This window comes from Selaginella moellendorffii, unplaced genomic scaffold (genome assembly GCF_000143415.4).
Source record: "Selaginella moellendorffii unplaced genomic scaffold, v1.0 SELMOscaffold_119, whole genome shotgun sequence".
Taxonomy (NCBI): domain Eukaryota; kingdom Viridiplantae; phylum Streptophyta; class Lycopodiopsida; order Selaginellales; family Selaginellaceae; genus Selaginella; species Selaginella moellendorffii.
Window position 1 is genome coordinate 280,621 of NW_003314380.1, and position 64,043 is coordinate 344,663.

Sequence of the window (64,043 nt, forward strand, 5' to 3'; positions counted from 1 at the left end):
CGATCTTCATGTATCTCTTGTGTTTCAGGACGCTATGGTTTCTCCGAACTGGTTCCGTGCTCATCAGATCCTCTACGTTATGGAAGGACGTGGAAAGATCGAGGCTGTGTCTAACGATGGAGAGAGGGCTCTCGACACCGATCTTGAGAAGGGATCCCTCGTTGTCATCCCGGCGTTCTTCCCGTCGACGAAGATTGCCGGAAGCGAAGGATTTCACTACGTCTCTTTCCTCACCACGGACAAGTGAGCATTTCTTTCGCTTTGTTTCTCCAGCTTCTAATGCTTCCATGAATGATCTCAGGCCGATGATCTCCTACATGTCTGGAAGGAACTCCGTCTACCAGGGCATTCCTCTGCGTGTTCTCTCTCGCATCTTAAACGTGGACGAGGAGCGCGCTAAGCAGGTCCAGCGCGCTCACGAGAGGGAATCCGTTATCTTTCCCTCCGAGTCTTCGGCTGCGCGCCGCCGCGACGGGCAGCGAGATCCTCGCCGTCGAGAAGACGAGAAGCGGCGCCACGAGGAAGAGGACGAGTCTCGCCGCCGCCATCGTGAGGAGAAACGTCGCGAGGAAGAAGAGGAGGATCGTCGCCGCAAGAGAGAGAGCGAGGACGAGTCCAAGCGTCGTGGTGCGTGGGCTCTGTAGATAAAATGGTGGCCGCTTGTGTGTAGATAAGCCTCTGTGCAGTTGTTGCGAAGAATAAATATATAAACAGAGCGTGTTTGTGTGATTTTCACTTGGTTGTCAGTTTGGTCTGGAAATTGTTGTCTGTTTGTCTAAAAATTGCTGTTGGCAAGCTGGGATTCATAATAGTAACTAAGGTTTTGTATGATTTAGATAGACACATTCCTGACGTAGATGCTTTTGTAAAGAATATACCTAGAATAGCAAAGTATATTTTAAAATATTCTTTAATTGCGTGAAATTATATTGTCCTCTTTTCCATGTGGGGATCAAGCTCCAGATCTCACCAGCGACCAGCACCGTCCAAGTTAGTGGATCTTTCACGGGAATGGAGTCGAATACCTGCTGGGAGCCGCTGGATCTTCAGCGCCTTCCATACGCGTCCACTAGGCAAGCTTCATTCGCGCTCAATCAGGCTGTGCTGGTAAGCCTCCGCATGGATCAACCAAACACTTGCTCCCGGAAGCTTTGAGCGCTGCCACCATAGTTGAAGATACTGGCTTTTGATCCGCGAGAAGAGATCCAGAGTCACTCTTACTTCACTGTTGTGTCAGCCAGCATGATCGAGGTCCACAACCAAGTCGTCCTAGCTCTTGAGCGCCATACTATCGAAAGCTCTTCCCTTCTCCTTGACTGGCTTGGATGCAAGTATCATAAAGGTGATCCTTAGAAAGCAAAGCATTGTTTCATGCATGACTTACACGAGCGATTGTTTGTAGCCCGATATCGCTGCTCCAGGCGTTGATATTCTAGCAGCCTGGCCAACCAACATATCAATTCCAACTTATGGAGCTTACGATGAGTACGCACTTCTCTCAGAGACATCGATGTCCACTCCACATCAAATCAATCCATCCCGAATGGAGGCCCGCAGCACTAAAATCTGCACTCATGACAACAGGTAGCTCATCAAACAATTGCCAAAGATATGCTCATCACCAATTCAATGTAGCAAGCACTAGGAATAACAATAATGCCACAATATCAAGACCAGAAACTATCCCATCCAATCCATTCGGCTTTGGCTCCAGCCCTAAAAGCAGTTGATCCAGGACTTATGTTTAATGGTTGAGAAGAGGATTGGCATATTAAATATTTGTAAGCTCATGAGTTTAGACTTCCCAAACCTAATATTATTCAACTAAATATTTCAAAACCCTTAATCAACTTGATAAAAGGGTGCACTTTTATTTATAGGCCCTTTTATAAAATATAAGAATGGAATATGGAAATGTGCATATTAATTAGCCTAAAGCCCCTAGCTTATAATCCTGCTATATTAATATTAATATACATCGTTGTAATTATACTTTTGGACCTCACATATGGATATAGATTTAAATCTAAATTATCAAAATAAATATAACCATTATTTATTTTATATATTTTATCAGTATATGTTTAACTTTGCCAACTATACCATGAATCTTTTGTTATAAATTCTTCTTTCCCTCTAACTTAAAACTTAATAAAGTTAATTAAAATATATTTAAGATCTTAGTAAGTTTTTAATTATATTAAAATTATCATTTAATGTTTTTCTCTAAATAATAGAATTTCCATATATATATATTACATCTCTGTAGAGCATTTATCATATCTGGTTTCCAATTAACTAAAAACATTATTATAAAAAAATCAAATATATACATACTTGGTTTAAGTTGAATAAATTTCCTGGCAAGAATCTAATTTTAAATAATTATTTTAAATTATAAGTAGTCAAATTTCTTTTTCTAAGTTTCCAATGAAATAAAATCAAAATAAATAAATTAAATCTCTCTTAAATTTTAGAAAACCTTATATTCTAGGCATAACATTGAATTTTACACATAAATGAATAAATTCTATATTAGTTAAGACTTTATTCTTATAGATTCACTTCATCAACTTTAAGTTCCATTTTTGCCTTTAATACATTCCTCCTCACTAGAAAACCTCTTAGTGTTCTTGTGGCCATAGTGACTCCTTCTGCTGTTTGACTTCTTTATAATTAAAACTAGGCAAATGAGAAGAGTAGGAAGCCCTCCAAAGGAGAGGCCTTTGAAAATAATTAAGAGAAACCATTGGGGTGGGGGGTTTATGTTAGAGTTGCTATCTTTGAACAAAAATTTGGACAAAAAGAAGTTGGTCATACATATCTGATTTACAAAAGAAGATTCAGAGTCAGGTTAAGCTAGATCATGATGTCTATAAGTGGTTCAACCCTGGTTTCTTAAATTTTAGACATTATTAACCAAGGTAGAAAACCTTAAGAAAACAATGCACCAAGATTTGTTTGGAACCACCCACGGCTTTATAGCATGGTTTAGGCACTTATAAATATTTTATAAAATCATATTTTTTTGTCTTTTATATCTTATCAAAGTTTTACAATGAAATCAGTTCGATGGGAACTGGACAGCATATTGGCACTGGCCCATGCCCTAGAATTGGCTTCTATTGGCTATGGTACTTGTCATGGCAAAGTGCATTCCATGGCCTTAGTTGCATACTAGTGTTGGCCCTAGCCATGGCCATTGGTGCTGGCTGTAATGGCATAGGAGAAGAGAGATTTGAATCAGTGGTAGAAACTATTATATATTTCATTCAAATTTTGATTGTTGGTAATGACTCCAAAATGGAAAAAATATATAATAAAAAAAAGAAGAATTATTTTTTAGTTGATAAAGTAAAACGGTTTTGTAAGGTCAAACCCCAATTAATATACCTATTCCTATATCCCAAGAACTCATAATGGCTTTCAAAAAGGTCATAAGTTTACCTCTTAAAAAGATTTTTATATCTAATTTATTTTAAAAATAAAAGGGGGTATAATTATGTCACATTTCGTTTAACACAGATATAAAACAACTTTAGAAAATTTACTATCTATAAACATTATGTTAGAAGCTAGTAACATATCAAAGAAGTTTCATATCTTCATCCAAGGTGAAAGGTTAAATTAGTTTCGTATTCAGACTTAGGGTTAGGCAAAAGTGGTGGGAAAAAGCCCTAGGGTTTAAAGTGATAGCAATGGCTGGTGGAGTGAGAATTGTCCGTGTTCAAGATGGCGATTGTAAAGCGCTTTACTTCAGCAATACCATTGAAATGGCAAAATCATTCAGGGTAGGGTTGTCATTTGCAAAAGTGATAAAAAACCCTTTGCTCCTAAGTCATGTGACGATTATGGAATTGTGTAAGGTAGACTGGTAAAAGGTATAGGACAACACCACTCCTAGCATCACACTCACTCACTGCAGGAACCAGGGCATAAAGGGTGGTGCCCAGAAAGGGCAAACCGCAGATGGGCATGGCTCTAGTTCCCAAGATGAGTGGGGTGTAATGAATGGCAATGGGGGGCATGCTGCCTAGGATGGGCAAGGTGTAGTGTTAGGGTGTGGCCACTGAGAGAGTGAGAGAGAGAGAAGGAATATTTTGGTCTTTAGAATATTCCCCATCAAACCCTTGCAGGGGGGTTGCATAGAGCATTGAAGCATTTCTTGTGTTTGAGCGAGTGTTGGGGGAGGAACCCTTCCTTCCCCTAACAAATGGTGAACCCGGTGTGACACACAACACTTTCGGAAGCATCATTTCTCTCTTTTTCTTTTGGCCACAGACTTTGGGAATCAATTTCTTGTTCGTCTTGCGGTGGTTTAGTTTAATCTTGGGCGTGTTGGATAGGTCTAAAGCTCCTCTTTCCAACAAGGTATAGAGTTCGTCAAGCCGTGCAGTATTTGAAGAGATACAATGTTTCTTGGCTTGGTCGAATGAACATTTTGGGGTTTTCACTTTTTCGCCTTGATCCTTGGCCTAATTTCCCAAGGTAGTGGATTTGGGCTTGTAGATCTGGTCTAGATCTTCAAGTAGTGGTGATTATTGGCACTAGATTTGGGCGAATTGACGGTATGCAAAAGGATTTTCTTCTCTAGCTAGATTGGGTCATCTTTGTAGCAGGAATTCATGCTCTTCCGGGCTTTGTTTTGGATGCTGTTTGTTTCTAAAAGGTGCTCATGGTCCTAGACTTTCTAGAAATACCAATGGCGCCTCAGTATCAATCTACATCACGGACATGCATATGTTTTTTCACAATGTTGGCATTCTGGGCTACCTCTTTGTGGATTTTAGGGAATATTGAGGTGGCTTCTTCCCAAATTCCTATGATAGAGGGTAGACGGGGCTGAGCTTTTTCCAACGAGCCCACCAACAATCAAAATGGAGAAGGATCAAGACCAGAGGACTCATTTTTCTCTTTTGGGTTAAACTTTGTTGGGGGTTCCTTGGGAACAAAGCAATCTTCAAGGAACAGGTAACCATAGGAACAGGAATAGGAGGAGCAGGAACAAGAGTTGGCATAAGAATAGGGATAGTAGGAACAAGCATAGGGATAGGAGTTGGTGTTAGAGTAGGTGCAGGAGTAAAAGTGAGAGTAGGTGGTTACCGGTTACAGTCCCCAGTTACTTGTTACCAATTACTGATTACTGGCTAGTCCATCAGCTACTTCGGCGGTTATCCCACGGGTCAATGGTTATATATGCTTGAGGCCTATATCTCTGTTTTCACCCTTATTCCTCTTTGTCACAGGCATTTTGGGCAACTTTGCGCAACTTGAGCACTAGCCTACAATCTTCTTGCTCTTGTCAACCTAGTTGCTTTGACCGGGCATTTGCAGTGTTCAGGGTATTTGATGCTAGTACAAACTAGATGTATGATAAATTGGCACCCTTTTACCATACTTTGAGGCCCTAAGGTACAAAGTAAACTTTCTAACATCCAAAGGGAGTTTAGGTACAACACTACACTTTCTTGGGCCGAGTCCTCTTCATCCTCAGCAGATTTCAGTGACTTAGATCTACGACCTATGGCACAGCCACCTTTAGCTCGACCTCAGCTCTATGTTCTGTAGAAGGGGAGTGATCTGCCGACCTTCTTAGGTGTTGGAACAGTCTCTCCAACATTGCATATCAGTCGCTTTGATTACTACTACACCACAAACATAATCGTCGACGATGATCGTATGTGCTACAACTTCTTGCAATTTCTTGAAGGCAAAGTAGCAATTTAAGCAAATTCTCTCCTCCCAGAGGACTGGATAGACTTCTAGACATTACTTGCTTCTTTCAGAGATTGCTTCATTGAAGAAAAACCCACAAATCGGCTACTTGTCGACCTCTTTTCGTTCCAACAGGGTACTCACGAGTCTATTCCTGACTACATCACATGGTTTTGAGCTTACTAGAAGTAGTGTTGGGATCATAGAGTGGTCCAAGATGAGCAACAGGGGATCACAGCATTCACAGCGGGTCTACGTGGGAACTTGCAGCGGAAACTTCTTAAGAAGATGTTCAGGTCTTGCCGCAAGGCATTTTCATTTGCCATGAAGCTGGAAAGAGAGTTTCTTGTCAACCTGGGGATTGTTAGGGTTGATTTCGACCAAACCATCACCCCATCAGAGTCACCTTGTGCAGCTATTTGCCTGTCCACAACAAAGCCCATCGCTATTGAGCATACACCTCCGACTATTGAGAACTTTGCCAACAAGATGTGGCAGCTAAAGGAGATCATTCTCCAGCAGCAATCACACCATGACAAACTGCTCCAGGAGCTGGTGGAGTCCAGGAAAGAGGCTGCTACAGCTCGGGAATGTAGATTTAAATCCCGTTGGTGCACTCACTACGAGACAAACACACACAACACATAGTGTTGCTTCAGGCTTCACCTAGAGCTTTGGCCTCCATCTTCTCAGCGTGTTCAACAACATCCCTTCATTGATAATTCAACATCGTCTCAGGGTCCAGAGACATATCAAGAGCAGTTGGAGTGACAAGCAATTGAGGTGGCCACTTCATCAAGCAAAGGCAAGGCACCAGCCTCATCGGTCAACATGATTTTGGTAGCTGAGGAACTCTATAGACAACAACAGCAAATGGTAGTCACTTGAGCCCAAGTAAAGAAGAAGGCAGCCACACAGCCTGGCATCGATCACCTGGCGTCAGTTGAGAGTGAATCTCTGTCGGCACCAAATCCAGTGACACAGATGGTGGCTTGTAAGCTCCCCTTCAAGTCACTACTCTCTTCTCCTCTTGAGATCTCACCAACAACTATTCCTATTTTGGAGCCAGTTCTCCAATAGTTGGTTGACATTCTTGTCACCTTTTCGCTCCGAGACATGTTGTGTCTTGTCCCGGGATTTAGCCAGCATTTAGGGTTTAGGGTTTAGGGTTTAGAGGAGTTTGCACAAAGAGAGCACTCTAAAGAGGACTCCTCAAGACGTGCACATTGTTGATATGACAAGATATGGTGGAGATCCTGGTCTATTCTTTGTCATGGTGCAGATTGGTACTTCCTCTTGCAGGATGGATGCTTTGGTTGACTCCGGTTCTGGAAGCAACATTATCTCTCTCGAAGATGCCCTTTTAGCACAGCTACAGATCATTGAGAGCTTCCCCATCATGCTTAAGACCTTTGCCAACCACACTGTTCCTCCAGCGGGCATTTGCTGTGGTGTTAAGGTCTCTATGCAAGGTGTTATTTCTGAGGTGGATTTCCTCGTGGTTGACTACCAATGTCTTGGAACGTTCTCTTTGAAAGACTCTATCATCCTTGGCCATTCATGGCAAGTCACAACCCATTGCACCATTGACAGCGCACAAGGCAAGATGGAAATTAGCGATGGAACCCACAACACCACCTTTCTCAACAACCATGGTAGAGCTCTTTCTCAGCAAGCCCAGTAGGCTTAGAATAAGATGGCCTCCACACCATACTTTCCTCCTGAGCTCACAGAGGTTTTTCCTGAGTTGGCGGTGGAATCAACCATATATATGACTAATGCTTTCTCATACAATGCAATTAACATGGTTGGAGGTGAGTCAGATAGCCTAAGACATCTCTCAACTTCACTCTCTTTATTTGAGAGTAAGGCTAAGCCCCTCGCCACGCCCTCTTTATTTGATGGCAGGGCTTATAGGGTACAAGCTCCCATATCCAGCTTTTCGGAGTGTTTCTCGATAGAGGAAGGGCTTCTCGACTCGTTCTTGCATGGGACCAACTCTCTCTTATGGAGCTAGATGACACAGTCACTCCAGACCAGGCCCATCTTTCACAAGACACAATTGAACTCAATTCTCCTCAGCAACTATCTGAGGTGTCACACAGCTAGCATCTTCCTACTAAAATCGCGGTAGTTGACGACTTCAAGCATATTTTGTCATGCTCTTGGAGACGGAAGATGACATCCAGACACACAACTGACATGAAGAATCAAGCCAATTGAATGTGCTGCATATGAGTTATAGCTCTTTGAGTTCAGAATTTTCTACTGTGGTGCCCCCGGTACAGATCCAAGGATATTACATTGAAACTTTAGCACCAGACTTGGACTAGACTTTGGTGGAGGATTTTCCTTCGCTTGCGGAGTACTTGGCTACAGTCCTTGCATTGGACATTGAGCGCTCTGAGCATTAGAAGAAAAGAGAACAATAAACAAAGACTCTGGATCCAACAGCAACGTTCTTGCCTGACTTGCTAGAGATTGTCTTGCCGGATGTGGTGTCCCCAGCATCTTTATTTGAAGAAGAGGGCACTCCTATGATTACAGCTTATTTTGACAGTGCTTTCTGCCCCAAAAACCAAGTTGCTGGCATTGGAGTTTGGATGATTGATTCTGCGGAGAACAAAGTAGCTAACCTCTCTATCACTTTGCCAGCAACATCAACTAATGAAGCAGAGTACTTGGCGGCTATTAGTGCCATGAAGTTGGCCACAAATCTCAAGTTTAGGCGAGTCACTTTCGTTAGAGATGCGCAACTCATCATATGCCAACTTACTGGAGAATACCAAGTCCACAAAGAGAACTTGATAGAGCTATGGCAGCGGGTGGTCAACCTGAAGGATGAGTTCTCTCATGTGACTTTTCAGAGTGTCCCTCATGAAGAAAACTTTTGGGCGGACAAGTTATCACATCAAGCAATCACCATGATGCCAAAGGTAAAAGGCACTCCCTACTCTTTGGTTTCCAAGGTCAGGGAGGAAGCTAAGATAGATGAGCCCCCTGAGCCCAAGGTTTCTCCATGCCATTTTCCTAGGTGATGACAAGGACCCGGTCTTTATCGCTACATCGCTTGCTTCAACAAACGCAGCAAAGTTCTTGGATCTCCTTCACTATTTCAAGGACGTGTTTGCTTGGGACTACAACCAGCTTCTAGGAGTTCCCATGGACACAATCATGCATAGTATTGTGCTTTCAAAGACAACGAAACCAGTCCATCAAAAGATGCAGCATTTCAGCCCAGCAGCTCACTCCGAGATGAAGTTGGAGATCGAGCGACTTCTGGCAGCCAGCTTTATTTACCCTTTGGAGAGCTCAGAGTGGGTGGCCAATCTTGTTCCTGCATGCAAGGCAAATGGAAAACTCCGCCTGTGCGTTGATTTTCAAGACTTGAACAAGGCAACTGTGAAAGATCACTTTCTGACTCCATTTATCGATGCGATTGTGGATGAGATGGCTGGACACCATTACTACTCTTTTATGGGTGGATTTTCAAGGTAAAACCAGATCTTCATTCATCCCAATCATCAAGATCTTATGGCCTTCCAGACACCTTGGGGTGTCTTTGCTTTCAATGTCCTCTCGTTTGGCTTGTATAATGCCGGAGCTACTTTTTAGCGCTTTATGACTCATGCCTTTCATGACTTGATTGGAGGTGACTTAAGGGTGTATATGGATGATCTATGCATGAACTCTGACTCCTTTGAGGACCACCTTGTGCACTTGGAGCACATCTTCACTCGCTGTCGACAACATAGGTTTTCATTGAACCTGGCAAAGTGTAAATTTGGGGTGACTGAAGGCCGGTTATTAGGCTTTGATGTCTCGCAGGAGGATCAAGCCCCAGGTAGCCCAGGCTCAAGAGATTCTGGATCAGAACCCACCAACCAACGTGAAGCAACTTCACAGCTTCCTTGGGCAAACAGGTTTCTTTCGCCATTTCCTCCACAACTATGTTGCACGTTCATGGCCTTTGATAGCTCTACTACAAGACTACGTTCTATTTTTCTGGGGTGAGTCCCAGCAACAAGCCTTTGAATCACTTAAGCAATCACTCCACATGGCCCCAGTACTCCAACCACAAGAGCAACAACTTCCTTTTGGCATCTACATCACAATGGGTACAGAGGCTTTTGGAGTATGCCTTTGCCAATGTTCATAGCCTGGCAAGCCACCACATGCAACATACTATGCCTCGTGGATGAGGAAAAAAAGCAATGGCTGTTGTTTACACCTTGGAGTGATTTCATCACTTTCTCGCTGGAGCCTGTATCCATTTCCATGTCTATTTTAATGTGCTAACCTTTTTTTTACAGCGACCGGTTCACAGTCCTCATACTTTATCTTGGATTGTGACCATCCAAAAGTTTCAGCCAAGTTTTCACATGTAGTAGAAGCGTGTGATGGATTCGACTGAGTTCCTGGTTGCTAAAGCTACTTCCTTTGTGGTCCCAGCAGCATTACAAGACATTGCGGTGTACCTGGATTCAGGTCAGTTCCCAGTAGATTCCTCACCAGTACAACAAAAGGCATTGGAGATCTTGGCACGACGATTTTGCCTTCTCGACAGACACCTTTACAAGAGGAATTCTCAAGAAGTTTTGTTGCGGTGTGTGGGGGAACACGAGGTTCTTGAGCTCCTTAGCGCTTTCCACTTTTGTGTGGGGCATTTCTCAAGATAGGTCACAACACAGCTCCTCTTACGCCATGGCTACTTTTAGCCTTGGATTCACTAGGACAACTTGGCCTACGCAAAGGCATGTGAGCAGTGCCAACAGTTCAACCCCCGAAGCCATGTTCCACGTCTTCCTTTCCAACTTATTACTTTTCCAGTGGGGACTTGTCTTCGTCGGCCCAATCAACCCACCGAGTTCAAAAGGACAACGATACATCATTGTGGCGATGGACTATTTCACAAAATGGGTCGAGGCCACCCCTCTACGACTGGTAGATCAACAGTTTACAACAAAGTTTGTCTACGAGTACATCATTTTCCGATTCAGAGTTCCTGCTGTTTTGGATTCCGATCGTGGCAGCAGCGTCCTTGGACAGGTGATGCAGCATCTTCTCCATTTTTAGACCATACCACGGACACACATATGTGCACTAGCAGCAAATGACACCACTTCATTTGGATGTGCCATTTCCAAGATATCCTTACAACCATTTGCCGACAACGCACTAGCTTTTCTAGAGCAACTTTCTTCCAACCAAGTGAACCTGTTCACTCAAGGCACCTAGGTGGATCTTTAGGCGAGGCCACAGAAGCTGAAGCCACTTTTTTTTGCTCTAGCACTCAATGGATACATGCCACCTCCCTTTACCGACAACCTAGTGACTACAACATCCTTTTCAGCTGCTAACTTTTTTAGTCTGACACATCAGATTGGCCACCTTCTTAGAGTGCCACCCCATCTCAGTGCTCCACCATATTGCTCCACCATATCGGTGCTGGAGCAGGCGCAGGAGTAGGAGCGAGAGCAGGTGGTTACCGGTTACAGGTTACAGATCCCTAGTTATTGGTTACTAGTTACTGATTACCAGTTACTGGTTACTCCGAGTGGTCAACGCTTAATCTACAGGCCAATGGTTATCAATGGCCACATTTTCAAAGTGCCACCACCATCTTGGCGCTCCACCATATCACTCCATCTTTTATCATTTCCACATTTACCACCCTTGGGCAATGCATCCCCTCTTCTACCTTTCTTTCTTTCTAGATTTCGGCCAATCCTTGGAGCATACCGGAAGTTATCAAGAGGTTGCATTTGCATATTACATTTTCTTGAGCCGAAATCCAAGTATAGGTTAAGTTCTTTGGGTGCTCACTCTTTTTCCTCTATTTTCCTCCTCTTTTCACACTTTTTTTACACTTTTCTTCAACTTCAGGGTCTAGTTTGAATACAGGGTTTCCCACCAGGTTTTCCTCCCTATCTCCAAACTTCACACTTACCTCTTTTCTTTCTTTTCCAGTTTGTTTTCTAGAGTTTCTACAATTTCCCGCAGTTACCAGCACTTGGCATCAATAGTAAAGGTACACTCTACACTCTTAGGAGGGTTCTCGCACGTCTAGAGGTAGTGCAATCCACTGTGGTCACATGTTAGGGCGTGGCCACCAAGAGAGTGAGACAAAGAGAGAGAATATTTTGGTCCTCAGAATATTCCCCATCTTCCTTGTATAAAACCCTTGCCCCACACGGGGGGGGGGGGGCATTTTGCATACAGCATTGAAGCATTTCTTGTGTTTGAGCGAGTGTTGGGGGAGGAACCCCTCCTTCCCTCAATAGTAGAGGATGGCAATGGCCAGGACGGCAATGGAAGTGAAGGCCAGGATGAGAACAGTGGCCAGAACAGTGGCTAGGATGAGGGTGGAGGCAAGAGTGAAGAGAGTGAAGAAACTGAAGAACAACAAGAAGAAGAAGAGGATTGTGGAGTTGGTGAGTTTGAAGTGGTAGTGGTGTTTCAGGGGGCACCTACTGGAATTGGCATTATGCAAGATGGGATCCTCCAGTTAGCAAGATCAACTCACTCGAGATTTGCATTGTTGGCGTCCATGGTGATCCGCTTTAAGATCGAGAATGGTTGGGATGCAATGGAGATGAGCATTGTACTCAAATGCAGCTTCGAGACATCTGGGAGGTGTATCGCAAATGACAACTGAGTTAGTGTACTTCATGACAACCTTTTGATGAAGTTTGGTGTTAGAGATTCTACTGCTATGGCAACACTATTGGACACAACGGTGTTTCATGACACTCATGATAAATCTGTGACGAGTATATCCTCAACTGCGACAAGCAATGATCGCTTGCTAGGCATGTGAATGCAAGGTGGTTATTTGCGGCTAGGGGCATCTGGGGCTCTAGAAGGAAGAGCTGAGTTCAAGGCCTCCACTGTCTCGACAGAGGCTGCTGAATCAAGCTCCTCTATTAAACTGGTTGGTATTGCTAATACCACATTTAGCATGCATGAGGTGTCCAAGAAGTTGATTGGGAAAATGGCCTTTGTGGCAAATCACAAAAGGCTAGCTCTGTCATCATGCGTTGGTATGCCATGGTTTGCCCTTACTACAACAAAGGTTGGAGAGTACTTTGACGAAGAACCACATTTTGCATAAAGCATTGAAGCATTTATCGTGTTTGAGCAAGCGTTGGGGGAGGAACCCTTCCTTCCCTCAATAGTAGAGGATGGCAATGGCCGGGACGGCGATGGAAGTGAAGGCCAGGATGAGAACGGTGGCCAGAACAGTGGCCAAGATGAGGGTGGAGGCAAGAGTGAAGAGAGTGAAGAAACTGAAGAAGAAGAAGAAGAGGATTGTGGAGTTGGTGAGTTTGAAGTGGTAGTGGTGTTTCAGGGGGCACCTACTGGAATTGGCATTATGCAAGATGGGATCCTCCAGTTAGCAAGATCAACTCACTCGGGACTTGCATTGTTGGCGTCCATGGTGATCCGCTTTAAGATCGAGAATGGTTGGGATGCAATGGAGATGAGCATTGTACTCAAAGGCGGCTTTGAGATATCTGGGAGGTGTATCGCAAATGACGACTGAGTTGGTGTACTTCATGACAACCTTTTGATGGAGTTTGGTGTTAGAGATTCTACTGCTATGGCAACACTATTGGACACAACGGTGTTTCATGACACTCATGATAAATCTGTGACAAGTATACCCTCGACTACGACAAGCAATGATCGCTTGCTAGGCATGTGAATGCAAGGTGGTTATTTGCGGCTAAGGGCATCTGGGGCTTTAGAAGGAAGAGCTGAGTTCAAGGCCTCCACTGTCTCGACAGAGGCTGCTGAATCAAGCTCCTCTATTAAACTGGTTGGTATTGCTAATACCACATTTAGCATGCATGAGGTGTCCAAGAAGCTGATTGGGAAAATGGCTTTTGTGGCGAATCACAAAAGGCTAGCTCTGTCATCATGCATTGGTATGCCATGGTTTGCCCTTACTACAACAAAGGTTGGAGAGTACTTTGACAAAGAACCACATTTTGCATAAAGCATTGAAGCATTTATCGTGTTTGAGCAAGCGTTGGGGGAGGAACCCCTCCTTCCCTCAATAGTAGAGGATGGCAATGGCCGGGATGGCAATGGAAGTGAAGGCCAAGATGAGAACGGTGGCCAGAACAGTGGCCAAGATGAGGGTGGAGGCAGGAGTGAAGAGAGTGAAGAAACTGAAGAAGAAGAAGAAGAGGATTGTGGAGTTGGTGAGTTTGAAGTGGTAGTGGTGTTTCAGGGGGCGCCCGCTGGAATTGGCATTATGCAAGATGGGATCCTCCAGTTAGCAAGATCAACTCACTCGGGACTTGCATTGTTGGCGTCCATGGTGATCCGCTTTAAGATCGAGAATGGTTGGGATGCAATGGAGATGAGCATTGTACTCAAAGGCGGCTTCGAGACATCTGGGAGGTGTATCGCAAATGACGACTGAGTTGGTGTACTTCATGACAACCTTTTGATGAAGTTTGGTGTTAGAGATTCTACTGCTATGGCAACACTATTGGACACAACGGTGTTTCATGACACTCATGATAAATCTGTGACGAGTATATCCTCAACTGCGACAAGCAATGATCGCTTGCTAGGCATGTGAATGCAAGGTGGTTATTTGCGGCTAGGGGCATCTGGGGCTCTAGAAGGAAGAGCTGAGTTCAAGGCCTCCACTGTCTCGACAGAGGCTGCTGAATCAAGCTCCTCTATTAAACTGGTTGGTATTGCTAATACCACATTTAGCATGCATGAGGTGTCCAAGAAGTTGATTGGGAAAATGGCCTTTGTGGCAAATCACAAAAGGCTAGCTCTGTCATCATGCGTTGGTATGCCATGGTTTGCCCTTACTACAACAAAGGTTGGAGAGTACTTTGACGAAGAACCACATTTTGCATAAAGCATTGAAGCATTTATCGTGTTTGAGCAAGCGTTGGGGGAGGAACCCTTCCTTCCCTCAATAGTAGAGGATGGCAATGGCCGGGACGGCGATGGAAGTGAAGGCCAGGATGAGAACGGTGGCCAGAACAGTGGCCAAGATGAGGGTGGAGGCAAGAGTGAAGAGAGTGAAGAAACTGAAGAAGAAGAAGAAGAGGATTGTGGAGTTGGTGAGTTTGAAGTGGTAGTGGTGTTTCAGGGGGCACCTACTGGAATTGGCATTATGCAAGATGGGATCCTCCAGTTAGCAAGATCAACTCACTCGGGACTTGCATTGTTGGCGTCCATGGTGATCCGCTTTAAGATCGAGAATGGTTGGGATGCAATGGAGATGAGCGTTGTACTCAAATGCAGCTTCGAGACATCTGGGAGGTGTATCGCAAATGACAACTGAGTTAGTGTACTTCATGACAACCTTTTGATGAAGTTTGGTGTTAGAGATTCTACTACTATGGCAACACTGTTGGACACAACGGTGTTTCATGACACTCATGATAAATCTGTGACGAGTATATCCTCAACTGCGACAAGCAATGATTGCTTGCTAGGCATGTGAATGCAAGGTGGTTATTTGCGGCTAGGGGCATCTGGGGCTCTAGAAGGAAGAGCTGAGTTCAAGGCCTCCACTGTCTCGACAGAGGCTGCTGAATCAAGCTCCTCTATTAAACTGGTTGGTATTGCTAATACCACATTTAGCGTGCATGAGGTGTCCAAGAAGTTGATTGGGAAAATGGCTTTTGTGGCGAATCACAAAAGGCTAGATCTGTCATCATGCGTTGGTATGCCATGGTTTGCCCTTACTACAACAAAGGTTGGAGAGTACTTTGACGAAGAACCACATTTTGCATAAAGCATTGAAGCATTTATCGTGTTTGAGCAAGCGTTGGGGGAGGAACCCTTCCTTCCCTCAATAGTAGAGGATGGCAATGGCCGGGACGGCGATGGAAGTGAAGGCCAGGATGAGAACGGTGGCCAGAACAGTGGCCAAGATGAGGGTGGAGGCAAGAGTGAAGAGAGTGAAGAAACTGAAGAAGAAGAAGAAGAGGATTGTGGAGTTGGTGAGTTTGAAGTGGTAGTGGTGTTTCAGGGGGCACCTACTGGAATTGGCATTATGCAAGATGGGATCCTCCAGTTAGCAAGATCAACTCACTCGGGACTTGCATTGTTGGCGTCCATGGTGATCCGCTTTAAGATCGAGAATGGTTGGGATGCAATGGAGATGAGCATTGTACTCAAAGGCGGCTTCGAGACATCTGGGAGGTGTATCGCAAATGACGACTGAGTTGGTGTACTTCATGACAACCTTTTGATGAAGTTTGGTGTTAGAGATTCTACTGCTATGGCAACACTATTGGACACAACGGTGTTTCATGACACTCATGATAAATCTGTGACGAGTATATCCTCAACTGCGACAAGCAATGATCGCTTGCTAGGCATGTGAATGCAAGGTGGTTATTTGCGGCTAGGGGCATCTGGGGCTCTAGAAGGAAGAGCTGAGTTCAAGGCCTCCACTGTCTCGACAGAGGCTGCTGAATCAAGCTCCTCTATTAAACTGGTTGGTATTGCTAATACCACATTTAGCATGCATGAGGTGTCCAAGAAGCTGATTGGGAAAATGGCTTTTGTGGCGAATCACAAAAGGCTAGCTCTGTCATCATGCATTGGTATGCCATGGTTTGCCCTTACTACAACAAAGGTTGGAGAGTACTTTGACGAAGAACCACATTTTGCATAAAGCATTGAAGCATTTATCGTGTTTGAGCAAGCGTTGGGGGAGGAACCCTTCCTTCCCTCAATAGTAGAGGATGGCAATGGCCGGGATGGCAATGGAAGTGAAGGCCAGGATGAGAACGGTGGCCAGAACAGTGGCCAAGATGAGGGTGGAGGCAGGAGTGAAGAGAGTGAAGAAACTGAAGAAGAAGAAGAAGAGGATTGTGGAGTTGGTGAGTTTGAAGTGGTAGTGGTGTTTCAGGGGGCGCCCGCTGGAATTGGCATTATGCAAGATGGGATCCTCCAGTTAGCAAGATCAACTCACTCGGGACTTGCATTGTTGGCGTCCATGGTGATCCGCTTTAAGATCGAGAATGGTTGGGATGCAATGGAGATGAGCATTGTACTCAAAGGCGGCTTCGAGACATCTGGGAGGTGTATCGCAAATGACGACTGAGTTGGTGTACTTCATGACAACCTTTTGATGGAGTTTGGTGTTAGAGATTCTACTGCTATGGCAACACTATTGGACACAACGGTGTTTCATAACACTCATGATAAATCTGTGACGAGTATATCCTCAACTGCGACAAGCAATGATCGCTTGCTAGGCATGCGAATGCAAGGTGGTTATTTGCGGCTAGGGGCATCTGGGGCTTTAGAAGGAAGAGCTGAGTTCAAGGCCTCCACTGTCTCGACAGAGGCTGTTGAATCAAGCTCCTCTATTAAACTGGCTGGTATTGCTAATACCACATTTAGCGTGCATGACGTGTCCAAGAAGCTAATTGGGAAAATGGCTTTTGTGGCAAATCACAAAAGGCTAGCTCTGTCATCATGCGTTGGTATGCCATGGTCTGCCTTTACTACAACAAAGGTTGGAGAGTACTTTGACAAAGAACATCATTTTGCATAGAGTATTGAAGCATTTATCGTGTTTGAGCCAGCGTTGGGGGAGGAAGCCCTCCTTCCCTCAACAGTAGAGGATGGCAATGGCCGGGACGGCAATGGAAGTGAAAGCCAGGATGAGAATGGTGGCCAGAATAGTGGCCAAGATGAGGGTGGAGGCAAGAGTGAAGAGAGTGAAGAAACTGAAGAAAAAGAAGAGGATTGTGGAGTTGGTGAGCTTGAAGTGGTAGTGGTGTTTCAGGGGGCACTTGCTGGAACTGGCATTATGCAAGATGGGATCCTCCAGTTAGCAAGATCAACTCACTCGGGATTTGCATTATTGGCGTCCATGGTGATCCGCTTTAAGATCGAGAATGGTTGGGATGCAATGGAGATGAGCGTTATACTCAAAGGCAGCTTCGAGACATCTGGGAGGTGTATCGCAAATGACAACTGAGTTAGTGTACTTCATGACAACCTTTTGATGGAGTTTGGTGTTAGAGATTCTACTGCTATGGCAACACTATTGGACACAACGGTGTTTCATGACACTCATGATAAATCTGTGACAAGTATATCCTTGACTGCAACAAGCAATGATCGCTTGCTAGGCATGCAAATGCAAGGTGGTTATTTGCAGCTAGGGGCATCTAGGGCTCTAAAAGGAAGAGCTGAGTTCAAGACCTCCACTGTCTCGATAGGGGCTGCTGAATCAAGCTCCTCTATTAAACTGGCTGGTATTGCTAATACCACATTTAGCGTGCATGAGGTGTCCAAGAAGCTGATTGGGAAAATGGCCTTTGTGGTGAATCACAAAAGGCTAGCTCTGTCAGCATGCGTTGGTATGCCATGGTCTGCCCTTACTACAACAAAGGTTGGAGAATACTTTGACGAAGAACTTGGCATGGGATGGCCAGCTAAAGTCGTAGGAAAGGGAACATATATGCTCTAGGGAGGAGGCATATATCCTTATTCCTTTGGCATGGAGAGAAGTGTAGCTGAATGCTCCGATTCGATAGTCTCTGGAAAACAGAGATACAATGCTATCGTCATGGTTAATCATGATATCAAGTGGGATGGCGAGTGAGCAGCATGTCGGTAAAGTTGTCTGTGCGTCTCTTTGGTTCTTACATTGAGGTTTTTTCAGGCAGGTGGTTGGCACTGAGCGAGAAAGCTGGCTCTTTTGGTGTTGGAGGCGACAACGAAGAGGGTGACAGTGGTTGGAGAGAAAGTAAAAGATCACCTAAGAAAGATTTAGAGTGAGCTTTAGCTGTCCTGGAATTTTGGTTGTTTTGTAATGGCTCAAAGAACTTTTGTACCTTTCTTTGCAAACACTTGAAATGCGTGTCAAGGACAAACCTATACCGGAGAAAAGCTTTCGTCAAAGAACGCTGCATGCCTCTCTGACATCTTGTCACACAGCTTTGACTATCGGAAAGTCTCAACTTCTCCTTCCAGATAGCGTTGCCTCAAGAGGTTGAGCCCCTTGATGCCGCATAACCCAAACACTTCGAAGTCGGACTGTACGTACTGGACCATCATCTCCCCCAGGCCCGCCAAGAGCATACGATCCTCTACTTCCTGTTCACTGGCTTCAGCGATCGCAATGAGAATGTCCATCGCACTGCTTCCCACAAAGTTCCGTGCAGTCTTTGAAGAAGGATCCAGCAGTTTAACCAGGCCACCGCACCGACCCAAGACCTTCACCATGCTCGAGCTTGATCCCGCGAGAAGCATCCACAGTTGCATCCACGAGAGCGATGCACAGCGTGCTACTCACCTGCAACCCGTGCCTGGCCGAGGTGGCAGTACTCATCAGGGTGGCACCGCGTCGCTGATGTGGAAGGGCCTGCAGCCACGGCGGCATGACTGCCAAGGCCGTGGAGTTCTTCGTCTCGATGATCCACAACTACCAAATTGGCGACCACTGCTCTTGCATGGAGAATCTCCTCGGACAGAAGGATTCATTCGCAAGATGCCATTTCATGCTGCAGCGTTGGTGTGGATGACGCTGCTGGGAGCTTGTAGAACTCGAACAAAGGAGGCCAGTGATCAGGTATCTGATTTCAACCCCGAGCACGCACAGAGTTATATAGTGCTCTCCAATGTCTATGTAGAGAACTAAACAAGAACGAACAAGTTGCTTAGCTCAATAAGAAGTACCTGTCAGAGCGTCATAGGCTTGTTTGCCCATTGATGCACTGAGCAGATTCATCCAGAGGAGTGTTTCATCTTGAAATGGATCTGATTGTCTTGAGGTCCCGAATCTGCCATACAATTGCATTGGAGAAAAGGGTAGGAATTTAAAGAGGAGGAACGAAGGTTAGGCTTCTAGGGCAATGAGTATATAAACTAGGTTTTTGGGTTTATTGATACGCCCATTTCCATATTCAATTTCCATATTCTATGCACTCATATTATAGAGGTGAGGGGTAATTTTGATTATCCTTGAGAAGTGACTGGATTTGGGATTTTAGTTTAGATTTAAATTTTGCATTGTCTAAATCTCTTTTTCCTTATAATTTTTTAAATTTTTTCTCTTTTACTTTTTCCTTTTCATTCATCTTCATAGTAGAGTAACAACCTCTTCCTCTTTTAACTTTGGAGTAACAATTGGTGTAATTGTTCAATGCTATATAGTTGTAATTGAACAATCAAACTCAAATGATAGTGCCATTCATGACATATGATATAGTTCTTTTTGCTCTTGTTGCCAATTCTTGTGTCTGGTTGGAGTTCTTCCATGAGAATCCTAAAGATAATGTGTACCATTAGTTCAATCAATTTACGATGATTATCATATATCATTTTTTGGATGATGCTTAGTGTTTATATGAGTTTCCCATGTATTTCTAAGGGACAACACTGTAGTGGTATAATAGTTTAAGTGCAATCATTTATGCAGATTGGAGCATTCTCCCAGATACTTTCAAATGCATATTCAGACATATCAAAGATTGTGTTGATGCTTTTTAATAATTACATCATTTTTATTAAAGGCCATTTGAGTTAGTGATGCAATTTGGTGTTTGTTTCTGAAGTCTTTTGCTTCGTGCAGAGCCAAATATGTCAGAGTAGATCAAATTAGGAATGTTATAGTGAACATTTTGTTAAAATTTTGTAAAACTTGTGTATACACTTATTCTAGCCACTTTTGATAATATATGAGATGTTACCTCTTCCATTTTTCAATGTATGTCCTTCAGCTCCATTTCATATGGGAGATGGTCTTGTTCTAATGGAGGTTCTAGTGGATGTGGTTGTGGCCTTGATATCCATTATTGGGCATATAATAAAGTTGATCATACTTATCAATGTTGGTATTTTCTAAATTGATAACTTGTATTTCTTAAGTGGAGTTTTATGTGTAGCATTAGTAATTTTCACTCTTTATCCTATAGTGACTTATTATTACCATATGATAACCACAAAGTAGAATTTAAACTCCTCATGTGCCATATGTTATATACTATGTGTCTAAAGACAATGGAATGAAACCCAAATTTTAAAACCTTAAGCCACTGAATGAAAGAATAAAGCCAAACTCCAAAACTTACACTTAAGGAGTGAAAGAATTGGAGCACAAAACAACTCCTCATACATTCAGCCCAAAGAACAAAGAAATAGAAATATAGAATGACATTGAAACAATTTTAAAGCTTTTAACATCCAGAATCAACACATAAAATAAAGCCAAATAGAGTATAATGGTATTTTAGCATACCAGTGAAAGATAAGTGATAAATAATTAATTATTTATTGATGGCAAACATATATGAATAAGAGTCAATAAGAATGATTTACTTTGGTATGCTTATGTTTTGCCAAAGAAACCAAAGAGACCTTTGATAGCTTTGACAGCATTCTCATTGAATATAGGCTCGTCATACTTGTCAATCAACGCTTTAAATTCCGGTGATGCTCTCAAGCTCGCCAGATCTTCATCAGTTCTTATTTTCTGCAGGACATTTCTCTCTTTCAGAAAACTACCTGATTTTTCGTTTCTCACCTTATAATCCTCAAAACCAGCCTCCAGAGCCTCCCCCAGAGCTGAAAGCCCTGCTTCAACCTTGCCACAAAGAAACAGACCACTATTAGAGATGAATGAGAGCAACGAAAACATTTATCTGATGGTCACCTGGTCAAGTTTTGCGTAGCAGCACGCTACGTTGTAGCTGGCGATTGCTTCCTCAAGCCCCTCGGGCTTGGATCCAAGTACAGACTCGAATTTTGACAGTGCTTCTTGATAGGCTGATTTTCTGGATAGAAATATTCAAGTTAACAACGTCGCGATTCAAATCGGTCGTACGTACTTGTAGAGTTGAAGGCCATCCCGAAGGTCCTCTTCTCTTTGCTTCTTGAGCTGCATTTTTCGCTTGTAGTTTTGGATCTGGAATTTGTTGATAAGTTTCTAGATTCCGATGATGGGCCAAACTAAGAAATCTCACCTGGATTTCACGAAGCTGCTCACTGATGACATTCGCGTTTCTTTGCGCTGCGAGTTTCTCAGACGATACAGCCTGATCTTCTCTTTCTCCTTTCGAGATGAAAAAATCTCGGTAAGATACAGATGAGAAAAAACAAGTCATGACCGACCGTATTTTTTTTGCATCTTCATGAGAAGAGGTCCAATTCTTTGACGAACAGTGTACATTGTGCGTCCATACTCTGCCGCTGGCCAGATCTCATTCCCAAAGACAGCACTAGCATTACAAAGAAAAAGATGGTAAAAACAGAACCAAAACGATGGCATTACCTTGTCGCAAGAACTTTGTCCCCTGGCTGGAACATCTTTGTTTTCGCTGCACTCCCGCCAGGAGCAAGAGCATCGATGTATGTTCCACCATCGGTCCCTTTGTAGAATTTGATCCCATACGGCTTCTCAATCTCTACCTCATAGAATTCGTCGGGTTTGCTACCACTACTGCTACTTGTACTAGCGCTAGAATCCTTGGATTCCCCGGTGGTGACCGTCCCAATGCTAGATGAATCGGCACTACTGGCAGCTGCCAAGATCGATCCCGTGTTGCCGATTCTCTGCGGGAAGGTGAGCTTCCTCTCGAAATTCCTGGAGATGGCTATGGTGCTGCCACCGCCGTGGCTGAAGAGGCAAATGCCACAAATGCTGCTGCTGCTGCTGCTGCTGCCACTGGCGATCTTACCAGGAATCCCAGTGGCGCCACCGTGATTGAGGATGGCGCCGCCGCTCCACAGCGCTGCCCCGGCCGCCATCGCCGCTCGGAGGATGAAGAAGCGGGAGGAAATAAAAATAAAAGAGCGCCATAGCTTCGTCCACGTGGGAAGCAATGTGCGCCACTGAAATTCCTTGGACTTATTCTAGAATATACCTTACTGCGGCATATTCGATTTGGCATATTCGTTGTTTTGAATTTAAATTTTCCTATCGCGATTATCTGTTGTTACAAAACCCAGAAACAAAAAGAAAAGAATGGCAGCGCTCTACGTCGATGTGTTGGGGCGGTTGCCGGCAAGGATCAAAGAGATTTCCAGGCCCCGACTGAAAGCTTGGTTGAAGAGGAGCCGGCTCTGGAAGGTAGACACGAACGGGAACCACGAGAGAATGGCGACAGGGACGAAGATCACGGTTCCCATCCCAGCGTCGTAGAGACGAGCCAAAGAACGCATCGATTTCCACAGGCCCAGGAACTTGATGACCGGTCTCCAGGCAATAGCAATCTGGAAGAACTCACACAGGTAAGATGGTGGAAAGAACTAAGACTTTCTTTACCGAGAGGATTCCCCATCCGGTTGGAAGGAGGGCCAAGGCGGAAGCAAAGATGTCTCCCACTGTAAGCGTCGACGCGACGATAGCGGCGATTAAGCCGCCGAGGAGAAGGATGAAAATCACGCCTTGCATTAGCCGGAGAAACAACTGGATGTTTGTTGCTGTCTTCTGGCTCAAGCTGAAAATCTGGAGAAGCAATGAATGGAAGAGTTCATCGTCAATACACTGTCAAGAAGCTGGAAGAACCTCACCTTGAACAAGAGTATGAATGCCGCAAACACCACCCAAGAGACGCCATAAGCCTGGAACAAGAGAAACAGACGGTAATATGATACAAAAAGATAGTGTAAGCTTACCGTCAAGGACGTGCTAGTTCCGGTAACATGGAGCTTATAGACGACACCGTACTGGAAAATGAAGAAACGCAAGCTGAGGATTGTTTCCAAGATCCTGGATCTGAACGTGCGAATGTGCTCCTGGTATGGTACACACGAATGGTTAGATTTGCGGGAAAGCGGCTTAAACAGTTTCTTACTTGCTCTTCATCCCACCATGCTTCCCAGCTCTCTTCTCCTTTCACTCCGACTCCACCTTTATACAAAAGCCAGTTCGTCCAGTCATCGAAGTCGTCCACAGTCCTGAAGTTAAGACGAAGACAGTGGAATAATCAACCATAGAAAAATTACAGTTGTGCTTACTTTTGCCATTCGAAGCCGGACGGATTGAACAAGTAGGGAGCATACATCCACGAAATGGCCAGAAACCAACTGCTAAACGACAAGAGAAAGTAGCTGGTTCCACTTGAAACACCATAAGCCATGTATACGATCAAAAGCATAACGACTTCCAGGCTGGTCAAAGCAAGAATGAGTGCGTTTTCCACGATAAAATAATCAACGTACCCTTTTACAAAATGACTGCGAGAATAAAGCCGATAGTTTTCAGCGAATGGAATGTGCCGAACCACAAAACCTCTTCCGGTAGCCCGATACTTAACAAAAACAAAAGGACTTTTAGAGACGAGACCACATAAACGTCAACGGAAACATTAACCTTGGCACCGCCATGCAGAATTGTTCTACCAAAATAATGACTTTTCGTTCCGAGAGAAAACGTAAAGAACACGGAGCACAGTTGCAATTGCATTGTGATAAAACTGATGATTGCCTGCGATCACGTAGAGATGAGCATCGAAGCTGTTTTAAAGAGCATTACCTTAAGCACCCCCTGTTCTAATACAAGCCCCATAATCATAGGTACTGCCGTAAGAAAACCGATTTGGAAAAGAAATTGAGCATTCAGAGCACTCTCAAGGGCCGTGTTATCCAAAACGTCCGCTGTATTCCTCAAGCTCGCTTCGACACCAGATAAAGACTGCAAGAACTCCGAAAAGTTACAATTTGCACGAAACTTTAAATGTTTTTGACGCACCAGATATATTTTTCCATAGAGGAAGGCGTAAACTGTCCATACAGTAAACTGAAAGACAAAGATCAAATAGTGCTCAAAAAACCAAGTACGACCTTACCATTGTGCAAATGTAGTAACCCACAGTCGTATAAAAGAACGACAACATTCTGAAAAAATCAAAAAGCTGACCCAAACGGTATACATCCCTGCTAAGCATTTGCTCCCCGTTCCCGCTGGAGACTTTAGCCTCAAAGAGTGCAATCTGGTTGAGACCAACATCCCTTCCTTTCCCCACCTAAGATGTTTCATGGAATCAGAGTATGTTACCAATAAATGTGAACCAAACCTGGATGTACTCGTGATGTGTAATATTACCACGCCGCAGAGTTGAGTTGAAGCCTGAAAAGTTACAAGAGAATGGGACCGGAAAAAAAAAGTTGATAACAAACCTGCAAATATATCCTCACTAATGTTTATGACCCGAGAGGCTTTACTAATGCCCCCCCTTGTTATATGGAAGATTCTATCGAAAACATCTGGATGACCGTAATGCATTCTCACCCTGGATAAAAACTGTTAACACTACAAGTTCTACCAAGAGTAGACTTACTTCAGAGGCTTTGCAAGAACTCTTTGCCCCAACGTAACAAAACTAGTTTCCTGGCTTGACATAAACCAAGCCAAAGAAGATACACTGCAAGAACACATACTGGTTAGTAAAATATCCTTCAAAAACCAGTAAACAAACCTTCCAGTAAAAACATGTTCACGAACACCCAAGATCGACGGGGGACGCAAACCGTGGTTCGAGTCAAACTCTTGAAGCAGGTTTCGCATTTTAAGGGCCTCTTCGAAATAGTTGTCCTGCAAAGTAAAATGGTAAGTCTGTGAGAAAATGAATGCAAAGTAGTACCTGGTTCATATCTATGGTTTGTATTGCATCTCCACGGGTAAAAATAATCGCATGATTTTGATTTTCAGGCTTGCCTTCTCCAAGTTTTGGATTTCCCGGTAATTTGATAGTGTAGATATCCTGTAGTACCTGATTAGATTAAAGTTGAACGCATAGCGAGCGTACCTGGTCCTTGCCACTTGCATCCGTTTTGATAAGTTTAGAATAGTATTCTTTATCGATTTTCCCTTCTCTTAAAGTTTCTACAACGTCAATGTATGCAATCCTCAAGGCTTCGTTTCTGTCAAAAACAAAAGAAAAAAACGATGAATATTTTCACTATACCATTACCCAGCCTACTTCTGCATCAAGTAATTGATGTCTGTAGCTCGTTGATCTCGCTTGTGCTTTTGCTCGCCATAAATTTGACAAGTAACAACATAAGTAAATTTCAAGTCGGATTGAGCTCGAGCTCCACGAGATAGCAAGTAATCTTGGTGATTACGAGATAGTCCATCCTCCACATCTGTACGATACAGCAAACCATTCAGTTTCGTGGCGAAGGCGATTTTTTACATACCTCCTATGTCAGATTGTTCGAGGAAGCTTTGAAGTATCAATGCTCTACGGTAGTACATCATTCCTCTAACTGCACAAGGAGATTATAATCAACAGGAATATAAATATCTGTACCTGTTCGAGCAAGAGTCTGCCCTCGGTAAGATGCCCAGAGACGGAGCTCAATGAGATCAAGAGATTTGTTGTTTAATTGCCGCTCGAGCTCGGCCTCAGTGATTTTTATCCGTTCCAGGAAATTACGCCACTCATCTGCAGAAAACTAATTAGACGATGGAAAGGAGAAAGCTTCCAAATGAACCTGGAAAGATCTTTTGCAGATAGAAAAGAATGCTGATACCGTCTTCATTGTCTTTCCGAAGTTGATCTTTGCTATACATCACGTCCTCACTGTAGTAAGGTGTGAAAACGCTGAAAGTTTTTGGCCATCGTCAGTGCACTTGAGCAAGGATCTTGATCTTGAGTGATGTACCTGAACGAGAGCATTTTCTGAACTGGTAACGGTGCTGGCATATTCATAAACAAGGAGTTGGTGAAAAACTGAAGACGACGACGAGCCTCCAAATTGCGAGGAATGTTCACAGCAGACTCCTTCAGGGAGAGTAAGCTGTGAAGCCTCTTTACTTGATCTCGCTGAGACTTCAGGTCAGAAACAAAAAAAAATCTACACGCGATCACAATGAACCTCTTCGCCCTGACGAGGCCAGGATATTCTTCCAAAGAGCCTGTCTTCACGTAATGCTTGTACCAATGCTCCCCATCCCTCATATTTCTCCCTAATTTGAAAAGCGAATGAAAACTATGAAGAGAATGGAGCAACGAACCTTAGCTCAACAGATAAAAATTCACGCATCACAGTTTCGTACAAATCTTGCAACGCTTTTACAGCGGATTTGAGATTCTCTGGACTTTGATCTCGAATCTGAGAATGATAAATTTTGTCAAATTTAACAAACGCTTGTATGCATACCAGAACGGCCGTAAGCGTTGTCACTTTACCCAGTATATCATGCAACCTTTGAAGATTAAAATGTGCAACAAAGTGTCCCTCGTTGATGATACTATCAATATCTTGAAATATAGTCCTTATCCTGCAAAATGGTTTCAGCAGATAAACAAAATAAATGTCATAATTACCAAGTCTTAGCCTCATCATGCAGCAATCTTTTTAAAAGCCATTGTACGCTGTGATAGATCTCTTCAATGGCAAAATACAAGTACTCTTCTCTTCTTATCCTCTCGAGGAGCTCGTCCTGGTTGCCTTTGTGATCCTCGGCCATACCGATAGCAATATAGACCTGTTCATAGAAATCAACATTTGCCAATCATTTGAAGAAACCACCAACCTTACTAGCGAGGAGAAAAAGCGGCCACTGTACTAGAGGCAGAATGCTGTTATTTCCCGGCATCAAAAGCAAGTCTTTCTCCCTGCAGCAATAAATCACTAAATGGCGTCAAAAAGTTGACACATGCCTGTCACTAATATAGTCCTCTTCCCGAAGGCTGAGTATAAACTCATTCCAAAACGGAGCAAACTTTGCTGCATTGACTTTATTTCCAAGATCCTAAAAAAGATGCAAACTATGAGTAGTGAATAATAGCTGTCGGGCTTACATCATTTGTCAAGTTCATGCTCGGGGGAATAGTTGGAACTCTGCGAGATACGAACAAAATTACGTACGAAGTTAATAAAAATAAAGAAAACTAAAAGTTCTCACGTTTCTTTCAGTTTTGAGGAAACTAGTGTTTCTACAAAAGCTCGTGGAAAACTTTCAAAGCGTCTACGCAACATAGTAATGGAACGAATCTATTACAAAAATAGTTAGTAAGCAAAAGCTGCCACGTAAAGGAAAATTAATTAACTTACTTCTCCAAGACGGTCTTTTGCACCACTAAGGCCACCTACGAGCGCAGACAACACCGTATACCATATTTGTGTATCCAAAAAGTAAATCTACAGACATCCGTTAGAGAAAAAATGTCTCAACACAGTTTAAAGTTCTTAGTTACCAGTATTACAGGAGCCCAAAGTGAAACGAGGGTCAGAGCATTGTGATTTCCTGTCATAAAACAGCGGTTAGTGACTGTATCAACTGGAGAAAACATACCCTTTGAAACGAAATCGTGCCAGTCGTAAGTGATGGTTCTGACATCAACTATAGCTCGTGATGGTCTTACTAGCGGACGTATCTATGATATACGAAGTTAAAGGAGCCACAGAATAGAGAATTTTACCAGTAGGAAATACGCGAAGGAAAACTTTGCTCCGAGAACAACAATCCAAAAGACGAAGTATCTGTGAAATGAATAAGCACAACAAAAGTCATAACAAGCTTTGTACCTAAGGAAGTCAGCGGCTGATTCATATAGCCCACGGCCGACGTAGTAACGCTCCTACGGCACGAAGTAAGGATTCCATAGAGGAAATCAAGAAGACAAACCTGATGGACCCACTTAATGAAATGAACAAATCCTCCTTCTCCAAGGCCAGAAACGGCACGATAGCAGAAAGGCAAGCGCATGATGACACTGATAAAAAAGTGAAAGGCCGCGTAAACACCAATTATGAGAAGGTAGATTTTAAAATATGAGGAGTCTGATACACCCTGGCTCGTTTCGTTGAGAACTTGGCTGGAAAAGCAACTCGTGTTAGTTGTTAGAGGTTTATTGGTTTAGAGATAAGAATCAACTTTTAACGAAGCTTACACGTAAAGTATCGTAAGAAGAGCAGCTGACGCGCCGAAGAACAAGAATCGAAAGAGTATTCTTAGAAGAACCGATCTGCTGGTGCTTGAGTATGCTCCGTACAACAATATAACATCAAATACACCTTCACAAACCCGAGAATTTAGCAAGGAGAAACACATCATGAACGTACATTGTGCAAATTTCATCACCACATATGTGGGGCCAAGGCTGAGTAGCCTCTTTATCGTGACGAGATGAAGATTTTCGTGAAATGCGAAGATTGTCAAGGCCTATTAAATAAAAATATCAAAAGAACGGACCAAACCGGGCATTATTCAAACCTGAAGCATTAGAACCAGAAATATCCATAGACGGTGAAAGCTGTGATACATATGTATAAATGTCCGATGTTCCACAAACAGCACTTTCCCTCCGTATCTACCTTTTCGATATTGTAGATCGGGATTAGTCTAATCAATAACAATTAGAAAATAGTAAACCCCAGAAAACGTAAAACTCACATTCCTTTTCTTCGGTTTCGGTCGCAAGAAGAATGACCCGTTTCTTTTCCATGGCCAATGAAGCTCAAAACACTTATGCGACCTACACAGGGAAAGCAAGGAAATGAAAAAATTGAAGTCAGTGGTAGAAAATGATACAGACCAGAAGTACTCATTAAAGTCGTCATAGTTTCTACTTGCAGCATGAGAAGCTTTGCCATCGTTCGTGTTCGCTGCTTCCTGAGAGCATTCTCAGAAAAACGTAAGACAACAAGAAAATGACGCAATACCGCCGAAAGCAATTCATAAATTGGTGAAACGACGCTGTGAAGGAACCCGTATTCCGAATCGTTTGTCAACATTTTTGATCTTTGTGCAAGTTGACCATCCAATATCGTGTAAAGCTCTTCAGTCATCTGAATGTAATCGCAGATAAAAATGAAGTAAAACAGAAAAACACACCGACCATGTGAAAAATGTAGCAAAGGCATTCGGGTAAAAACCTCAAGTTGGCCGCTTCGCCCCAAATAAGAAAATACAAGGATACCAAGAGCACCTTTCTTTGCCTATTGTGAGCTCTGTAGAAAATACAAATACAAAGGTAAGCAGCATGGCCTTTTATAAAACGGATAACTTGCACACCTCGCAGTGACTGGCCTTGCTCTAACAAAAGAGCACCATCTGTTGTAATTTGCCAGGGTTCTATCAAAAACACGGGTGACCGCCTCTTCATCTAATTGCTGCGTAAAAATAAATAGCTCAGCGCATCATAAATGAGCGCGAATTCATCTTACTGTATCCTTGTCGTGTAAGACCTCTAATTTTGATTGACTGTTGGCAAGCAAAAGAAGGAGATGCTCCCGTTGGTTGATTACATTGTCCGTCTATAAACACCAGAGGGAGGAACTCACGAGGAGTCACAACAGCACTAGAGTACCTGAAATCCGAAGATGAAGTGCAGCAAATCAAAAATATCGATAGGCCTGTGCTTTGGTTTGGAGTAATTTTGAGGTAGCTGAGGAAGGTCGCTAGTGTATTCCACCGCCGAAATCGCTCCCCTTACCTGTATTCCACGAGAACATTTGAAAACAAAATAAGAAAAGCAAAAGTATGTTCCACCTCTGGAAGTAATATGATTGCGTCTGCTACTCCAGGAGCCTCCAAAGGAAGAATGTTGTAAGGCTTAAATTCTTCCACTTTTGCAGCATCCGACTCCATCATTCTTTTCATCTGATATAGCGAAGTACGATTCAGAATGTGGCGTCATTTAAACAGACTTTACCTCCTCCGAGATATTGGCTGCTGCTTCTGGCGATGCCTGTGTGAGAGCCTCGAGCACCTCTTTCAAAACTCTTAAAGTTTCGAAGACCCTTTTAGATCTTTCGGTCTGGATCTTCAATCTAAGAAATTCAATGCGACTGTTTAAACCCAGACGCTACATAAAAGCACCAACTTACTCTCCCGGTTGAGCATCTATGTCCCCAGCTGCTCTCCATTGTCTTCCCTGCTCTTTTAGCTCATCAACGTTGTGCTTCTGCCGGTAGTACTTGTAGTATTCCCAAAGCAAAGAGATATCCTGACTGCGATCGATCCTTTCTCCCTCTCTTCTCGACAGTTTTTGCTGTAACTTAAACCTCTCAAAAAACCCACAAACACCAGAGAAGCAGCGTACCTTGATAACCGACTTTAGCCCCGTCTTGAACTGGAGGACTCCTCTCCCTTCGCTCTTGGGGTCCAGGTTCTGAGCTAGAGTGTAAGCATACTCACACACTGAGAAGAATTCGACCAGCCAGAAGCGCCTCATCAGCTCAGAAAGTATAGTCATGAAAATCACCACGAACTCACAGATTCTAGAGACGCTGGGATTGTCAGCTTGGATCTCGTCGGCAGCCTGTAATATTGTCTCGATGTTGGTCTCCCGCAGCAGCGATGGCGGCACCGCATCGCTGGTGGCACCGATGCCCGATCCCTCGCTCGCTAGACCTGATGTTCCTCGCAGCTGCTCGCGCCGGAGCGCTGCATCCACAAGCCTCTCCCAGTTGGAGAGCGCCTTCTGCCACGCCATTTCTCCCGACCGCCTGCCCCGATCTAGGAAAACCTAAAACATGACAAAATGCTACTCGTCTGGGCGAGCTTCTCAGCAGCTCGAGCCATTTGAAAAGATCACTGTGGAAGGGAAATCCCTGCCGTTGATTTTTGCGACCTGTACATTCCGGATAGGAAAGCGCCGGCGCGCATTGTACGCAACGCGAGATCCCAATCTCCAGCCGTCCATTGCCAGGAAGCCGTTTTAAGGAGCTCGTGGCCGTCGGATCGAGAGGTCCTCCCCTACGCGGACTCTTGACACTGACAGAAGCATCCATCCAGGTACGTTTGATGCGTTTCTCTTTTTTGCCACGCTCCCGAATTTTCCTTTTAACCATTCTTTCCACTAGTTAAGCCCGCGAATATTCCGCCACATGGAGGGAGTGTCTATTGGAAGTAAAGCTCTCTTTGAGTAGCGAGGCGGGAAAGCGAGCGCCCTAAGGGTATCCTATTTATTTCGATGATTCCTCGCCGAGTGATCGTCGAGGAGCCGGAGCGATGGCCGCGAGCTCGGCGACGGATCACGCTAGCCAATTGCTCGAGGTATTTCTTCGATCGATTCAGCGGCGGGCTTAATCGTTTCGTTTTCAAGGTGGAAAACAGCGTCAAGGAGGAGCTCAAGAAAGTCAGAAAATCGATAGATGACACAAAAGATGAGGACATACTCGATTACCTGAGAGACGTTTGTAAATTCCAGGTCAGGATTTTCTTTTTGCCCAGTGACGATGGATGACAGCTCCTGTTCCAGGAAGACAATGTGAGGAATCAGCGCGAGCACATTGTCCAGTTGATTGCCAACACGTGTTCCGTTCACAAAAAAGATATCAGTTCCGCCATTCAGCACCTTGCGGCTAAGACTTTAGAGAATTACAAGAGTTGGTATACGCACTCTAAATCTTGGAGTGATGATGAGGACTCTGAACCTGATCAGCACAGGTATCTAAAACTTTTTTTCTATGGTCGCTTCACCACCTTCATTACAGTTTCAAAGGCGACGATCATCTAATGTCCTTGTGCTTGTACTTGCTGATATGGGGAGAAGCGGCGAACTTAAGATTTATGCCCGAATGCCTTTGTTTTATCTTCCACAAGGTTCTTCACCAGAGAAGTAGATCACTTGTGTTTCATTACTATTTCTTTTGCAGATGAAAACAAGTATAATTCGGCATAATGCCAAAGCCGAAAATGGGTTTCTCGAGAGCGTGATTACGCCCGTCTATTTGTTTTTGAAGAAGGATCTTCCAAATCCAAAGGAAAAAGAACGCAAACGAAGTCCCATTATTTCTCATAGAAGGGTTGCAAACTACGATGATCTGAACGAGCTATTCTGGTTGGTAATTTTCATAATTCTTTGTACCAAAGCCGTTTGTTGTTTCCAGGACCTCTCAGTGCTTGAAAGACTTCAAATGGGATCATAACAATCTAAAATTGAAAGTCCCCAGATTCGAGAAATGGCAGCACAAGCAAAAAGTCGAAGAGAAACAGCGACACAAGAAAAAAGTCGAAGAGAAATGGCCACACAAGAAAAAAGTCAATTTTATCGAGCATCGCACTTTTCTTCATATTTTCCATAGCTTTCACAGGCTTTGGATTTTCTTCACAATCATGCTGCAGGTTGGTGCCACTTTGGTGTATTGAACTTGTAATCTGGTAATGTCCACAGGCCCTGCTTATAATTGCGTTCACTCAAAGCCTTAAGCTCAAATACCTTTTACTTTTTGGTCCTACTCACGCCTTCTTGATGTTTTTCCAGTGTAAGCCAGAAGCCTTTGGCTTTTATTAAGATCTTACACTTCGTGTGCAGCCACTCTCGACATCGTCTTTACCTATGGTGCTTATGTAAAGCACAATGTGAGGATTGCTCTCCAGTTTCTTTTCTACGGTGTTGCAACAGGGATCCAAACCTTTCTTTCTATGTAAGGAATGTTTCTGATACGTTTTCTTACCCCTCGTTTCCAGCAAGAGCTTTCAAGAAAATGAACCTGAAACTTCTGTCGACTATTTTAAGATTTACGAGTATGTGGCGTCATTTTATCTCGTAGCGCATTTGGCTCATGCAATCGGCCACTCCCTCTTGAGCTTTTTTCCCACTGATAAAGGGAAATCTGTTACATGGCTCAAATGGATATTCAAGGTTTGTAATTTGCTTTTGGTAAGCTCTAAGGAAGTGTATAACAGGAAAGGTACTTTATCGGGAGTGGCATGCAAGTAAGACCATTGGATTTCCTTAAGTATGTATAATGTCTATTCTAGTCCTCCTTTCTATGTCAATTCGTGGTGTCAGGTACGCGTCCTTTTGGATAGTTCTGCTCGCTGCCAAGTTTTTTGTTAGCTATAAGACACAAGTGAGAAGTTTCAAGGTTTTTTTTATTTACGCCACAATTACTTATCGAATTGCCTTCAGATAGTACCTTTGGTTAAGCCAACGCGCTCTATTATCATGATGAGAGATGCGAATTATGTTTGGCACGACTTTATTTCCAAGAGTATGAGCATGTACGTCCTGTTCCAAGCTTAATTTTCTCTTGATTCTTCGACAGACCATTACAACATTCTCACCGTTGCCGCCTTGTGGACACCAGTAGTTCTGGAAAGTATATGATTTCATACTTTGATGAAGGTACTAAAATTGGCATCGCAGATTTATTTCCTTGACACGCAGATTTGGTATGTCGTATTTTCCGCTATTCTTGGCTGCCTAACTGGTGGTATCGCCCACCTTGGAGAGGTAATGCCAGGTTTTAAATGGTACCAGCTAACTATGAAAGTGATTTTCTCTTCAGATGAGGTCAATGTATATGTTTGCCAAGCAGTTTCGCGAGATGCCAAAACATTTTGAAAAACGATTAGTTCAGGGTTCTGGAGAACCTGTTTTTTACAAGTGCTGGAATGAGCTGATCAGTAAATTGCGAGAGGAAGACTACTTAAGTGACAAGTAAAGTTCTCACAATTCTATCACTTCTTTTTTTCATGGCCTGTTTGTGTTCCAGTGAGAAAGAGCTGTTCGTAATGCCGCCACCAAAAAACTTTACAATTGGAAACGATGCGGTTAACGTTAACAGGTGGCCTCTTTTTATTGTAGTCAATGAGGTAACCTCTTTAGGAATCAGTAAACTCGTTTTTGATATGATCTTCTTGTGGAATAAGGTGCAACTTGCTGTGTCATTGTCTGCTAGAAAAGACCATAACGAGCTTTTAAGAAGGCTCAGCAAAGAAGGCTATCTCCGAGATGCTATCGAAGAAATATTCTTCACCGTTGGAGAAATCCTTGACCGGCTTGGCGTGTGGTAATGTTAGCTCCATATTGGAACTTGGCCCTCAATTGCCTATATAGGACGAACGAGTTGAAAAAAAATGACTTCTATAACTTGGAACATGCCATATACAACAAGAAAGCTACCGATCTGCTTAAAATGTGGATACTGATAACGAGTCGTATGGTTCAAGATCTGCTGGATGACAAGATTCTCCACGTAAACTGGAAAGTGAGTGAAATTTCTTGCGTTAGAAAGCAGTCCCTGATACTTATCTTGCAGGATCAGGAGCTGAACACTTTGAGTGTGGAAAAGCTTCGACTTGAGAAAATGCTAAACGGGACAACAAATGTCTTAGACGTTCCTAGAAACGGAGAAGCCCGACGCCGGCTTCTATTCTTTGGCAACTCGTTGCTCATGAAAATGCCAAAGCCTCCATCGGTTGATCGAATGCTATCTTTCAGGTGCTTTTTACAGGCGTGTTCTCTTCAAAAAAAATTTAATATTCTTCTGCTTGCAGCGTTTTGACACCATATCTGAATGAGGAAGTTGTATATAGCACAAAGGACCTTCATAAGGAAAACAAAGATGGGATTACCACGCTATATTATCTCCAGCGTGTCTACCCAGGTATGTGAGCTGAATTATAGATAGCATGCTAGCATAGTGTTGCAGACGAATGGAAGAATTTTAACGAAAGGATGGAGAAGAAAAGCCTTTCCGAGCACGACAAGAGCGTCGAAATCGGACTTTGGGCTTCATATCGTAGCCAGACGTTGGCAAGGACGGGTAATTGCACATTCAATCACTTTGATTGTTGATTTGTGCAGTATCTTTCGTATGCAGTTCGAGGAATGATGTATTATTATGATGCCTTGAAGTTTCAACGTACCGGGGGCGACGGTGATGAGTTAATAGGTTGGTTAATCGACGATTTTCTTTTGGCAGCTACTTAAACTTGGATTGCACAGATTTCGTGGCTGCGCGAAAGTTCACGTATATTGTAGCTGCTCAAAGATACAGCGAATTTAAAAAAAGCAAAGACACTAACATAAAAAAAAAAGCAACTGACATCGAACTTTTGATGAACAAGTAAGTATTCAGCTGGACTTTAATATCCATGATTTTGTGAACTAACATGAATTCTGTGATACAGGCATCCACTTTTAAGAGTGGCATATATCGACGAGGACGATGGGACGTATTCATCCAAGCTTGCAATGCTTGATGGGAAAGATATACAAGTAATACTTGATTGTCGCTTCTTTCTTATTTTTATTTATTTTTTTCTTTTTAGACAATATACAGCATTAAGCTTCCCGGTGATTTTCTCATCGGCGAGGGAAAGCCGGAAAACCAAAACCATGCCATCATCTTTACCCGTGGAGAAGCATTGCAAACAATTGACATGAATCAAGTGACCTATGCAATAACTTAATCTTTACCGTTTTGATAATTGTTTCCGTCTAGGACAATTACTTTGAGGAGGCTTTGAAAATGCGAAACTTACTTGAGGAATTCCGCCCTCCCGACAAGAAACCGGACAGACAAGTGCCGACCATCTTGGGTGTCCGAGAGCATGTATTTACTGGAAGGTACTAAATCAAACTCGCACTTGGAAAATTGATCTTATTTTCGCTTGCAGTGTTTCATCGCTAGCGTGGTTCATGTCCAATCAGGAAACCACCTTTGTTACTCTCTCCCAACGAGTCATGGCAAATCCATTGAAGTAAGTCCTGCTTTACATTTCCCAACCTTCTACAATACTGTATGCAGGATACGAATGCACTACGGGCATCCAGATGTGTTTGATCGGATCTTTCACATAACCAGGGGTGGGATCAGCAAAGCCTCGAGAACCATCAACTTGAGTGAAGACATCTTTGCTGGTAAGTCACACCTCTGCTCGGTGTGAACTAATCGAGCGCAAATGTAGGATACAATTCTACACTCAGAGGTGGCATGGTGACCCATCACGAATATATTCAAGTTGGTAAAGGTCGGGACCTGGGGCTGAATCAAATATCAGCATTTGAGGCCAAAGTCTCGAGCGGAAATGGCGAGCAGATCCTCAGCAGGGACGTCTACCGCTTGGCACGATTCTTTGATTTCTGGAGAATGCTGTCGTTTTACTATACATCTGTTGGGTTCTATATATCTACAGCGGTAAGCATGAATTCAAATCATTGTAAACTTGGACTTTTTTCTTTTTTCTTTTTTCTTTTTCTACAGATGATAGTCGTGGCACTTTATGCATACTTGTATGGGAAAGTTTACATGGTAGTCCTAAACTTCCCAACTTCACGTAATAGTTCTGTGTCTTCTTGTGAAGGTTCTGTCGGGGGTGGAAAAAGATATGCTGACAAAGGCTAGGATAGAAGGCAACAACGCACTGGAATCAGTGCTTGCAACGCAAGCGATTTTTCAGTATGGGTTCTTAAACTGCGCTCCCATGGTCACGGGCTACATTTTGGAGCAAGGCTTTATCAAGGTGATGTTTTCCAAGTTTACAAGGAATGTCTCACAAGCTCAGTTTTTATTCACTTTCAGGCTCTACAGTACTTCATTCTCATGTGGCTCCTGGGCTCGTTTATTTTCTTTGCTTTCTCGTTGGCCACAAGAACACACTACTTTGGTAGGACGATACTCCATGGAGGTGCAATGGCAAGTGAAGAAAGAATTAACTTCGAAGCTCCTCTAAACCATGGATGTTGTGTGTCAGTATCGCAGCACTGGGCGTGGATTTGTCATTGAGCACGTCCATTTTGCTGAGAACTATCGCTTCTACTCGCGCAGCCATTTTGTCAAAGGGTAAGTCTTTTATGTCCTCGTTCGAAGCTAATCCCCGTGTAGTTTGGAGATAGCAATGCTGTTGTTCGTCTACGTGGTATATGGAGCACAACGGACAAGAAAAGGATACGTTCTACTGGCTCTGGACATCGGTTTCCTTGCCATATGCTGGCTCTACGCCCCGTTTTTCTTCAATCCACTCAGCTTTGAGTGGCAAAAGTAAGTTAGTCTGATGGCGTTGTTTGCACGAATGATAAATTCTTCTTTTCCAGGACTGTGGACGACATAACCAACTGGAATAACTGGCTTACAAACAAGAGCCATTCCGCCCCGGATTACGAGAGCTGGGCCACCTGGTGGGAAAAACAGGTAGAAGAAAAGTTATCCAACTTGAAAACTACTAGTTTCGTGTTTCTCTTGTTCTTTCTGCTAGACGGATTTGAGGGGCTTCCGAGCTAGAGCCGTGGAATGCATCCTGAGCTTACGCTTCTTCCTTATCCAGTTTGGAGTGGCTTATCACCTCAGGTCGGGTGTCGGAACAATCTCTCTGCTGGTAAAAGCTGTGTTTTCGTCTTTAAAAGCATGCACAAACAAGAGAGCTTGTGCTGTCAGGTGTACGCAAGTTCATGGGTGTTGTTCGTTTGCATAGGCTTGCTAGTGGCGGTAAGCTCCAAACCCAGCCAGCTCTCACGCTAATCAAACGTTTTTCTCTTTTGTAGTTCCTGTCACTCAGCCCAAGGAGCAGTAACAAGCTCCGCTTTGTTCACTTCCTTGCATTCATAGTTCTTCTCGCTGCCTTCATCACCGGATGCGTCTTCACGCTGAGGCTCCAAGTCCTGGATGTTATAGCGAGCATCCTAGCTCTCATTCCCACCGGCTGGGGGATTCTCAGCGTAAGCTTTGTGTAGCTTCCTTCCAATCCATTATCACCTCCAACTCTTTCTTCACAGATTGGCATAGCTTGCAAGCCATGGCTCAGGAAGGCGAGGCTGTGGTGGCTCATGTCCGTCTGGGCCTGGAGCTACGACGTCGGCATGGGCTACGTGATCTTCGCTCCCATCATCTTCCTCTCGTGGTTCCCATTTATCTCTCCACTCCACACGCGCATTCTCTTCAACCAAGCTTTTAGCCGCGGGCTCGAGATATCTGTCCTACTGTCAACCCCCATAACCACCACAACAGAAGAAACCATCGGAAGAAGACAGAAGGAACCATCGGAAGAAGACAGAAGAAGAAGCTTGAACATACATACTGGGAATTTATGATATTACAATGGACCTTTTGAGGCTTTCACTGTGGCAGCTATCCGGCAATAATATCCTGTCAAAACTATATGGCTATTAGCACGAACAATGCTAACAAGCCATCCACACTCACTTGGATGATGGTAGAGCTCCTTTTCTTTTCATAATCTTTGGTCGCCGGCTATCTTTGTTCCTTTTTCCTGTACAATAGCAGCGCTACTAGCCGGGTGTCCCCCAACTGTTATAGAGTCGCTTTATTCCAGGACGAATCGCTCGTATTTTCACCAGGGCAGAAGTTTGTATCTGTAAGGAACAGCTTTAGCGAAAAGAAGAGCAATAAAGTTAAAGTCGGCACACCTTTGGGCAGTTCCGAAGGTCTAAAGTCTCCAGCAAACTGCAATCTCTTATGGCTTCTTCCAGCTCGCCTTCCTCGATTCCAGATGCCTACAAGCGAGGAGGTGAGATGAAAAGAGCTTTTTTTTTTGGGCGTAAGAAAACTAAGTACCTGCAAACACAGGCTCACGAGCTTGGGACAATCCAGTTTAAGATCCATGAGCGACAGGCAGTTACTAAAAGAACAAAGTGTTAGAGGGCAAAGGTGATAGGCGAATGCGATCCACATACCTCAAGTTCAAAGCTATCAAGTTCGTGCACGCCAGTCGTACCTCCTTTATGTTGGTGGACAAGGAGAGGTTCAGAATCGAAAGATGGAGGCAACCAGCCGATGACGGAATGAAAACTCTCTTGATGTTGGGGCACCCGACGCAGTTCAAAGTCTGCAAGCACCTCTCCGCTGAAACTTCCATTGGCTGTTCTTCACGGTCAGCATCGTGCATATGGGTATCCTCCTCGGTGCTTGCAGACGGCCACTCGATGTCAAACACGTTGGAGCAGCCATTGAGACTGACGTGTTTGAGGTGGGGACATTCCGACAGCAGCCCGTCGATTGCATTCCGGTCAAGGCTCCCATACGAAAGATCGAGTTCTTGCAGATCCGGAAGTAGTTTTCCACCATGCAAGGCGACCAAAGCGTCGTTGGCGAGGTATTTACACGCAGAGAGCCTCAAGACCTGGACAAAAAAAAATTAACACCCAACAATTTTCCGAAGATAATCACTAACCTCCAACTGAGGACATGCTTCGTAGATGGGAGACAAGTCGGTCAAAAATGTGTAAGAGAGGTCCAAAACTGTTAAGCCTGGCAACTGCTTCAAGGCTAGCAAACCACTTGGTCCCACGGAAGGGCATGACGCCAGAACAAGGGACTGTATAAGCGAGCATGCATTGCTCGTGGCCGCAAGACAGTCATCTCCTAGTTGGCTGCACAGTACAGCATCAGTAACAACCAAGTAACGTACGTGTTATCAGATCAAACCTGCAGTACGAAGCATCTAAAGACAGGAGAGACGGGCAAATGATTTCCGCCTGGCGAAGAATTCCACACCCCCTGAGATCAAGAGCCACCATCTGATCCGCTCTGATCACAAGTGTTTTCAGGTGGGGACAGATTCCAAGATTTAAGGATCTCAATCCGACCTGCCACAACACAGTCGCATCTAAGTCATCAATTACCCAACCAAGAAAACATACCGGTTTTAAGCTTGCCCGACTGAGATGGTCACATCCATCTAACAGCAAGCGTTGAAGCTCTGGACACTGAAGATCGATAGAGGAAACTGTTCGGCAGCCAGCAAGAGATAAATAAAGTAACGATGAGCTCGATAACCTTATAGCCGTTAGACCCTGCACAGCGTACTCATGTGCACTTGCCATTTCGCGAAACAGAAAGGACATACCTCACAGCTGTCGAGGATAAGTGATCTCAATCGCGGGCATCCGCCCCCATTACTGAAGACTTCGCATAAAGAGTTCGAAAGCGAGTCACAGTCTGTCAAGTCGACCTCGTGCAAGGATGGGCATTGCAAAAGTATGGTCGCCAGGTTTTGTTGTTGATTTAGAACTAGCTTCTGTTAGAAAATGTATATAGAATGTAAGTAATTTATAAACAATTAGCCGACACTTTACCTGAAGGCTACTCGAACTTATATCAATTCTGTTGAGCATTGGACACTTTGTGACATCGATCGATGTCAGAGCTGGCGAACGAAGAGCAAGCTCTGAAAACCTGATCCAAGTGAAAGATGCCAAAAAGTGAGAGGGACCATAAAACAAAAGAGCACTTACTTCCGACAGTTTGTCAAACTGATCTTCTTTAGGCGCGGTAAGTCTAGCGATACCGTCGTCAGCAACCAGCAAAAATCAAGAAGAAGTTCCTGCAAGAGAAGGACTAAAGTTAACAGGGTGCAAAGTCCATCCTTGGCTTACTTCGAGCATGTAACAATGAGAGATGGCCGTCATAGACGAGGAATTGATTCCTTCGCAATTGACAAGAGTCAAAGAAACGAGCACTGGCATCCGAACACCCTGCAAATCGGGCTCAGAATTCAATCCGCAAACTTACAACTATCATGCTTACTTCAAGAGAAATGTTAGGACAATTTGAAGCATCAAGGGACCTCAAGTTTGAGCACGCAATAGCAATCTCTCGCAGAGTTTCATCACTGACATAAGAGCAATGAGATATATCCAGCTCCGACAAAAGAGGACAGGTTGTCGCTGCTGCTCTCACTCCAGTATCAGAAAGCTTATGGCATGACGATATATCAAGACGCAAGAGTCGAGGACAGTGAAGCATTACAGCAGCTGTGCCTGTGCGTCTTAGAGACAACCCTTGCAAATGTGAACCTCTGCAAACGAGACATAAGGTTACGGACCAAGAACTTGAACATTTAGCAATGTACCTACCGGACATGAACTCGTAAAACTCGGCATTTTACAATATCGAGTTTTAGCAAGTGGTCATGACGGATCTGTATCTCTTGAGAAGCTCCACTGCCTAAGACTGCGTCTGAAATACTCAAAGTTCTCAAACTAGCGCATTCGGCCGATAAAGCGTGAAAGAACGGATCACCATATAACCCCTCTCCCAAGCTAAGAACCTGCAATGCTCTGAAATTCAAAGAAAAAACAGGGATGAGTGCATGAAAAAGTAATCACTTGAATTACTCGTCACCTGAGGCTCCGGATTGCGTCAAGCGCAAGTAGATCCTCCACAATTTTACATTTCAGGTTTAGCTCGATTGCGTTGGGATACCTTTGGCATAAGTTTCTCACTGCAGGAGATTTTGTAAGAAACAATTGCAACAATGATGCGGTCACCTTGCTTCGGAGTCACCCGTCGGCCTTCAAAATTCAAAATCTTCCAAAAGTCCTCGTGCGCACTTGCGACACGCCATTGCCGACAAACTATTGCCGCACGACACAAAGAGACGTCGTCCAGATAAGAGAAAACCTGCACAGTTTCAACAGGTATTCTAGCTCCACATCAATAAACAACCGGTACCTTGTGAAGCAAATCATCTGTGAGATCCATCCTAGCCTCTCCAGCAAAAGGTTCTTCTGGCTCCACCTCCCGGGGCGCGATGGGAACGATTTTCTCTTCCTCCTCTGCGATAGACATCTCCCTGCGAAGCTCCTGGATCTGTAGCTCAAAAGCCTGCGTCTCTCGAGTCTTCCTACGCCTGCAGTGGTGTCATAAAAAATCCAAAAGGAATTTATGGAAGGTAAAACCACCAAGACTTACGCAGCAAAAGTAACAAGCTTCGTCCTCTTGGAAAGCTTGTGTAGCTGGGACTTGTTAGCTCCCGGAGGCGCTAGCAAAAAACACTGCTGCTCGGTCTCAGGAGTATCCTCTTCCATGATCCTCAGTGCCTCGGCCTGATTGCGAAGCCCCCGCCCAAGCTCCGAGATAATCTCCGCCGCGATCCTGGAACCATCTACATCCCCAAACCCAAACCCCAGAGACAGGGAATCCGAGCAAGCCTTCAACGCAGCACTGCTCTGGTACCCCCTGAGTGATTCGCCAGCGCCAGCGGCAGTGGAGCTCGTTCCAATGTCCTCACTGCCGCTAATGCCGCTGGAGCTGCGAGCTAGACCTTTCCCTCTCAGGATCCGGCGCTCCTGTTGTTCCAACTCGGGCATGGAGGAATGGGGCTCATTCTCCAGCCCTCTCGCCGCCCACTCGTCGCCGCCGTTGTTGCTGCTGCTGCTGCTGCTGCTGTTGCCGCTGCTGCTGCCGGAAATCTCCTCCATTTCGAGCGCGCATTCCTGGTAATCCACGCGATGCGCCGGCGCCGTGCTCTCGGGCTCGCACGCTTACCTCGATTGTGAGCTCCACTCGCACGCACAAACCCTAATTTTATTTCAGACCTAGGCCAAAACTCTCTCCAGCTCACTGCGATAATAAAAGGGGTAAAATAACTGCAATGCATTTTTATCTTTCCTCCTGCCGTACATATATTTCTTTATCCATTGGACAAAATGCAAAGGTTAATTCTGATAGACATATTTGCCCTAAACCTGGCACACGAAACACGTGCTTGGATACGCCATATCTCCCCCTGCTCGTATTCCCTTTCTCCAGTAAAAAGTCAAATAAAAGGTATGTACGTTTTTCAAGGTCTGGTTTAAACTACGCTTATTGGCTCCGAAGTGGGGGCAAGCTTCTCCAGATTAGGCGGGGCCACTAAGTTGGCGGAGCCGAGGCTTAGCCTCGTCAGGTCCTCCGGTCCTTCCTCCAGTGCTAAGGTTTTAGCAGGGGTTTTGGGCTTAGGCCCCGCTAACTTATCCGCCGCTGGATTTGGCGATGTGGATATACACAGCCACTGTCGCGGATTTTCCACGGAGGATGACGAAATGCTCTCCTCCTGGGGCGCGAGCGGTGGAAGATGCCTTTGGAATCTGGGAGATTCCCTTGGATCCGAGCTCGTTGCATCGTCCATTGCCTGCTTGCCACGAAGATTTCTCCGGGGATTACAATCCGCCTGTCCTTGTTCCAAGGTCAGTGGAAGAACAAGTGGATGCTTCTTCTTACCTCTGGGGAGATGTCAAACAAGCTGGAGCGGCGCTTGCGCTTGGTGAGATTGCTCTGGCGGATGAAATACTTCTGCGCGTGGCTCGCGACCTGCGTCGGCGTCCTGCTCGTCACGTAATTCCTCGAGATCCCCCGCCAATCTCCTTTCCCCAGGGCGTGGAGACCCACCAAGAACAGCCGGTGTTCTTCCTCCCTCCACGGAACACCTGGAAAATTTCCAGAGAGATTCAGCCAATTGCGATGTGGACGACGTGAATTGAGGAGGATTGGAAGCGACCCAAGCCGAGAGATCGCGAGAATGGGCGAGAATTGGGCTGCAATTTACCTTTCTTCCTCGCTCTCGCGTAGCTCGACGCCTGGACGAGCCCATCCGAGGCGTAGCCATCGCCGCCCGACTCAGATTGCTCCGACGCGACCGCGGAGCTGCTCGTCGGCGTCGCGATTGCTTGCATTGTCACCAAATTCCCCGCGCTGGCGCTCCTCCGCATCGCTACGCCGCTCGCGCCGTCCGTGGCCTTCATCGTGAGCCTCACGCCAAACAACCGGATGCCGCGATCCGGACACGTCCTCGAGTTGTGGCCATTGTGGCCACAATGCGAGCACCTCCGCGCCATCCTGATCGATTGCCAGTTCTTCCCACACAAGAGAAACTTCTCCACAAATCTGGAATCTTAACCGCGGAGAGTGTGAGGGGAAAAAGAAGAAGAAGAATGACCCAATGCCCTCGCTGCAATGGCCAAGCACGCAGGTAGATCTGGGGCCGGTTAGCTGACAAGGCACCGACCATGATCCGACGGTCCAGATTCATCGTCAATTCCTCCGCGGAAATGTTCTATCTCTGTGAAAATGTAGCCTAAAATCTCAGGGTTTCCATCCTCGCGATGGAGGACGAGGTGATCTTGGAGCTCCGCGACAGCGATTGCGACGAGGGAGGAGCTGCGATTCACGTTGCGGCGATGGAGAGGGGGGATTGGATTCCGCTGCTTCTCGCGAGGAAGTGCAAGGTTTTCTTGCGTGCGTCCAGGGTCATGTACGTTTGCGAGTCGAGATATTCGCTCCTGCTAACGTAGGGTCTACAGGTTATCGGAGCGATCCAGCTATTTTCGATCGCTCTTCAGCAATTTCAGGTTCTTGTCTATCGCTCGACTCGGGATTTCGGTTATCCTTTTCGTTTTCAGGGAGGCCCATAGTGATCACGTTGTTGTGACTTGGAATTTGGAAGTTCTAGCCAACATTTTGCAAGGAATTCTATTCGAGCGCCTCGACGTAGCTCCTTGCAGCGTCGCAGACTTGCTTGAGGTAAAAACCATCGCAAGTATAGCTTCTTCTTTTCATCTCTTTGCTCTTTGCATGCAGGGCGCCACATTTTTTGGCTGCGATTCTATTATTTCTGAGTGTCAAGTTTGGATTGCTTCTGACATGCTCTCGTGTTCTCGAGACAACCAAGATGTTTTGCAGTACGTTCCTCGTCTCTGGAAAGTTGCCACTGAAACAGGTTTGTTTCTTAGTATCTGAAATCACAAGGAAACCTGTGGTATGCATTCAGGAGTCCCTACTATTGCCAGTGCTTGCGCGCGCTACCTCGCAATCAACTTTGTAAGTAAACCCTTTAACTTTGTTTGCTCTCTTTATAGAAGTAACTTGGTCCAGCGGCAGTGACTTCAGGAAGATGCGGGCTCTGGTGAATTCCTCGAAAACATTCCACTTTTACTTTTTCAAGCTGCTGTAAACCATCCATTTCTCACCATATCCAGGTGCGGTTGTTTACAAAGCTATGTCTTGTGGCCAACAACAATCTCTTTTACAGCGAGAGAAACCTTTTCCAGGCTATCTTACGCAGGTGTAGCTTTGAAACAAGGGATTGCGCACTCGAGCTAATAAGCAAGGTTGCACATTATATACCTTCTGTATGAACTCATTTCTAAAATCATTTACCGAGACAGGTCAGAATGCATTGGGTGCCGGTGGACTTTCTAGCAGGTCGGTGGATCCATAATACGTGTCTTTTCTTCTTTCTTACACTTCTCTACCTATCCAGCTCAGTCGGATAACTCATTATTGAACTCCCACAATCGTGACCTTCCTTTGGAACCTCCTGAAATAAAATCCGCGGGCCTTCGGCTTTCTCAATACACAAAGGTCAGATATTTGTTTTTGTGCTTTCTTGTGATTTATTTTATTCTTTTCTTGATAGATTTTGGATCTTACTGGATGCCAGCAAGTTACAGACGTGATATTGTTCGACTCGGTTCTTTGTTCGCCTATAAATGTTGAAGGAGAGTACATACTGCATTCATTCCTGAACAGTTCTTCTCGATATTCAAACTCTTCTGCATCTGGTCCGTTCCTCAATCACCTGGTCAGCCTGTATCCTCTTCAAGAAGAGAGAACGCAATTTGAGCTAATGCAACTTCCAAGCGTATCAGAAGAAGTTAACAAACCAGATAGATCCGGTATTCCACTTTTGAACAGCCTTCGAGTTTTGCTTCTCGGTAAGTGCTGGAGAGTAAGACCAGAGGAGCTATTTCTATGGATAAAGACGACGTGCTCAAGCCTGCAACAGTTGAACTTGTCGCAGTGTCCTCAATTTTCGGCTTTTTTCCTATCTCATTTGGCTTCGGCTTGCCCTTTTATTGAGGTAGCGGACTTTTCTCGAGATTTAAGCGTTATCCACCTTGCGACCGTGAAGAAGCCTTGTACTGGAAAACTGTTGACGACTTCGTACAAGAAAGGTTCATGGGACACTCATCGTTATTTAGTCGAACTTCATCTTACGGGCCATACTGAGCTCAAAGGTCCGTCTTCTGAGTATACTCCTTTTTGCTAATTTGCTTTGCATCACAGATTCCGAGTTATCTTTGATATCGAAAAAGTGTCCAAGTATATCTGCAATCTCATTAAGTGGATGCAGTAATCTCAGTGACTCGGGCATTGCAAAGTTTTTGCAAAGCCATCCAAAACTGCGGTTGCTCCGAGCTGCTATCACCGCATTTGGATTTCAATCTGTATGTGCATTACTGGCGGCTTCTGATCAAGAATGTAACCTGGAAGTATTGGACCTTGCCTACTGTACAGGTTTGCTGATCTCTTTCATGTGTTTAACCGAAGAAAATTCAACTCACAAAACTACAGGATTGTCTGCTGGAGCTCTTGTTCGTCTGCTGACACGAATATCCAGTTTCTTAAGCCTATCGCTTTGTTACACGAACCTCATTGATGATGGCCTCTTTCTGTCTTGTGGAACCTCTCTGGAAACTTTAAATATACGAGGAACGCAGGTAAAGGATTGCCTAAGCTGTTTTTTTTCAAGAATCTCTTAAAATGCTAGCAATGCAGGTTACTGGAGCGGCTATATCATACACAATCAGAAAAAATTTTAAACTTACAAGTCTGAACTTCAGAGACTGTAGAGGAGCATTTTCGTATGAAGGTTTGAAAGAGGAAAAACTGGATCTTCGTAGGTTGAAAGCCGGGTGGGGTGTGGCACACATTCTGGCAAACGCAAAACTTCCCTTTTTACAAACACTTCACCTGGGACTCGGAGCACAGATTACCAGCACATTTCTTCGTGAGCTTCCCAGTCGTTGTCCACAGTTACAACATCTTTCTCTGTCTCTCCAGGTAAGATCAGTTGTTTGCGTTATCTATTTACTTACGGTTTTCTCCATAATTGCAGGACCTTTTAGATGACGAATTAAATCATGCAATAGCGAAGTTACCATTCTTGACTACGCTGAAACTGCGTCATACTTTGCAGCCATTGTCGGGAAAGTTTTTGGAATCTTTAACTTCCAATCTTGTCTCTCTGAAGCTTGAAGATGTTTGCCCTTCGCTTACAAATGCTCAACTTGCATCAGTTGCAACTTCTTGTAAAGGTCTGCGTCAACTGTCACTGACGGCGTGCCGTTGGCTTGATTCTGGTCTGTAAATTTTATTTTTCTTTGTACTTCCACATAACAGTTTTCTTATTGTCAACAGGTGCTCTGAGCATAATTTGTAAAGCCTGGCCTGCACTTTCTGAACTTAAGCTGGAGGTTTAAATTAACATCTAGAACCAACGTCTTAGCTGACGCTCTTTCTCTTATTTGCAGGATTGTGGCGAGGCTACAAGGGAAGGTGCCGCTGTCTTACTCTGCTTGTATGGACTCCAATCGTTGACATTACGTCATAATGTAAGATGGAAACGTTGGGAATGCCTTACTTAATTCGTTTGCTTTGAGCAGGGAGCTGGTCTGCCAAGGAACTTCATAATGGATGCTTCGTATCAGGTACTTAAATCTGGGCGGAGGTAGCTGAAAAATCTCTAAGATATTCTATTTGCAGTTCCCACTGCTGAGATGCTTATCTCTGGACTCATGTGATACGTCAGGGCATTTCAACACGCCTCAGGTGAGTAAACTAGACACAGTATATAAAATCTTACATGCTTTTTCAATCCTAGGATGGAAACTGGAGATCCATTTCCACAATCAAGATAGCTTACTGCAGACATGTTCCTAGTGCATTTTGCTTTGAGGGAAGGGGACGAAGAGTCCACAGGCACACTGAGGTGATGGAACGAGGAGGCACCACGCTGCGTACATTCATAGTCAAAGAGAGGCTCTAGACAAGCGTGTAATCCAGGTGCCTTTTGAAGAACATCATTCACTTTTAGTTTCTAGTTCCTGGACTAACACCACGCCTACATCTCCTTAACGACAGTTTGGAAGCCTTTTCCTTTCTCCCAGTAGTCAGCCAGGGAATGAATTCCAAGGTCGGGTCCTTTCATATCAGCTCGCTTCTTCTTCTTCGCAGCAAACGAGACACCATATCGTTCCTCAACATCTACACAATCACGGAGTCAGCATCACTAGAGGTACAACAAAGTCTTACCTTTGGCCAATTTATCGTGGAGCTGACCATCCTTTGTGAAGGACATCATGAGCTGCGGCGGCCCCAGAGGCAGCGCGTCTCCTCGATCAAACTGCCAGAAGTGGAAAGTCTTGCCATACGTCTTGGCGACTTTGGCAAGCTCGGCGTGCTCGGCCATCTCGGGCAGGCCCGGACAGAAGAGGATGCCGCTCTTCACCTCGTACTCGTGAGAGTGCCAGAGCTTCTTCTCCTCCTCCGGCAGCCCCATGAAGAGAGCTTCGGAGATGATATACTCGATGCCGATGAGCCTCGCGTTCGCGTCATCGCTGTCGTAGATAACGCACTGCCGCATGTCTTCGTTTACATGGCCACAGTAGTGGTGGGCTTCTACCTGGCGGCTCATGTCGTGTCCATAGCCGTGGAAGCTGAGAAGAAACCAAGATAAGGCGTCAGCCAAAGGCAAGCAAAAAGAGAAACTTCTTTGCTCTAAGTTGATGTTTTCTCCTGGCAGGAAAACGCACAAGAGGGAAGCTGGAACACCAAAAACTCTATGGAGAAAAGCTTCTTCCAAAACAGAGAAGAGAAAATCGCGAGCCACAACAACAACAAAGACGAGAGAGATCTAGAAGGAGCTTGCGATCTTACGCGCAAAGATGTTGATGGATCTTGTTCACTGGAGCGAAGCTTTGGAGGATTGAAGCGCCGGACTCCAAGACCTTGGTCTTGGTCTCCTTGGCATCGCCAGGAACATACTCCCTCGTCGCCACCGGCCCAGGCCCAACAGCAGCCATTCTCTTCTTCCTCTCGATCAATCGACGAGCTAAAACCCTCTTGCCAAGTGGCGTATATGCACATTGCCACCCGACAGCCACGTGTCACAACGTGCAAGCATATTCTGTTTGCTTTGTATATTCAGTCAGAGGATATTCTGTATATTCTGTTAGGGGCGGGATATTCAGCTTTGGAATCATTTTCTTTTTTGTCTTTGATTTGTGGCTCTCTCGTGGCCACTACTGAGCGCTGTCTAGGTCGGGGGCCGCGGCATGGCAAAGCGAGCAAGAACCTAGCGCCGTGAGCACCGCCGCTGTAAGTCATGAGAATCCAGGCGGGAGCGCGCGAGAATGGGACAATATCGAGATTTCGCGCGTGGGATTGCGGCAGCCCCGCCGCCGCGAAGCCGTGCTGCTGCCGGGCTGCAAAGCCGAATGGCTCGTCTGGCTTGGAAGAGCAAGACAAGTCTGGGCACCAGTGCCGCTTAGCCGAGGCGGCGAAATATGCCCGGCAGGATGCGATGCTTGTGACGGCCGCAGCGCAGAATATGGACGAGAAAGCTCGAAGTAATCTTCTTCTTTTAGCTCGGTGAGTAAGAGCCTTGTAGCCTTGTTTCTTATTTCTACCTTGTATTGATGGCAGGGAGTTTTCGAGATTGGACATGCGTGCTCGCCAAGACATGGCGTTGATAGGATCGACAGTGACAAAACTAGATGGTAAGAACATCCTTCTGGAACTTCTATCATTTTGCTTTGACGTTTATATAATTCTTTTTCCAAAGCTCGTGCCAGGGAGAGGGCGCACAGAAAGGCTGACCGCGTCAATCGTATAGCCACAGTATTTAGTTTAGAGGATGATTTCCACCCAAGCTAAAGTTTTTTCCGTTTTATTTTCTCTTGTGATTCTCCCATTTTCAGAAGTTGAAGGAGATTGCAGGCAGCGAATTGAAAGTAGCAGCAACTGAGCATTGGAATGACGGAGCTCTGGATGTAAGCTCCTAAGTCCTGTTCTTTCGATCGTAATGTATTCCTCTTACAGGCCGATCTCCGCTTGGCCGATTTACGGGCTCGTAGACGAGCTATGGAAGATTCTTTTGCAACTGTTCAGGTGGCTTGCATATAAATATGAATGTGTAAGACTCTCCTTCCGCATGCAGGCAGTGAAGAGCATTCATGATGCTGCCGTCAAGGTGTTGCTGATGAAGTAAGAGATTTTGTGCTTTTTCTTTGCGGTAGTGAGCATTTTATTATTTGGTTGCAGAGAAAATGCTGAAACTACAACGCTGAATCCTGGCACTGACGAAACTTCACGTCCTGTAAAGAAAACAACCTTGGACCGAGTTGCCGAATTTGAGGTCTCTTTCTTTCACTTGTTGTAACAATTTCTAAGCCGTACACAACACGTCTAGTCAACAGGAAGCCTACGTGAAAATGGCGTCACTGTTGGCGGAGGTCAATGTTTTGGACGATAGTGATCCGGATGAGGTATATGAATATCCTGCTTCAATTCCTGCTGATGTTTGCATCTGTCTAGCTCGAATATATAATAGCAACACTTCTCGATATGGATGAAGTTCATGGTGCAAGTGGTGCAACTCTTGTCACGCAGACCGCGAGCTCTCCAGATATTGCAACCAGGCAAGGCCTTTTATGTTCTATATCTTGCGAATTGTGGTTCGAGGTCGTTAATTCCTTTTTGTCACGCAGGCGTGCTTTAGTTGATGCCCTTGCAAATGCACCGTCTCTTTTGGCCCTTGGAAATGCTGGAATCAGCGCATTACAGGTTAGCTCTTTTTTTTTACAGCGGCATTTACCACGCGTCCTATGACCCTGGCCAGAGATTAGCTGAAGACGAAAATCTCGAGGTCTCTCGTGCTGCCTCGAAAGCTCTGGATGAACTCCAAAGCGAATGGAAACATATCGATGCTAGCATGCTTTCCAACAACGTTGACGGTGGCCAGCACTATTTGGATGACACGACATTAATGGAGGACCCGGAAGAAGATTAGTAAGAGGGGACAACTGTTCGCTTACGTAGAAAGGAGGCTCCGCGGACTATAAAATTACGATGCATGTGCAGAGATGCTCCACTGAGATATGGTTCGTGCGATTTCTTAAAATCTTACAGCTCTGCTGGAAAGGTTACATCAGAAGGTCTGTGGTGCCCTGTATTGTTCTCTTTTCTCTTGCCCCTTTACTCAGGCTGTGAGGAGCGCGATTGAGCGAATGAAATCGATTATATTCCCAGGTAAGCTCGTCTTAAAATGATTGAGCTAACGGTGTGATTCCATCCATCATCGGAGCGAGCTTTGTGTCCAGCAACTAGGGAAGCCGTTTTGAGGGGCGCAGTTTCAACGGTCCCTGTGCTGGACACTCCGCACTCCGCACACTCCGCACTCAAATCTCCAGGTTCGCTTTCCAGGGAAAAGGCAATCTTTGTAAGATTTTGATTTTCACTCTTGATTGCAGACAGATACTCCTCCTGCTTCCAAAGTATTTGCCACGCGTGAGCCCTTCGGACGATTCTCTAAAGAGCGTCAAAAACTCTTCCATTTCCCCCGAGCAGTTGCTGCTGCGAATCGCTTGGAAATCATGCTCGGGGATATCGCAAGACAGCAGCAGGCCGTCCTGGAACATCTGTCTCTCTCTCTCTGGTAAACTTTCCTTGCTTTATACTGTTTCATATGCGCACCTTCTCAATCAGGAAATTGGAGGAGCTCTTGTTACACGCGAGAGTTCGAAGCTCACAAGGTACTCTAAAACACTTGTCTAAAATATTCTAGATTTCTTTCTTGAACGCGTGGTCTTGCTTAATCCTTAGGAGTATCGTCAGCTGTAATCTCGTGAATGGGCCGGAAACTTATATTTGTCCGGTCAGAGCGTTTTTAAGGCTCCAAAGTTGGAGAGCTATGATGCTTGTTATATGCCAAAATATTTCCTTTTTGACTTAATGGCCTTTTATTATATACAAGTAACAGTAAGCGAATTTATCCATGAGAGAATCAAAAACTTTAGTTTGAGGCTGAAATCCACCACGACACTCCCGAGACACTGACCAGCATGATGCATATATTATATGTCTGTGCCAAAGAATTTGAGGTGTCCTGTGAGAAATGGATTTGGAAAAGACGATCTTACATCAAAGCCTGTGATGTCATGGTTTCGCATCCGTCCTCCCAATGGGTGTGTCCTCACTATAAAGAAATGCGAGCGCGCGAGCGCTTGGAAGAGTGTATCCAACTTAAGAGTGCATGACTGCGCCTGTGCTTGTCATTGTCGCCCAATATCACGTCCCGCTGTTTGCCAGTAGCTGCGAGCTCGAGTTTTATAATCGTATCGCAGCTTGTTCACTTGCAGTCCTGGAAAAGAGAGAATTTTAGGCTGCTAGATCGACAAATAGCCGAGTATCGATGGCGGAGCTCAATGCCGACAAGGTTGCTCCAGAAGAGACCATGCCCAAAGGTGAGATCCACCTTGCATATAAAGAACCGAAACGTACGGTGTTGGTATTTTGGTTTTCCAGGCTTGAGTGCTTTCGATGGCGAATGGAGCACGGCCTTGGCGCGGGCCTTGAGGAGCAAGAGCCGCAAGCACTGGCTGCTGCTGTGCCTGAGCTCCACCGGAATGTTCGTCGGTTTCATCGCCGCCACGCTGCTCATGCGCTTCTACTATTCCAACGGTGGCTCCCGGCGCTGGCTCTGCGGCTGGGTCCAAACCGCTGGCTGGCCGGTCTGTGCTCTCGCAATGCTGATCGTCTACTTCAAAGCCAGCAGCAGCAGCAACAGCAGCAGCAGCGATTCCCCCGGCCACCACCACCTTCTCGCACCCTTCAGCTTCAAACTCGTCGCTGCTTTCGCTTCCATCGGCTGCCTCATCGCTCTCGACAACTTCCTCTACTCGTGGGGGATGTCGTATCTCCCGGCCTCCACTGCAGGACTCTTGACATCCAGCCAGCTCGCCTTCAACTCCCTCTTCGCCTTGTTCCTCCTCCGGAAGAGCATCGGCCCATACGTCTGGAACTCCATCGTGCTCGTCAGCTCCAGTGCCGTGCTCTTGGGCCTCCACTCCAGCTCCGACGAGCTTCCGGGAGTTAGCCGGGAGCAGACGGGGCACGGCTATGTCATGACGATCACTGCTGCTGGACTCTACGGCCTCATCCTGTCCCTCACCGAGCTCGTCTTTGCCAAAGTCCTGGGCCGAAAGTCCACCTTGCTAGTCTTGCAAATGCAAACCTCCACCGCGCTGGTTGCTACCATCGTCTCCACTGTCGGCATGGCCATCAACAACGACTTTGAGGCGATTCACGTCGAGGCCGCGGCGTTCAAGGCCGGAAGTCTCGCCTACTTCGTGACTTTGTTGTGCTCCACTCTGGCCTGGCAAGCTGCGTTCCTGGGAACAATGGGTGTTATTTTTCTCTCATCGTCGCTGCTGGCTGGAGTGATTCTTACCGTGGTGATCCCAGTGGGAGCAGTGTTTGCATATATCTTCTTCCATGACGCTTTTGGTGGGCTTAAAGTCATGGCTCTGCTCCTCTCCTGCTGGGGATTCGTATCGTATGTGTATGGCGGCTACGTTGAATCGAGCGCGGCACCGCCGGCAATTCCTGACAACAAGGAGGAGCACGAAGAATATGTCAGCTCGGTTTGAATCAAATCAAACGGAGAACAAAGAGAAAGCAAAGAATAAGGAGAAAAAAGGAAGGCACTTGCGATTAGAAAGAAAGCATGGTGGGATGATTCCATCATCCACTTTGCAAAAGCTTGCGTACGCTAGTATGTTTTCTCCCTCCTGAGGCGCTCTCTTTTATACTTTCTTTGAGGATTTTAGAAATCTCTAAGATCTGTGTGAGTTCTCAGAAACTACGTTCCACTTTAAGGAGTACTAAGAAATTCTATCTATCTCTTTTCTTCCTTCTTGCAGCGCAAGAATCCGGGGTAAAATGCAAGAGAATCGATCTAAAGCCTGTGGAATGCTCTTGTCACCACCTGTGTCTTGCTTGTTGCTCGTTGCTCCCTTGGTGTCATACCCAGCATCTTTAGAAAGAATGCGGTAGGAAATCGCGATTGAGAGCCAAGCGCGCGATCGAGCTGAAAAGAGACATACCTGTGGGCGCCATAATATTGTTGTGGGCGCCATTGTGGACGAGACGTAAGAACCCTAGCTTTCTGGATTGGCATGAAATATTATTTAGGGTAGGTATGAGCGACGAAGAACACGAGGAAGGCGCCGGAGGGATCGATGAGGCGGCGCTGGATCACGTCGTGGAGCAGCAGAGCCGTCGCCGGATGACGGACAATGAGCGGCATCAGGTGGAGCAAATCGAGGCGCTCGAGATGGAAGAGCTCGAGGAGGAGGAGGAGGAGGAAGACAATGAATCGCACATCAGGTAGCTCCATTTTTCTCTTTCGATCATTTGATTATGGGATTGCTAGCTTGTTTGATTGATCTATTCTTTTCTTTTCATGTGTTCTTTGCCTCGGAATTCTTTGGTATGATCTGCATTTTTTGTTCATGAACCACAGACCTTTTCTTCAAGGAATTCTTGTGTGTTTTCTTCTGCTGCGAATAAGTTCTTGAGGATTCATGATTTAGATGTTCTTTTCTTATGGCAAGAACTAAAAGAACGTTGCTACGCAGGCATGGACGCATCGCTAGAGCTCCTCCTCAGCCTGGATTCACGTTTGATACATCTCTAGCGAGCAGACACGTGTACCTTGGTGGTAAGATCTTATTGTTCTATCGGTCCAGATCTTAGAGTCAACTCGATAGATGTGGACGACACGGGACACATTCGTGCGTTCCTGGAAGAAGGTAGCGTCGTGAGGCTTCCTATTTTATACTTGGAAGGTGAAGATTTGTGCCTTTGGGGTGATCGCTTCTAAAGTATGCTTTTGCAGGCATTGTTCTTTTTCCAGAAGCCACGCTTCCTCTCAAAGTTGTGCGGCGGAGGTGTAAGGCCGCCGTCGTGACGGCTATAAGTCAGGACCATGCACCGTATACACTCGCTGTGGTATTGTTCTGACTCTTCTTGGTTTGCATTTCCGTCCATGCACTTCAAAAAACAATGCTTTCTTTAGATGGTTGCCAGACAGAAACGTGTGTTGATGGAGAGAAAATCTTTCTAACTTAGATATGTGCAGCACTATTTCCTGATACGTAAGCATTAACCGGTTCTTTAATCAGTAAGAATCAGTAGTTCTTTAATCTCCCCGGTTTTCATTTTCCAGCTTCACGTTGGGCGGAAGGACAATGCTGTTTATCCTGCTCTCGTGGGAACCACAGCTGAGGTATGACATCATCGTTTCGGTTTTGCTCATTTACGTTTGCTTGCAACTAGCAGATTCGTCAACTAAGGCACTCACTTGATGGTTCCATCACCGTTGTTGCAAGGGGCCGTCAAAGGTTTCGAGTTCAAGATGCGTGGAGTGATGACAATGATACGGTAACGAGATTTTATATTCATTTCCCGGATGCTTTGTTATTTCTCTTTTCTTTCCTCAGCCATGTTGTCTAGTCAAGATACTTGAAGAAACGAGACCTTTGCAAGTCCCAAGAGATGCTTTTTCGGCCAAGGCTGCTGTGCCCAGCAGAGAAAGTGGAAAAGTCCCTCGTGCCATTCATGAGTCTCCTGATCCCGTGGAAGACGACGATGAGGTACCTCTGGACGCGGGCCCTGAAGCTAGTGGTGATATAAGGAGTCAAGTGACACGGTTCCTGAATGGCCAGGGAACTCTGACGCATCTGCTACTACAGTTTCACCACGACGACAGTGACGAAGAGGACGGTAGTATGGTACTTCCCAGATGGCTCAGAAGACGGAATGTAGAGGATCTGGATACTTCACCTTCCGTGGAAAGAAACTTACCAGCAACATCGTCTCAGCCTGTTAATCAAAACCAAGCTGGCGAGAGCTCTGAAAACGCCATGACTCGTAAATGGTCCCGCTCGGATGGAGAGTGGGGTGGTGCTTCCAAAGCTTGGGCTAGAGACGAGGCCAAGTGGATTTCTAGGGGACAACGGGCTGCTTGGCCACACTGGGTCTACCGGATGTATGACGCGTATGATCTATCTCGCAGAGCAGCAGGTAAGGTACAGAAAAACAAATTCTGAGAGCTTTATCCTCGGTGGTCTTACCTCTGCTTGATCCCAGATATGTGGAGACAAATGGTCGAGCTTCCTAGCATGGATGAACTCGTCGGTAATCCTGGACTACTGTCGTTCTTCATTGCTAGCAAGATGCCGCTTCCAGACGAGACTAGGCAGGAGCTTCTTGAGTTGGACGTCGTTTACAGGCTGCGAAGGGAAGTCCAGCTTCTCGAGAGCATGGATCTCATTCGCTGCAAGAGTTGCAAAGTAGGCCTCTCTGTCTTTTGTTTTTCTTTACATGTGATCTGTAAATGTTTTTTTCAGGCAACAATTGCTAGGCGGAGTGACATGCTTGTCATGTCTGCTGACGGTCCTATGAACGCTTTCGTGAACGAGCACGGCTACGTGCATGAGACGCTTACTCTTCGCAAAGCACAAGGGCTCAACTTACGTGGTCGTCCGGAGACACAGCACAGCTGGTTTCCCGGGTAAGATTACAGTATTCTCTTCCTCTTCTCTCTCACTTGAGTTGTTTTCTATCGTAGCTATGCCTGGACGATCGCGAACTGCGTGTGCGACGCACATATGGGATGGAGATTCACGGCTGCAAAGAGCGGCATGAATCCGAAAGGCTTTTGGGGGATCCGGAGGTCGCAAATCGCAGGCACTGGTCCGGAGCAGTAGAGACGACGTTGGTAAGCTCCTCCCATTTTTTTTGGATTTCCTTCTTGTCTTGTTTTGTTTTTGTGCTGCTCCAGACGTAGATTTTGCGAAGGAATATTAAAGATCAGTGTTGGAGGTTGGAAGCCGTTACAGAAGAAATTCTCGCTCGCAGGGAAGATTTGCTCCTCGATTTGTTCTCGCAATCCATTCTCTCTCGACGACGGAGAACAGAGTTCCTCCAAAAGAGAACCAATGAGAAAAAAAACCAAAAGGCTCTGCTGCCGCTCGCTGGAATCTAGTTGTTACTTAAGATTATGATCAACCATGATTGTCTGGCGTGAGACTTCCTGGCAGCATATCCGCGGGATAATCCACAGCGGGAGGGGTATATGCCTCGCCACGTCTGGGAATATCCCAGGACATGGAGCCCATGGAAATGGCTGACACGCTGCGCAATAGTGGCGTTTTGGCGGCATCGTAGTTTTAGGCAACGCAACGGAAAGCCAACACTCGCCTTTGATTGGACCGAGAGAAAAAAAAGAAAATGTGGCAAGATTTTTTGAGCGCAGGTGAATGTGATCGCAAAATACCAAAAACTTTGGCACTGGTAATTGGAAATAATTACCCTGTGCTTCGTTTGAGAATGTTTTCTTTTCTCTTACCAACTTTGTTTAAGACGAGATAAAAATGTTAGCGAAAACTTACCGGCAGTGAAGAACACTGACACCCGGTGAGATTTGATAGCGTTTCGTTTCGTTTTTCCTGACCGCTGCCACTGGCGACAAATCTAAATGATAGTCCCCAGCGCAACTTGGAGAAAAAAGGATTAACCACAGTGAGAGCGAGTCGGAAGAACAAAAAAAAGTTGTAAGCGAAAGTTTGCTCTATCCAAATCTATTTCTTCTCTTTTTTTTTCTTCTCTCGCTCTCGCTGCTGGGAGAATTTGGTCGGTCAGACAGTCACGATTTTTTTCTTCCTCATTCCCAATTCTCAGCTTCCAGCTCTAAGATCGTCGCTGCTCCATCCCAATTCTCGATCGTTATCTTTTCGTGAAGTGCAAGCCACCGCGAGAGAGAGAGAGAGAGAGGATTTTTTTCTCTTTCCTCGAGCTGGCTTCTCCCACACGCTGTGTATCTTATAGACTCTAGTCGAGATATGAGCGCTGCTGGAGAGAGATAGGATCGTCGCCAAGCGTTCTCTAGAACAGTCTTCTTTCTCGCTTGGATCACGTCGCGAGCATCGATCAAGTGGCAATGGAGGAGTCGGCGTCGTCCAGGCCGGGAAGGAAATGCACGGTGCGTGGTTGCATCAAGCCCACCTCCGGGCCATGGAAGGTCAAGAGGCCGGCTGGGAAAGGCGGCGTGGTATGGAGGAATCCCACGGAGCGGGAGCGCGAGAACAACAAGAAGAGGGAGAGACGGCGCCGCGCGGTGGCGGCCAAGATCTTTGCCGGGCTGCGAGCGCACGGTGGCTACGCTCTCCCCAAGCACGCCGATCACAACGAGGTTCTCAAGGCGCTGTGCGACGAGGCGGGCTGGCACGTCGAGGAAGATGGCACCATCTACAAGAAAGTAAGAAGCTCTCCATACTTTCCCCTTGAAAAAGTTCTTATAGTTTTGTCCAAGAGAACTATGATCATCAACTTACACTAGTTCTTTGCTCTGTTAGGGGTGTAGCGAGATGATGAAGAGAGCGAAGGAGACTTCCTCCGCGAAGCCCTTGGAGACGAGCCCTTCTTCGTCTTCGTTGAATAGCAGGCAGCACGATCAAAGCGAGACTTCGAGCGGAGAAGACCTGAGCGCCAGGAAGAAGAGCCACCATCAGCAGCAGCAGCAGCAGCAGCAAAATGCTCTGCGTGATCTTCTCGCTCACCGGCAATCATCTCTAGCTATCGGCGCCGATCATGCCAGCGCAATCTACAGCTTCCAAGACTGCCAATCACGGCTTGGATCGCCTCGCTCATCAACTCCCGCAGCTTCGCCGCCACCATTTCCAGCAGCAGCCTTGAGCCTGGAGCACCAGTTCCTTCCTCTCGCAAGGCATGATCACGCGTTCGCTCTTCCCGTGTTTCCCGTGGATCATGCAAGATCGCTAAACCAAAGCTGCGTACCTTCTTATAACGTCAAGGAAGAGCTCTTGAGCCAGCATGACCAGGCAAGTTTCTATCCCTCGAGGAGATTTGTCGTAGCAAATCACCAGCTGCTGGAAGAGAGCAAGGGGATTGGCAGTAGTCCGGCTGCTGCTGCAAATTATAACACAGAGAGTATTTCCACGCCAAGCTCATCCAGTAATGCTGAAAACCTGGATGGGCTGTCCCTCACATTGTATACATCTTCAAGTAAGTAGGAGCAATGAAATTTGTGTATACCGTTAAGTATTCAACAATAATCAAATTTAAATGTTTTTAAAGCTTATTTATTCATTTATTTTTTAAAATGTGTTGCATGATATCATTTTCTGATGTTAAATATATTATAATTCAAAAACACTGTTTTAAGTAACTAATATTTGCCTTTTTTTGTAATTTTTATTTAATCTAATGTCAAATGCTTTTATTTCTTTTTTGTATGGTGGTTCGACAATGCTGTCAGCAACAGATCCATGATGCTCACCAGGATAATCACAAATACCAACAGTGGATCCACCGGTACAAAGTTTAGACACAAGGACGAGTGGAATAAAGTTGACCTTTCAGTAACTCCTTGATCTAAACTTGAAGTTTGTAAGATTTTTCTTTTTTCGAAGATTACAACATCAAGTTCTGCTGTGGAAACTTGAATGGTCCATCTTGAGATCACTACCAACCAATGGAGGTTCTACTCCTCAAGGCTCTTGTGCTGGCCAAGAACACACTTGGCCCATTGCAAATCTTTTTGGACTCGCTGATACAAGCTCTAGTGGTCCAAGTTTCTCTCCCTTCATGCCACCAAGAGTGTAGTCACTAAGTTGGAAAGTCAAAAGTGTACTCAAAGAAAGTGAAGAAGTTGTGCTCTCCAAAGTGTTGTTGATGCTTTGTGACCATGTTTCGTTGATAGCTCCAAAACTATTATATACCACTTGAAAAGGCTTTGTCTCAATGCCAAAATCATGTAAAAGACTTTGAGGAAGGTAGTGAAGAAGTCCAGGATCAAAAGTTGCATTTTGAGAAGGTGTGAGCATGTTAGCGGGCAAGCTTCCAAGATTGTATGGTAAAGTATATGCATCTTGGGGAATTTTCTATAAAGGTAGAGTTAGTACAACTTAGGGGTGGACATAAGTAAGCTCCACACTATGGAAGCAAATCAAAAAATCCATAGCTGCAGCAGATACCACTCCAAAGCATTTGTTGGAGGCAACTAGAGATGGCTATTTGTCTAGAAGAAAGTGGTCAATAGATCCTCAGTAGGGGTCCCTAGTGACTCCTCAAGTGGTGCTAGAGTTGGAAAAGTGCTTGGAAAATTCACCACTTGGATAGATTCTTCACTATGCTACAGCAAAGGAATCGATGTGAAATCCCTAGATTTGTTGAAGCCAAGGGATTTCTGGACTTTTGTAGTGTCGAGTGTTGATGTAGTCTAGTCCGTGTTGAAGAAGTCAATCATATTGCAGTCAATAACTTGGATCTCTAGCAGTATGTCATCCTCGATAAGTTTTAGGAAAAGAATATTGAAAGCCTAATCAACTTTAGTGATGGAAGAAGCATCCACTTGAGACAAGCTAGATAGAAGTAAAGAATAACCATAAGTGTTGAGAAGATTTGTTGCATGGATGCCGTTAGTAATTGTTAATTCTCCCTTGGCCCAAGTTGTCATGCAAGTGGCTACAAGGTGCCATGGCTGTCCTAAGATGATGGAGTCCTTCAACTTCCCAGATCCTAGCTATTGGAAGTCCATAACAAAGAAATCTAGCATGGAAACCACTCCTTGCACCAAGATCTTGACATTCTGACAAATGCCTGTAGAGACCACTGAGTGATTGGCAAACATTTTGAGGATGATAGTTGTGTTTCTCACCACCTCCAAGCCACTGGAAAGTGCCAAGTCGAGGGAGATGATGTTACTTTGGGATCCAGAATCAAGTAATGCTTGTGTTGTCAAAGATTTATCGCCAATGTGGACCTCCATAAAAAATGCTCTGGGATCATGAGTGGTTTGAGTGTTGATGATGTGCATGTCATGCTTAAGTTCCACGGGGATGCCCGTGGACTTGGCAAAAGCCTCCAGCTAAGGAGTAAAACTGGGTACACATTGCAAAAGCTCACCAAGTGTGATATAGATTAGAGTGTTAGCAATCTGAGCAAGAACCTCTTGTGGGACCTGAGAAAGAGTGGAGGGTAGCTGGGAGACCCCAGACTGAAAGTTGGACGAATATCTGGTTGTTGGATTCGAAATTGTGGCCAAGGATGTGGGTGGCAATGTAAATACCGAAGCATGGGGTAACTTGTACGCCATGAGAGATGGGGAAGTTCTGGAAACTGGACCTGGATCCTGCTCACCATCACTATCTGGGGCTAGAGGAGAAACCTTCTTGCACCCTCGAGTCATAACAACCATCTTATAACCATCCTCTGCAACATAAATTGTATTGGCGTACATCAATATCTTTCCACAGCTCAATGAAATAGTGTCTTTGATCACTTTCTACTCCAGTTGTTGCTAGTATCTATCTCTAGCCATGGAAGAAATCTGTTGTCTGGTAGAGGTTGCTACTAAACATGTTGGACAGAAGGTGGTCGAAGTTCTGGGTGAAGTTTCCAACATCTCTCTGTACTATGCGTTGTAACATTGCAATGCGAGTAGTACCAAGAACAAGGAGGGCATCTCGGTCTCTCTACCTACTGTAAAGGGCATGCTCTAAACTCCTCAAGTAGCTTCTCTTGCATTTGTCATTGCTACTAGATGATCTCCTTGTATCTTGCAAGCTCCAACAATGCCTTCTTGATCACTGGGGGAACTCTATCATCGTTGTGCAGGGTTGGAGAAGAATGGACAACAGCAACACATGAGCTCTCATCTGAAAGGCGGAGGAAAGCCTCCTCTACCCTGGAAATCCTAAGCTCTTGGAGAAGATCCCACTCCAAAATCTCTACTACAACAAATGCCTCACAACACATCTAAAAGTTGCTTGAGCATCATGCATTGGAGATTTCCCTTGAGGCCAAAGATGAATGTGGTGATGTTATGAGGTTCATTTGTGATGACCTTGTGCTGGACACACCCCTTCCAGTATAACTTGAACTGCATCATATATTCCAGCACAGATTCGCATGCTCCTTGCCAAAAAGTGAACAAATCCATGAGTAAGTGATTCGCAGGTCACTATTGATCAAAGTGACCCTAGAAAGATGCTTTGAATGTGGAGTAGTCAACCATGTCTACCTTTAAGAGTGTCTCTGCCCACGCTGCTGCTCAGCCAATGAGCGATTGCAAGAAGTCATAGAGCTTTATGATCATCCTCGACGATGCTGTTTGACATGCAATATTGCTTGAAATGAGTGACATGTGTCTTGGCGAAGATGTTGCTATTGCTAGATAAGTATGTCAAGTTAGTGCCTCACTATAGAATGTGGATTTGTGCAGGAACAGCCATGGGTGGTAGACTCACCAACTCGATATCTGTAGTGAATGAGGAATCCTCCTCGTCAAAAAGAGTAATTTGATAATCAAGCTCTCATAGAAGGTGTGAAAAATGTCCTTGTACCCTAGACATTGTATGGAAGTTTGTTGATTGCCATCTCTAACTAGAACGAGTGCAAACTGGCATAAAGTGTCCACTATGTAGTAGATGCCAGGTCATGGAAAATCCAAGGCACTAAGAACTCTAACTTGTGTGAGAGCAAAGTATCTAAATGGGATAATTCCAAATAAAAGAGTATCCTCATATAGATTTCCCCAACTAAACTCATGGTCACTCTTACAAATGTTAATTTCTCACAACGAAAAGAAAAAATCTTGCAAAAGAAAGGGGAAAAGAAGCAAAATTAAACTCCCAACACTCAAAATGCCTAATGGAAAACATTTGCATGGAAATCTTTCAACTTTGCACACAAAAATAGGTGTGAATGGACTCGTTCAAAAGCTTATACTCAAATCAAGAGAATGAAACCAAAATCACGAGTTAAACTGCCCAAACACTCAAGAAAAATTGACTCAAACATTAAATTCTAGACAAAAAGAAAGAAAACAAATGAAAAGAAAATACACTCCTTAGCACAAAAAACACTCATTTTTAGCATTGGTATAAGGTAATAACATGGCCGTAATAATTTCCATGAGAATGGCATTTCATCCCCCAACATCAAGTTAGAAACTTGCAAGTTTGAGCTATGAAGCGCCGTGAGAGAAAAACTGCTATATGTCATAGCTTAGAGTGAATTTGCTAGCAAAAAAAGACTCTCCAGAAAGCTTGTCTCTAGATCTACATGTCTAGAAAAAAAAATTTCTTGAATCGGTCCCAAAATTGCAAGCTTAGAGTGCTGAAAATTTGCCGTGAAAATAAAGGAGTGCGTGGACAAAAATTCATCAAATCAGCAATTGAGTCTTCCATAAAAACAAGATGCTTTTTAGCTTGTTGGAAAGAAGATGCCAAGTTGCATCAACCCAAAGAAAGAAAAATTAGAATCAATACCCCAATTACGAGAAACCACTAGAAAACCAAGTGGAAAGAGGTAATATAGAAAATTTATGTAAAAACAAGAAAAATCTTTAAGCTTGCACTCTGGATTCATGGAAGTAGAAACCCTTAACGGTCCTAGAGTCTCCAAATCTAACCTCTAGAACTTGAGATTTCTCTCAATTTCCTAAAAGAACTCTCTATTCTTTTTGTAAGCGACTAAATTTTCCATTCTACTTTAGTCATTTAACCACATTTTCGACCACTTAAAGGAGTCTCACTCACAATTTCCATAAGTCTTATTCCAGACTTAGGGCTTGCTAACCCTGAGAATGACATCCATGCCACTCAACTTTTGCACTTAGTTCAAGTGCTCTATGTGTCTGATCCCATGACCGACACCCAAAGGTACCACTGATATATCAGCCTGTTAAGCTAAGGCTATACCCATTCACCTTTGTCACACTAGTGATCCAAACGCTAGACACGCTAATCAAATGAGGCGAGGAAGGGAAGATAGCGAAGAAGAAAGAGTTGTGGCCGTTTTTTAGAGGAAGAAGCGAGGCTGGAGAAGAAGAATGGACGTGGAAGCCACCAATATGGATTTGGCAGCACATGTTCAGGAACGAAGGCACATGTACCTCCCCGAGTCGACAGAGTTCCACACTAGGAACTTCGGAAGCTTGGACATCGGATATCACAGGCTCGAGTACTAGTTCTACT

General features: G+C 44.9%; 9 protein-coding genes across 17 annotated transcripts in view; 5 read left to right on the forward strand and 4 right to left on the reverse strand.

Annotated features, from left to right (window-relative positions):
* Nucleotides 1-735, forward strand: part of LOC9639569 (legumin B) — a 2,255-nt gene extending 1,520 nt beyond the window's left edge. The window contains exons 4-5 of the mRNA XM_024665159.1: nt 29-243; nt 302-735. Coding sequence (XP_024520927.1) covers nt 29-243; nt 302-644 — 558 coding nt within the window. The 3' untranslated portion in view covers nt 645-735. The remainder of the gene's footprint in view (nt 1-28; nt 244-301) is intronic.
* A 21,832-nt stretch (nt 736-22,567) lies between these two features.
* LOC9639570 (callose synthase 9) lies at nt 22,568-31,211 on the reverse strand. The gene is made up of 51 exons (XM_024665183.1): nt 30,899-31,211; nt 30,726-30,823; nt 30,511-30,674; nt 30,336-30,453; nt 30,173-30,283; nt 29,991-30,116; nt 29,848-29,937; nt 29,696-29,793; nt 29,520-29,631; nt 29,344-29,469; nt 29,217-29,293; nt 29,075-29,156; nt 28,895-29,023; nt 28,744-28,843; nt 28,572-28,695; nt 28,307-28,496; nt 28,207-28,259; nt 28,101-28,161; nt 27,974-28,055; nt 27,876-27,925; nt 27,733-27,819; nt 27,584-27,672; nt 27,480-27,519; nt 27,339-27,430; nt 27,212-27,293; nt 27,003-27,163; nt 26,836-26,956; nt 26,690-26,787; nt 26,551-26,641; nt 26,338-26,498; nt 26,167-26,276; nt 25,983-26,117; nt 25,870-25,938; nt 25,650-25,815; nt 25,476-25,590; nt 25,311-25,430; nt 25,146-25,261; nt 25,008-25,091; nt 24,847-24,959; nt 24,744-24,796; nt 24,516-24,692; nt 24,419-24,466; nt 24,203-24,361; nt 24,041-24,154; nt 23,890-23,978; nt 23,686-23,838; nt 23,523-23,625; nt 23,344-23,463; nt 23,239-23,289; nt 22,991-23,173; nt 22,568-22,938 (listed from the first exon to the last, which is right to left on the reverse strand). The coding sequence occupies exons 1-51, from the start codon at nt 31,116-31,118 to the stop codon at nt 22,702-22,704; spliced, it is 5,748 nt and encodes a 1,915-aa protein (XP_024520951.1). The 5' UTR covers nt 31,119-31,211; the 3' UTR covers nt 22,568-22,701.
* A 363-nt stretch (nt 31,212-31,574) lies between these two features.
* LOC9639571 (callose synthase 9) lies at nt 31,575-38,514 on the forward strand. Its single transcript, XM_024665180.1, has 39 exons — nt 31,575-31,681; nt 31,731-31,835; nt 31,887-32,074; nt 32,122-32,230; nt 32,284-32,468; nt 32,518-32,752; nt 32,802-32,892; nt 32,943-33,054; nt 33,098-33,272; nt 33,317-33,369; nt 33,423-33,483; nt 33,543-33,624; nt 33,679-33,728; nt 33,780-33,866; nt 33,922-34,073; nt 34,129-34,228; nt 34,286-34,425; nt 34,473-34,623; nt 34,675-34,856; nt 34,913-35,022; nt 35,068-35,181; nt 35,239-35,310; nt 35,364-35,484; nt 35,549-35,636; nt 35,690-35,809; nt 35,863-35,987; nt 36,038-36,121; nt 36,169-36,281; nt 36,329-36,558; nt 36,625-36,672; nt 36,725-36,883; nt 36,943-37,056; nt 37,115-37,203; nt 37,246-37,401; nt 37,455-37,551; nt 37,616-37,735; nt 37,795-37,845; nt 37,902-38,075; nt 38,133-38,514. Exons 1-39 carry the CDS (start codon nt 31,637-31,639, stop codon nt 38,445-38,447), a joined length of 4,803 nt encoding a protein of 1,600 aa, XP_024520948.1. The 5' UTR covers nt 31,575-31,636; the 3' UTR covers nt 38,448-38,514.
* LOC9639516 (F-box/LRR-repeat protein 15) lies at nt 38,416-42,710 on the reverse strand. 4 transcript variants are annotated; one of them, XR_002991084.1, is made up of 17 exons: nt 42,070-42,710; nt 41,830-42,007; nt 41,646-41,778; nt 41,500-41,599; nt 41,232-41,435; nt 40,903-41,173; nt 40,752-40,850; nt 40,611-40,699; nt 40,452-40,551; nt 40,223-40,393; nt 39,802-40,169; nt 39,548-39,746; nt 39,051-39,496; nt 38,932-38,995; nt 38,784-38,870; nt 38,560-38,729; nt 38,416-38,502 (listed from the first exon to the last, which is right to left on the reverse strand). XR_002991084.1 is itself a non-coding variant. In XM_024665182.1 (17 exons), the coding sequence occupies exons 1-17, from the start codon at nt 42,576-42,578 to the stop codon at nt 38,646-38,648; spliced, it is 3,048 nt and encodes a 1,015-aa protein (XP_024520950.1). In that variant the 5' UTR covers nt 42,579-42,710; the 3' UTR covers nt 38,416-38,645. The 4 variants fall into 4 exon arrangements, 2 of the variants coding, with proteins under 2 accessions (XP_024520950.1, XP_024520949.1); XR_002991083.1 differs by having other exon boundaries at nt 38,416-38,511; XM_024665182.1 differs by having other exon boundaries at nt 38,416-38,729; nt 39,802-39,962; nt 40,017-40,169.
* Nucleotides 42,711-42,916: 206 nt separating this feature from the next.
* On the reverse strand, nt 42,917-44,062 carry LOC9639572 (transcription factor MYBS3). Of its 2 annotated transcripts, none has more exons than XM_024665219.1 (3): nt 43,685-44,062; nt 43,360-43,565; nt 42,917-43,270 (listed from the first exon to the last, which is right to left on the reverse strand). In XM_024665219.1, exons 1-3 carry the CDS (start codon nt 43,971-43,973, stop codon nt 42,953-42,955), a joined length of 813 nt encoding a protein of 270 aa, XP_024520987.1. In that variant the 5' UTR covers nt 43,974-44,062; the 3' UTR covers nt 42,917-42,952. The 2 variants fall into 2 exon arrangements, with proteins under 2 accessions (XP_024520987.1, XP_002991458.2); XM_002991412.2 differs by having other exon boundaries at nt 42,917-43,309.
* A 170-nt stretch (nt 44,063-44,232) lies between these two features.
* On the forward strand, nt 44,233-48,161 carry LOC9639573 (BTB/POZ domain-containing protein FBL11). 2 transcript variants are annotated; one of them, XM_024665191.1, is made up of 20 exons: nt 44,233-44,389; nt 44,439-44,486; nt 44,538-44,658; nt 44,716-44,854; nt 44,906-44,955; nt 45,025-45,113; nt 45,167-45,245; nt 45,303-45,339; nt 45,398-45,498; nt 45,554-46,154; nt 46,204-46,434; nt 46,492-46,637; nt 46,696-46,980; nt 47,036-47,279; nt 47,338-47,393; nt 47,451-47,531; nt 47,583-47,627; nt 47,683-47,748; nt 47,801-47,982; nt 48,061-48,161. In XM_024665191.1, exons 1-19 carry the CDS (start codon nt 44,241-44,243, stop codon nt 47,963-47,965), a joined length of 2,733 nt encoding a protein of 910 aa, XP_024520959.1. In that variant the 5' UTR covers nt 44,233-44,240; the 3' UTR covers nt 47,966-47,982; nt 48,061-48,161. The 2 variants fall into 2 exon arrangements, with proteins under 2 accessions (XP_024520959.1, XP_024520958.1); XM_024665190.1 differs by lacking the exon at nt 48,061-48,161 and having other exon boundaries at nt 47,801-48,019.
* On the reverse strand, nt 47,910-49,150 carry LOC9639517 (oil body-associated protein 1A). The gene is made up of 3 exons (XM_002991413.2): nt 48,856-49,150; nt 48,232-48,635; nt 47,910-48,183 (listed from the first exon to the last, which is right to left on the reverse strand). Exons 1-3 carry the CDS (start codon nt 48,999-49,001, stop codon nt 48,041-48,043), a joined length of 693 nt encoding a protein of 230 aa, XP_002991459.1. The 5' UTR covers nt 49,002-49,150; the 3' UTR covers nt 47,910-48,040.
* A 49-nt stretch (nt 49,151-49,199) lies between these two features.
* On the forward strand, nt 49,200-51,931 carry LOC9639574 (senescence-associated protein AAF, chlorolplastic). Of its 2 annotated transcripts, none has more exons than XM_024665118.1 (14): nt 49,200-49,569; nt 49,624-49,697; nt 49,763-49,818; nt 49,899-49,970; nt 50,020-50,088; nt 50,138-50,184; nt 50,242-50,335; nt 50,397-50,465; nt 50,515-50,618; nt 50,688-50,763; nt 50,819-51,389; nt 51,450-51,634; nt 51,685-51,731; nt 51,802-51,931. In XM_024665118.1, exons 1-11 carry the CDS (start codon nt 49,304-49,306, stop codon nt 50,987-50,989), a joined length of 1,098 nt encoding a protein of 365 aa, XP_024520886.1. In that variant the 5' UTR covers nt 49,200-49,303; the 3' UTR covers nt 50,990-51,389; nt 51,450-51,634; nt 51,685-51,731; nt 51,802-51,931. The 2 variants fall into 2 exon arrangements, with proteins under 2 accessions (XP_024520886.1, XP_024520887.1); XM_024665119.1 differs by having other exon boundaries at nt 49,490-49,573.
* Nucleotides 51,932-53,629: 1,698 nt separating this feature from the next.
* Nucleotides 53,630-57,076, forward strand: LOC9639519 (protein cereblon). Of its 3 annotated transcripts, XM_024665117.1 has the most exons (11): nt 53,630-54,366; nt 54,618-54,700; nt 54,750-54,827; nt 54,878-54,990; nt 55,208-55,267; nt 55,321-55,422; nt 55,482-56,064; nt 56,131-56,333; nt 56,391-56,554; nt 56,612-56,761; nt 56,825-57,076. In XM_024665117.1, the coding sequence occupies exons 1-10, from the start codon at nt 54,179-54,181 to the stop codon at nt 56,748-56,750; spliced, it is 1,713 nt and encodes a 570-aa protein (XP_024520885.1). In that variant the 5' UTR covers nt 53,630-54,178; the 3' UTR covers nt 56,751-56,761; nt 56,825-57,076. The 3 variants fall into 3 exon arrangements, 2 of the variants coding, with proteins under 2 accessions (XP_024520885.1, XP_002991404.2); XR_002991079.1 differs by having other exon boundaries at nt 55,482-56,069; nt 56,612-57,076; XM_002991358.2 differs by having other exon boundaries at nt 56,612-57,076.
* The last annotated feature ends 6,967 nt before the right edge of the window (nt 57,077-64,043 follow it).

Excerpts from the sequence above, each read along its gene's own strand:
- LOC9639570 (XM_024665183.1), bottom strand. The coding sequence starts at position 31,118 with ATGGCGTGGCAGAAGGCGCTCTCCAACTGGGAGAGGCTTGTGGATGCA. Across the intron at positions 25,591-25,649 it reads ATCAATTACTTGATGCAGAA|AAACGAAGCCTTGAGGATTG; the intron begins GTAGGCTGGGTA and ends TGTTTTTGACAG. Across the intron at positions 24,362-24,418 it reads TCTATGGAAAAATATATCTG|TCTTTATCTGGTGTCGAAGC; the intron begins GTGCGTCAAAAA and ends GAGTTCTTGCAG.
- LOC9639571 (XM_024665180.1), top strand. The coding sequence starts at position 31,637 with ATGGCCGCGAGCTCGGCGACGGATCACGCTAGCCAATTGCTCGAG. Across the intron at positions 32,893-32,942 it reads CTTCTTGATGTTTTTCCAGT|CCACTCTCGACATCGTCTTT; the intron begins GTAAGCCAGAAG and ends CTTCGTGTGCAG. Across the intron at positions 37,402-37,454 it reads CTCAGCTTTGAGTGGCAAAA|GACTGTGGACGACATAACCA; the intron begins GTAAGTTAGTCT and ends CTTCTTTTCCAG.
- LOC9639516 (XM_024665181.1), bottom strand. The coding sequence starts at position 42,578 with ATGGAGGAGATTTCCGGCAGCAGCAGCGGCAACAGCAGCAGCAGCAGC. Across the intron at positions 40,552-40,610 it reads AGTTTGACAAACTGTCGGAA|GTTTTCAGAGCTTGCTCTTC; the intron begins GTAAGTGCTCTT and ends CACTTGGATCAG. Across the intron at positions 39,747-39,801 it reads TTAGATGCTTCGTACTGCAG|CCAACTAGGAGATGACTGTC; the intron begins GTTTGATCTGAT and ends TGTACTGTGCAG.
- LOC9639572 (XM_002991412.2), bottom strand. The coding sequence starts at position 43,973 with ATGGCGCGGAGGTGCTCGCATTGTGGCCACAATGGCCACAACTCGAGG. Across the intron at positions 43,566-43,684 it reads CGCGAGAGCGAGGAAGAAAG|GTGTTCCGTGGAGGGAGGAA; the intron begins GTAAATTGCAGC and ends GAAATTTTCCAG. Across the intron at positions 43,310-43,359 it reads TGTTTGACATCTCCCCAGAG|GCGGATTGTAATCCCCGGAG; the intron begins GTAAGAAGAAGC and ends GAACAAGGACAG.
- LOC9639573 (XM_024665191.1), top strand. The coding sequence starts at position 44,241 with ATGGAGGACGAGGTGATCTTGGAGCTCCGCGACAGCGATTGCGACGAG. Across the intron at positions 44,659-44,715 it reads GCGTCGCAGACTTGCTTGAG|GGCGCCACATTTTTTGGCTG; the intron begins GTAAAAACCATC and ends CTTTGCATGCAG. Across the intron at positions 47,749-47,800 it reads GGCATTTCAACACGCCTCAG|GATGGAAACTGGAGATCCAT; the intron begins GTGAGTAAACTA and ends TTTCAATCCTAG.
- LOC9639517 (XM_002991413.2), bottom strand. The coding sequence starts at position 49,001 with ATGGCTGCTGTTGGGCCTGGGCCGGTGGCGACGAGGGAGTATGTTCCT. Across the intron at positions 48,636-48,855 it reads ATCCATCAACATCTTTGCGC|CTTCCACGGCTATGGACACG; the intron begins GTAAGATCGCAA and ends GTTTCTTCTCAG. Across the intron at positions 48,184-48,231 it reads CCACGATAAATTGGCCAAAG|ATGTTGAGGAACGATATGGT; the intron begins GTAAGACTTTGT and ends GTGATTGTGTAG.
- LOC9639574 (XM_024665118.1), top strand. The coding sequence starts at position 49,304 with ATGAGAATCCAGGCGGGAGCGCGCGAGAATGGGACAATATCGAGATTT. Across the intron at positions 49,698-49,762 it reads GACAGTGACAAAACTAGATG|CTCGTGCCAGGGAGAGGGCG; the intron begins GTAAGAACATCC and ends CTTTTTCCAAAG. Across the intron at positions 50,764-50,818 it reads CTGGAATCAGCGCATTACAG|AGATTAGCTGAAGACGAAAA; the intron begins GTTAGCTCTTTT and ends GACCCTGGCCAG.
- LOC9639519 (XM_002991358.2), top strand. The coding sequence starts at position 54,179 with ATGAGCGACGAAGAACACGAGGAAGGCGCCGGAGGGATCGATGAGGCG. Across the intron at positions 54,367-54,617 it reads GACAATGAATCGCACATCAG|GCATGGACGCATCGCTAGAG; the intron begins GTAGCTCCATTT and ends GTTGCTACGCAG. Across the intron at positions 56,065-56,130 it reads TCTATCTCGCAGAGCAGCAG|ATATGTGGAGACAAATGGTC; the intron begins GTAAGGTACAGA and ends GCTTGATCCCAG.